This window comes from Aulonocara sp. 'chitande type north' Nkhata Bay, linkage group LG3 (assembly GCF_057382095.1).
Source record: "Aulonocara sp. 'chitande type north' Nkhata Bay isolate Kocher_YH1m ecotype deep benthic linkage group LG3, A_spYH_male_GT1.1, whole genome shotgun sequence".
NCBI classification, from domain to species: domain Eukaryota; kingdom Metazoa; phylum Chordata; class Actinopteri; order Cichliformes; family Cichlidae; genus Aulonocara; species Aulonocara sp. 'chitande type north' Nkhata Bay.
Window position 1 is genome coordinate 60,704,499 of NC_141346.1, and position 53,358 is coordinate 60,757,856.

Sequence of the window (53,358 nt, forward strand, 5' to 3'; positions counted from 1 at the left end):
AATCATATCTGAGGTCTTCCGTTTCCTCTCTCGTCATATCTCAGTGACAGATGTACATAGAGCAATGTAAATAGCAGTCAAAGTACACCAAAGTCCGCTGATTCAGCCAGTAGAAGAATTATGCTTCTAGTCCACCTAGTTTTTGAGTTACACAACGTTTTGTAACTCCAAAAAACGGCATTTTTCGCCTCTCACCGCGATCTAATTCTGACTCCTTATGAGCCTGTTTTTCAAATCGGCTCCTCCCTTTCCCAGTGGCGCAGTTGGTAATGACACGGGTCTGCAAGTCAAAGATCGTGGGTTCGATTCCACCTTGGTCAACATGTTTTTTTTCCCTACAAATTAATACACTGTCACAGACCAGTAATTCATATTCACCATTTATTACAATTCTGCAAACTTTTATGATTTTACCAGCTTTTCAAATATGGACCTCACATTCTTGTTAACACTCCATGGCACAAATACTCTTCCATTTAAGCTCTGTGTATGTGTGTGTGTGTGTGTGTGTGTGTGTGTATCAATATTTCTCCCATTTTAAAGTATTACTCCTCCATAATTGTATTTCTGTTAAATCAAAGTACTTTTACTACATCTTAGTAGTTCTGCTCAATCATAGTATTTGTTCTAAATCATTTTTATTATGCCATATTGTAGTATTTCTGCTAAATCATACTATTTCTACTATATTATATTTTTCTTTATAAATATAGCATTTCTGCTATAGAATTGTATTTCTGCTATGTTATAATATTTGTGCAAAACCAGAGTATTTGTGCTAAAACATAGTATTTCATCTAAATGTAGTATTTCTGGGTAATCATAGTATTTCTATATATTTGTGGCAGGTCCCCAGGGAGTCAATCCTCTGTGAGAACTGTAATATTCAAATTTACATATCAGAGACATACAAATTGCATATTGAGGCCTCCATGGCTTCCCAGCCAGCTGAGGACAAGTCAAAGCAGTTTTTGCTTCACTTCTATTCAGTTATGGTCTATTACAAGTCAAATATCTTCAATAATTCCTATTTTAATGATAAATTGTCAACACTGGAAGATTCCCCCATCTTTTCTGAACAAAACGGTGTAAGAATGACCGCTCTAGCCCTTACGGTTAGGAAACTATGGTCATTTGTTTGAGGGGAGTCCTCATTATGAGAAATAGACTGCAAAGATCCTGTGCCTCTCTGTGTCTGTGCTGCAGGCACCAGTTTTGCTGGGAAAAAGTACACAGCCTCTCTGATTGGTGGATTCAAATTCAGCAGCTCACAGGCTGCTTGACTGAAAACTTGCTTCTCTCTCCCTGTGTGTGTGTGTGTGTGTGTGTGTGTGTGTGTGTGTGTGTGTGTGTGTGTGTGTGTGTGACAGAGAGAGAGAGAAAGCCTTTTAATGGGATGATCTCATTGTAAGATTCATATTCAATATATTTAGACTGGTTGACTGAATTGGATCTTGTGTGTGTGTCTCTCTGTGCATGTGTGTTTCCTTATGTGTACATATTTGTGATTGTGTGGCTATTATATTTTTTTTTGCTGATTTTTGTCATTTAACAAGTATATTTGACGGACCCTCAGTATGTTCAGCATTTTTTAGCTGTCCATTTTGCTTTTCCATTTTGTCTGTTTAAGTTATTACTATTGTGCTAAATCATACTATTTCTGCTATTTTATAAGATTTGTGCTTAATATAGTATTTCTGCTTTTTATAGGATTTCTGCTTAATATAGTATTTCTGCTAAATGTAGTATTTATGCTTAATCATACTATTTCTATACATTTCTTCTCTTCTGAACAAAACGGTGTAAGAATTAAGAATGACTGTTCAAGCCCTTACGGTTAGGAAATTATGGTCATTTGTTTGAGGGGAATCCTTACTGGATAAGGTTTATATATATATATAAATATATTGTCTTTAAAACATCTTTGCAGACTGTCCTGGACTGGTTGTCTTTTTTGTTTGTTTTTTTTAGGTCTGGTGAACTCTATCACCAGCTATTTGGTGTTGGTGTTCAGGAGAAGAGCCTTCTAATAATATTTATTTAACTTATAGAATTAAAGTTCTGCTAGTTTTTTTCTGTAGCAAATAGATATTGTATAAAATATTTAAAATTACCTACATTTTTTATGTTTACAATGCCCATTGTGTGTAATACTGGAATTTCCTACGACCCGTGAACGCCTCATCTTTTACCTGACTGCCGGACATCCGCCTTTCTGAACACTTCGTTGAGTCCGCTCTGGGTGAGTGCTGCGCCTCTGCTTCTCCTCTCCTCTCCTAAATGTCTATACTCTGTTTGCGCGATTTAACAAGTTCTTGTTAGTGATTTATAAAGCCAGCCGAGGTATAACTCATGTTAAAGTAACACAATGGTTGCTTTTTAGTGAAAAGTTGTCATTTTTGTATGTAAAAGCAGTGTTTGATGAGCTAAAGCTAACAACCCAAATGCTAACGACTAGCCTTCTTATGAGCCCAGTGTGAAATGAAGATTTGACGGTAAACCACGGTTATTGTGTTGTTTTATTAATTACATTTGGTGTGTTCGTGTTTCTCAGTCTGTTAAATAAGGTGCAGTTAGTTCTCTTCACAAATCAGTTGGTTAAAACAGCCTCATTCTTTATGCTGTAAAGTTTTAAACAAACCGCCATCTTAGATTCAGTGTCAGCTGTCGGCAAGATCAAAGGAGCCATTTTACCGCCTCTGACCGAACACGAGAAAAAGAGTCACGTTTGTCCAGGTCTTGTGGATTAATTAAGAGAAAGGAGGGGGGGGGGGGGGAGAAACTGGGGATTAAACATAGGCTATGTCCCCACATACACGGGTATTTTTGAAAACTGGGACTTTACGTTTTCGTTTTAAAAAACAATCCCGTCCACACATAAACGCAGAAATGAAGGAAAACTCTGCTAGGAACATACCAAAGCAACAGGTGGCGATATATTCCTAACCGTGTAGAAATGTTGGCCAATCGGAAAAGTCTAGAAGCCTCGGTGGGAAATAGCAAACAAAGATGGGGCATAAAAGCAGAACCGAGTCATATGTGTCGGGGGACAGTAACTGTGTGTGTATATGTAAGCATTTAAACACTGCAGAGAGAACAATTAACAGTAACCGTATTGTAGAAATGCATTTCATTGAAACAATAACGTGGCGCACAGTGTGATGTCAAAAAAGGCGCTGCGTTTTCTCCGTGTCCCTGTCCACACATAAATGCAAAAACGGAGTTTTCAAAAATATCCTGGCAAGCGTTTTTAGTTTTTCAGTGACCGAAAACGCCGTTTAAGTGTGGACGAAAGGTGCAAAAGGATAGAAAAATCTCCATTTTCAAAAGTACCTGTGTACATGTGGACATAGCCCAAGAATATTAAGAACTCCTAATTTGTAGACTTTAATTTTTAAGAACTGTTTAACAAGGCTTGTTTGTGCCAACCTAAATCTGCAGCACAGTTTAAATTCTCACTTTGTGGAAAATTAATGAAATAAACAACAGCCCACCTTCACATAAATAAAATATGGCAGTATATTATTAGTAGTATGGTACATAGATATTTATTTTAAAACTACAGCATATTTAATGATACTATGTGCAGTTGGTAATATTTTAGGAAGTAGAATTTGAATGCAGACCACCTCAAATATTAAAGCCTTAAAAATATACACCGTGCAGTTTTTCATGTATGAGTGTTTTGCAATCTTAAATGAGATGTAGACCAAAGAAAACAGAGGAGAGTTGTTGTTTGTATTCCAGCTGTAGTAAACAAAGAAGTTTAGTGAATCTTTTTGACAACAGAGAGTGATGCAGTATTGATGCTGATTTGAGTTTTCTGATCCTGTACTTTTGTTCTTTGTCTTTTGTTACACAGAGTGAACTAGAAGCTTGGTTTTGCCTTTGCTGGCAAGTAAACAGTGATTGTAACTGAAGCAATATGAAATTGGGATTGTGTAACATGTTTAGCAATTTATATACAATAGTTTGGCTTTCTGTGATATCTTGCCATTTGCTCATGGGCAAAAACACATTTAGGATTTATAAGCAGTAAAGCCCCCCCCCCCCCCCCCCCGACTAGATCTCTGAGTGTCCCTAAAAATGTCCCTGAAGTTTAATAGGCCATTTATGTCTAATTTTAATTTTAAAGGCTTATCAAAGCATTTCTCTAGTAATTATTGTTTTTATTACACATGTTAAGGCCATTTGAGGCTCTGCAATTAAATTTTGCCCTCTTTAGACTAAAGTGAGTTCATTTTGTCTGAGGTAAAGTGCTGGGAAAATTCTTTTTTTTCCTTGCAGATTTATTTTGTTCATGCTTTTTTGTCACATGTTTCAAATCATCTAACAGGGATGATATGAATAAATACAAAAAAGCATTTTAAAGTGATGATTTCACGTATGAAGCAGAGAAAACCAAACCAGAGCTATCTGTTCTAATGTGAGAACATGCTGGTCTCTAATACCCAGCTGTGGAAGCCCTGATACGAAGAACTACCATCAAGCATTTATAGTATCAAGTATTATTTGTGATTGTTGCATGCTTTGAAACTGTGATGTTATCATTTGATCAAGTGTGCAGTGCGAGCAAATCATTGCTTGTGGTATCTGCTGTGTTATGTAAAGTATTAGAGCTTTACGTTAATGAGGAATTTCTGTGGCTTATTGCAGATTGATAAAACGACACATCACCTTAATAAAGACAGAAATCTTTAATAAGGTGCAGAAAGAGAAGATGGGGTGTTTATAGTAAAGCTGTTGTAAACAAAGAATTTAACTGATTTTTTTTTCACTACAGATTGTGATGCAGTATTGACTCTGATGCTGATTTCAGTTGTCTGATTCTGTATTTTTGTTCTTTTGTTACACAGAGTGAAACAGAACTTTGGTTTTGCCTTTGCTGGTAAGTAAGCAGCAATTGTAACTGCAGTAATATGACATTGTCACTGTGTAACATGTTTAGCAACTTACCTAACGTAGTTTGGTTTTTGTGACATTACCATTTATTGATGAGCAAAAACAAATGGTCAGAATTTATACCTTGTAGCAGCAAAGGCCCCACACATGACCTCTGACTGTCCCTGAAGTTTAACAGGCCATTTGTGTCTGATTTTTATGTTTGAACACAAACAACTGTTTTTATACAGTTGTTTGTGTTCTCCGTTTGTTTGTGGATTTACATAGCAGACACGACTATGAACGCATTTTAGGTGAGTTAGTGTAAGTGGTAGCTTAAACACTTAAGAGCACCACAGTTGTTGCTTTATATCTTCATTCATATTCTGCTTATGTATTACATTAAAGTCAGACCACTATAGAAGTATTTTTGCCTGAGTGAACAGAAGTGGTAGGTTAAACATTTAAGCAATAATAAAAAACTCAGAGAACCAGAGTTGTGAGTAGGCAATGTTGTGTATGTTAAAGCCTGTGTGTAATTTATATACACCAAGTTCAAATCAGTTTCTTAATAATTTGCTTGATACAATGTGTTTAAAATTTTATATAAAAGGGAAATATTGCAAAATACAAAAAGATTCCTGCCAACAGGTACAATGGAAGGACTTTTTATTATATTTTTTGTAATTGCAAAATGGTGTGCCACTGTTGTTACTATAACATGTCAGAATTTACATGTATTTTAGGATTTACATATTCAGATCAGAACTAAAACCTGGTGAGGTTTTCTGTTGATTGTAACAGTTGTGGTTTTTCCACACTTTATTAAACACTGACTTGTGATAGAAAATGATGGAGCTAAAAAGCCATAATCTGTACCAACAAATATTGGTGCCTCTTCTTTGCACTTCTGTAGTATGCATGCCTTTATTACACATGTTATCGCCATGTGAGACTCTGTAACTAAAGTTTGTCCTCTTCAGACTACAGTGAGTTCATAAAGGCTTGAAGAAATTGAGGATTTTACTAGTTATTTCATGTCACAGTAAATTGGATTGTGTGCGAAGAGGTTCAACAGTCTAAGTCATTAAACAGTGATCTGATGTGTTGTTTCCTTTCTCTAGGATACTGATCTGATCGTCTCAAGTCTGGTAAGTAAAGGTTTTGTCTGCGGTACAGTGCTGAGAAAGGTCTTTCTTCCTTGCAGATTTATTTTGTTTATGCTTTTTTCACATGTTTCAAATCATCTAACAAGGATGACCTGGATAAATACAAAAAGCAGTTTTAAAGTGCCGATTTCATTTTTGAACCAGAACAACCTGGTCTAATGTAAAAACATGTTGGTCTCTAATACCCAGCTGTGGATGCCCTGATAGCAACAATTACCATCAAGCATTTACAGTAACTGGTAATGATTGGTTTACATCACTGGTTGATTTTGGTCCACTATAATTTCAGAATTGTCTTACTTAGATCCAAACAGGACAGGCAAAAAAAGAAAAGAAAAAAGTCTTAATTAAGGCCCAATATAGGGTTTTCAAGTCATACCAAGAATCTTAATTTCATTAAAGTCCAGACTGATTTGTTTACACCATGTGTTTTGTTTCATTCATTCAATTGGACTTGCTTGTGTGCTTCAGATCCTAAGTGTGATTAAACTTAAGCCCAGGACCTGATGAGTTGATGTAGGTCCTGAAGTAGTAAGTAAAGGAACTCTGGGACATCACAGTAACAGCACCATGTTTGACTTTAATTCTGGTGTTTTTCTCTCACTATAGATGATTCAGTTTAGTGCAGTTAGTCAGCACAGCTGTTGGTTATCATTGAGATATTATTAGGCAACTTGTTTTTGCCTGTTCAGCTACAACATCTGGGAGGGTTTCTGTTTTCTGGGGTCTCCAGATCCTTAGAAATCTCTTTGTAAACCTTTACAGAACTATATGTGTTTGTTTCACATTAGAGCAGCTCACGACTAGCAGTTTAGGGACAATTAAATATTCACATAGGACAGGGGTCTCAAACTCCACTCTTCAAGGGCCGGTGTCCTGAAGCTTTTCCATGCGTCCCTGTTACAAAACACCTGAATAACATTTGTAGGTCATTAGTGAGAGGATAGAATTTGACTGTGTGCTGAAGTGACATCCCCTAAGACTACTCAAATTTAAGTAATTTAAGTGTTTGGAAAAATGTACTTCTAAAAGTACTTTCATTGCATCATGTTCATTCACTCATGAGCTGCTATAACATGAATCAAATGGCTGAATTACCACCTCAGCATGCAGTCACGTTCTGTCGAGTTTTGCTAATGACCTACTAATGTTATTCAGGTGTGTTGCAACAGGGACACATAGAAAAGTTTCTGGACACCAGGCCTTAAGGAGCAGAGTTTGAGACCACTGGTGGTAGGGCATTGTGGATTTCAAAAGCTTCTTCCCTTAAATCACTGCCTAAAAACTGCTTTTTGTAATTTGTCATAATGACTTGCAAAATATAGGTGGGATGAAAACATAAACATAAGACATTTTATAGTGGCTTGATATTTTTATCAAGGCTGTTTTTTGAAAATAATCCTGCCCTAATTTACAAAAGATGAACTGTCTGAAAGTCATGTTTGTTTGTTTAAGAAATGTGGGAATCTCCAGCAAAGATCTTACATGCAACAGCTCAGATACAGCACTCACTTCTGTTCTTTTTTATCATGAAATGATCTACAAAGAAATTATCATCATACTAAATTTTGCTAATTAGGCCTTAATATCAGCTATGATAAGTTTATTATAGATTTAGTGTAGTGCTTATTGCTGTGTATCAAACATGCCCCAAATGTGACTGAAATATGTAGAAACTGCTGTGTAGAAACTAGCTGTCTCCAAATTTCTCATTTTGCCAAAATTCATACAGAGTGACCTGAAACTGTCTGCTGTAACCTCAGTGTGTTGGTTTTGTTGGACCATATAATATTTACAGTAAGTTACTGTAGCAGCACGTCTTGGTTTGAGTTTAGACTTAGTTTATTGTTTTAATAGAACGTAAAAATGTCCTTATAACAGTTCCACCATCATTTGTTAAACATTGTCATTCTGTTCACTCCAATAATTTACTGTAGAAGTCTTTAGTATTTAAAGCCCTACATGTACTGTATTTTTGAGATTATAAGGCATAATGTCAATAAACAAGCCTGTTTTTAAGGCAGATTAAGCCAAACAAAACAGTCAGATAAGTCAAACTTTATTCAAGTCATTCACAAACAACTCTCAACACTGTTCAGTTGTAACACATAAAATACAGAACAATACACTCACTTTTTCAGTTCATTCCTCATCCACAAATCCATCAAACTCTTCATCGGTTGATCAGTTTGAAATCTGCTTCATAAGCATGTCTCTTAGCACGTGCCAGGTCCTTGTACACACACCATAATGTTATGTTGAAGCACCGTACGAATTACTCTACGAGGGTCCTGACTATGGTAGCCATAATGCTCCGACAATACATCAAGCAGCGCAGCTTTGTAGCTTACCAAAGTAATACTAAAATATTTGACAGAATTTTGAGCGCTGTGTACCACAGAAATCCCGTTTGAGGTCAGTAAGCATAACCAGAATCGATACACTAGGCACATTGTATGTTTTTGAGATAATGACAGGATTTTAGGTGTGCCATATAGTCTGAAGAATATGGTAAATCCAAGCATGTTGGAAATATGACTAATTCCAGGCCTTTTGTGTCTTACAGGTGACCTGCTGCAGAAGATCCTCTCTCTCTCTCTATCATTATAAGCAATTCTGTCTATCCTATCACTCTCCCAACTCTATCTAATTTGAAAGCCATTCTATCTTGTATCCCTCTCTCTACCGCTCTATCTAATTTGAAAGCCATTCTGTCTTGTATCCCTCTATCTCTACCGCTCTATCTAATTTGAAAGCCATTCCATCTTGTATCCCTCTCTCTACTGCTCTATCTAATTTGAAAGCCATTCTATCTTGTATCCCTCTCTCTACCGCTCTATCTAATTTGAAAGCCATTCTGTCTTGTATCCCTCTATCTCTACCGCTCTATCTAATTTGAAAGCCATTCCATCTTGTATCCCTCTATCTCTACTGCTCTATCTAATTTGAGAATCCAAGTTTTCAGAAATCCTTTTCAGAATCCAATCTATCTGTTACAGAATTCTGAGAGATCTCTGCTCTCACTGCTCTTTCTTTCCTGTCTTTAAACTCTCTCACATTCAGTAATTTTGCTGGAAATTACAAGTTGAATATACAGTAGTAGAATTACAGTACAGTAGAACTTATAGTAGAAACTACTTACACAGCCCTACATTTGTCATTTTAATTTTGCATTAGACTTTAGTTTGGACTGCTAGTTTGGCTTACTTTGATCAATTGTATAAAATATCACCTTTTTATAAGTTTATTTGTAATAAGATAATCTGGTTATTTTGTAATACATACATTCAGATAAATAATAAATTAGATCCAGTCTGTTAGTCTGTTTCATTGGCTATAACATTTGACTGCAAGTTTATAGTATTATTATTTAAGGACAAACCCATTTTGTCACTCAGTGTAAGTATTCAGTTAGTATTGTCATCGAGAAGCGCCTGAGGACTTCCTGTTTCCTGACTGCTGCAGAAAATCCAGCTGAAGAATCCTCATCACCAGTCATCTTATCACCACACCACCAAAGCTCCATATATTTGATTTCAATTTTAGATATCTGAAAGATTTACATAAACTCTCCTAAGAGCTAAGACTTTTATTATAGCCTGTTGATTGTTGAGATTTATTCTGTATATCATTTTACAGAAGTTGTAATTATTTACCAGTCTGGTTAAAAATATATAAGTAAAATTATACAGTTTCAAAAAGAGCTACAATAAAACGGATCAAATTGTTTCCAGAGAACTTGGAATTTCCTTTATTTTGAGTTTGGAGTAGAAAATCAGCTTTTTATATATAATAGTGCATTTCTCAGATTTAACAGTAATTTGAGGAGTTATACGTTTTTCTGTGTTTCAAGGTTCAGTTTTGTTTACATTTGTGTATAACCACATAAGCTCCAGGTTGTACTTCAGCAAAATGCCAAGAAAAGGTCAAAGGTCTCAGTCTCAGAAGCTTAGACGTCAGAAGGAGAAAGAACAGCTGAATGTTTCTCAGAGCAGTGAGCAGGTAAAGGTGTGTGTTTCAACTTTTCCCAGCACAGAAGTGCAGAGCAGTGTTCAGACAGCCACAGTGTCTTATGCAGATGTGGTAAAGAGAAGTGTTCCCTCAGTGTCTGTCCCAGAGCCTGAAGTTATGCAGGTAATCCAGACTAAACCCCAGCTAACTGTACAAACACAGCATGATGGACAAGCTCCAGGACAGTCTCATGTACAGGTTACAAACAGTGAAAGTCCACGAGTGAGTAGCGTCTGTGCTTCCCGAAGCCAGGCCGCTCCTAGGTATGGAAAGTACCGGAATCAGCAATGCATGGCTAACAGTTTGGTTTTCCTGTCATTCTTACACGAGGATGAATTTATTACCAGAGCAGATCTAAACCGTGTGTTGGACAAAGGCCATGCCGTCTATTCAGATGCCAGACTGAGGTTTGTGAACAGTGTGTTTCTAGCCTGCGATGAGCTTCCCTCAGTTGTTACCAGCCGCAGACACGAGTATCAAGTCGACATGTCTCAGTTTGCTCATTACGGCACATTTGATGGTACAGATCACTTTCCGAGCCTTGAACAGGGACTACAGTGTTTGGCTTCAGACGTTCGCTATGCTTTGCTAGTCATGGGAGGAACAGTCATCGCTGTTAGCAGGCTGACTTCAGGTGAATATGCATATTTTGACCCTCACCCACGTAAGTCTACTGGTATGCCATTTTCGCTAAGTGTAAGTGGTGGAACTGCAGTTATGTTGAAGTTCACACGTCTTAATGACATGATTGACAGGATCAAACGTTTGTACAGAATGTTCAGCATCGCACCAAGCTGCACTTATGAGCTACAGCCCATCGAGTTTCACAGTGAAAACGCTGCTGACCAAAGAGATGCTGATGAAAACAGACAAACAGCTACAACTGTTCCAGCACCAGCTTTAAATGAACCTGAATTTGAAACTCCAAAGTCCACTGAGCAGACACAGAAAACTGTGGCCGACACTTTAGCTACTGAAGTGATGTCATCCAGAGTGGATTATTCAAATGAGCCAGCTGCTGAGCTGAACAATCGTCCTTCTGATTATTTAGAAATAGAAACCTCTGCATCTTCTGTAAGAGACACTCAGGTAACATCAGATTCTGTTCCTCAGAATGATTCAAACAGTGCCTCCAGTTCAACTAAGATAACAGAGGAACTCTCAGATAAACTGCTGAAATATAGTAAACATGAAAGGCAAAAAATGAGGAGAAGATTATTGACCCAACAAAAGCTACCACAGAGAAAGGAAAATCAGAAGACGAAAGAAAGGCAGATGTACAGGTTTGATGAAAGCTTCAAGACAAAGAAAAAAAACTCAACTAAGAAGTGTAATGATCCTGATCACAGACAGAAAAAGAGTCTGTACAAAAATGAGCTGTATAAATTAAATGCTACCTATAAGGAGAAACACAGAACATTTGAGAAAGATGTATAGAGAAAGTGCTAAAATTAGAGAGAGAAAAAGAGAACGTGTCATAAGGACATATAGAGACAATCCCCTATTCAGAGAAAAGCAGAAGGAACATATAAGAAGAATATACAGAACTTGTGCTGGATTCAGAGAGAAACATAAAGCTTACATGAGGTCATATGTATATAACCTATATAAAAAAAGCAAAGATTTTAAACAGAAAAAACGATCTTATATGACAAAGCGGTATGGAGAAGAAAAACAATTTCAGCAACAACACAAGGGCAATATGAGAGAACGAATGAGAGTAAAATATTGGAACAGTTTTTCTTTCAGACAGATGCATAATATCAGATGTGCAATGAATATAAAACGGAAATATCGCCAGATGCATCGACCAGCTGAGAGTTTACAGTGTCATCCAGAGAACACTTTAATGAATGAGGCCATATCTCGTTTCAGATCTAACATTAAGTCAGCACCATCTTATGTTTGTACTGTTTGTCTAAAAGCTTCTTTTCCTAATCAGGTGAAAATCTGCAAAAGAGAAAATTACTCAAAACACCAGACTGTAGCTCATCAGTGCCTAACTGGTAAATTTGTTCATGTGTGTGATGAAGCATGTCATGATCACTGCAGCTTTCCTGTTGAGAGAAAAAAAGAGTATATCTGTCACACGTGTCACAGTTCCCTCAAAAGTGGATGCATGCCCAGGCTTGCTGCTGTTAATGGTTTAGAACTGCAGGATATTCCAGCTGAACTTTGTGATCTCAACATTCTGGAGAGACATCTGATTGCCAAATGCATACCATTTGCTAAGATTATTCCTCTTCCAAAGGGGAGACAGAGACTCATACGTGGTAATGTGGTGTGTGTACCATCTGAGGTCCAACAAACAGTTGACAGTTTACCGAGGATCAGAAGCCAATCACAGATCATGAGGATAAAGCTGAAAAGACGACTGTGCTACAAAGGCCATCAGCTGTTCCAGACTGTCACCTGGTCTAAACTCATTCAAGCTCTGCGTAAACTGAAACAAATTCATCCACAGTACACAGATATTATTATCAGAGATGATGCATTGCTTTGTGATCCAACGTTACCTGATGATGACAGCAGTGATGAAGCCAGCATGGCAAGTGATGATTATAATGAAGCAGATTTAATGGAAATTGACAACTATGAAAAAGATGCCCTTTTGTGTGAAAGTGAGTCTCAAAGTGACCAAGATATTAATATGCAATCCTGCGATGAACAACCAGAGGAACAAAATCCAGATGAACCAGAAAGTGATTTGAACAATGGAGGTTTTGCTCTAGAAAGTTGTCTGCAGCCTGTAGACATTTCAGAAGAGATTCTCTGTTTCACTGATAACACATATTGTGTGGCTCCTGCAGAAAGAAACAATCCTGTTAGCTTCTTCAGAACTCCTCATTTGGAAGCCATGGCATTTCCTGTGCAGTTTCCTACTGGTCAGAATACACTTGATGAAAAGAGACGTCTCAAGCTCACACCGAGTGCATACTTCAAGTCAAGGCTTTTCAACATTGATGCAAGATTTGCTAAAGACACAAATTACCTGTTTTTCTCACAGTTTGTCACTGAAATACACTTGGCTAATTCCAGCATGACAATACAGCTAAGGAAAGGTAAAACTATGACGAAAGATGGACGCAAAATCACATCAGGAATGTTACAAAGTAAGACAGAAGTAGAGAAGCTGGTAAGAAATAAAGATGCAATCAGATTTATGCAGCCACTCAGAGGAACTCCAGCTTACTGGCAGAAAACTACCAGAGATCTATTCAGCATGGTTCGCCAAATAGGAACACCTCAGTTCTTTGTCACTTTCTCTGCTGCTGAGATGAGATGGCCTGAAGTGATTCAAGCAATAAAGAGACAGCAAGGTGAAGAGGTTGATTTTGAAGCCCTGGACTGGTCAGAAAAGTGTGAAATTCTAAGATCAAATCCAGTAACCACCATGCGGATGTTTGATAAGCGTGTTGAGGCTTTGTTCAGAGATTTGCTTTTTTCTCCTGCACAGCCCCTTGGTGAGATCATTGATTACTTTTACAGAGTTGAGTTCCAGCACAGAGGTAGTCCACATATACATATGTTGCTGTGGATTCGAGAAAAGGTAGAAGTAGATGTGGATGATGACCAAACTGTCTGTGACTTTGTGGACAGATACATCTCAGCTCAACTCCCTGATCCAGAAAAACAACCTGAACTGCACAAAAAAGTCACTGAGCTACAAAAGCACAGCAAAAACCACACAAAGACATGCTTTAAGAGTGTGAACTCTGGTTGTAGATTTGGGTTTCCCAAACCACCAGCCACAAGAACAATGATTGTGAGACAGGATGAGGATTCAGACACTGAAGCTGCAAAAGCCAAACTCAGACCTTTGTTGAACCTGCTGAAGGAACCTGAAGCTGCTTCCCTCACCATAGAGCAGATTCTGTCACGATGCAACTTGACAATGAATGAGTATGAACAATGCCTCCAAGACATAAACAAGAAAACAGCTCTGATTCTGAAACGTGACCCAAATGAGTGTTGGATCAACAATTACAACCCAGACCTGCTTGAAGCCTGGAACTCTAATTTAGATGTCTCATTAATTTTGAATGCCTATTCATGTATAGAATACCTCTGTAAATATATAACAAAGAAAGAATCTGGCCTCTCTGAATACCTGAAGACAGTTATTGACAACTCTGATAAGAACACCGTCAATGAATGTGATGAAATGAGAGCTGTGATGCAGGCTTACTCAAAAAAGAGAGAAATCAGCGCACAGGAGTGTGTGACTCGAGTCTGTGGCCTAAAAATGAAAAAATGTTCCCGCAGTGTTGTATTTGTACCAACAGATGATAACCCAGTAAAAATGAGTCGCCCCATGAGCTTCCTGGAAAGCACAACACATGACAGTTGTAATATTTGGATGACAAGTTTGAGTGATAAATACAAATGCAGACCTGAGACCCCAGAATATGAGGAAATGTCACTGGCTGATTTTGCTGCCTTGTGCAGGTTGGTGAGTGGTCCAAATGAAGGAAAAGATGTGCTTCCTCTTCTAAACCAGCTTGGATTTGTACAAAGGCGAAAGAATGATAAACCAGCTATAATCAGATATTACCACTGTTCACAGGAAAAAGATCCTGAGCAATATTATGGTCGACTGTTGAGACTTTACCTTCCACACAGATCAGAGCAGGAACTGAAACCACAAGGGTTCCAAACCTATCAGTCCTTCTACAACTCAGGTTTTGTGCGACTTCCATGTTCAGACCACAGTGAGTCTGTGAAACGGATTGTGAAAAGAAATAAAGACAAGTATGAGAAGAACTCTGAGGATATCGAGAGTGCACTGGAAGAGTTTGAACAAAATAGGGATGTTGTGATTGATGAATGGTGTAATCTTGCTCCTGAATCTGAAGTTGTGAGGCTGCAATGTGATGAGAATCTTCCTGAGAGACATTCTGATGATGAGAACGAACAGGAGAATGTTCCCGACTACAGTCGTCAGTCTGATGCTGTAACAAAGATCAGAGCCGTCAGAGAACAACCTGCAGTAGATCCAGCCGTGGTACGTGTAATGTATCAGAATCTGAACCAGAAGCAGGCCTGCGTGTTCTATGCCATAAGAGACTGGTGTATTCAGCGAGTTTGTGGTTTGAACCCAGATCCATTTTTCTTCTATATCAACGGTGGTGCAGGAACTGGAAAGTCACATCTGATTAAGTGTATTCATTCTGAAGCATCAAAGATCCTGAGCAGACTGCCTGCTAATGCAGAAGAAGCTGACATATCAAATCCAACTGTTTTACTGACTTCATTTACCGGTACAGCAGCTTTTTCTATCAGTGGCTCTACGTTACATTCTCTACTGAAACTACCCAGGAGTCTGAAACCACCCATTCAAGGACTTGGTAACCAACTGGATGAAGTCAGATCTGAGCTGATGAATGCTGAAATTATTGTTATTGATGAGATTTCAATGGTTTCAAAACCCCTTTTTGCTTATGTGGATGCAAGACTGAAACAAATCAAAGGCACTCAGAGACCTTTTGGTGGAATGTCAGTTTTAGCTGTTGGAGATTTTTACCAGCTGCCACCAGTGCGACAGTCTAAACCTCTCTGTGTTTACGATCCAGAACAGATTGACCTATGGCAGGAGCATTTTCAGATGATCACTCTAACCGAGATCATGCGTCAGAAAGATGATGTGGCCTTTGCAGAGATGCTGAACAGGATTAGAGTCAAAGAAAAGACAGATGAGCTTTCTCAGTGCGACAGAGATTTGTTGTCACAGGCTGTGACTGCACCAGAAGAATGTCCAACTGAGGTCTTACACATTTATGCCACCAACAAGAATGTGGAATCCCACAACACAGATACCCTGAAGAAGCTTCATTCAAACATTATAATCATCAATGCAGACGATTTCCAGAAGGACAAATGTACAGGCAGAATGGAACGAAGAGACAAACCATTTACAGGTGGGAGAAATGATTTACCTGACACTCTGAATGTTGCTGAAGGAGCTCGAGTTATGCTGACCAGAAACTTGGACACACTAAACGGTTTAGTCAACGGTGCTTTTGGTATACTGGTAAAGGTGGTGAGATCTGAAAATGATGGACACATAATTAAACTGGGGCTCAGGATGGACAACCGGCAGCCTATGAGACACAACCGCAGTGCTAATGCAGCATCTGATGATCTGGTTTACATTGAGAGAGCAGAGGAGAGTCTGAAGTTTAAAGGAGCAGTACGCAGACAGTTTCCTGTAAAGCTAGCATTCGCCTGCACAATTCACAAAACTCAGGGTCTTACAACACAGACAGCTGTAGTTTCAATGAAGAACATTTTTGAACCAGGTATGGCTTACGTTGCTCTCAGCAGGGTGACGTCTCTCAGTGGACTCTATTTACAGGACTTGGATGAGAAAAAGATTTACGCCAATCCCGAGGTAACTGCAGCGCTCCAAACCATGAGACAAGCCAGTGTTGAGGAAATGATGCCTCTTCTTCAGGTCAGAGAAACAGCCAGCAGACTTGACACTCTTACACTGATCCATCACAATACGGAGGGTTTGCCATCTCACATCAGTGACATCAAGAGTCATCATGAAATGTGTTTAGCAGATGTTTTGTGTCTCACTGAGTCTCACCTTCAAGGCTCCTTTGTTGCAGACAGTCTTCATTTGGATGGCTACACCATGTTCAAACGCAACAGACATGTGTCCTACACAAACTTTCCTCACATGGCCAGCAGAAGTGGTGGTGGAGTTGTTGTGTATTTGAGGAATCATTTTCAGGTTCAGGTAAAACAGTATCTGCATAATGTCACTGATCTTGAGTTTTTAGTGTTGAAGGTTCAGGCTCCATTCCCTGCACTCATTGCTGTTGTGTACAGACCCCCTGACTACAGTTTGACACCGTTTATGCAAAACCTGGTAAGTCTTTTAGATTCACTTGAAATAATGGACTGTCACCCAATAATTGTGTGTGGAGATTTTAATGAGAACCAGTTGCAGAGTGGAAGAAAACAGATTCTGGAGCAGTTTCAGTCGAGAGGGTATTCACAGCTGATCACTTCTGCCACTACAGACAAGAACACCCTGCTTGACCTCATTTTTATTTCTCAACCACAGAAATGTCTTCATTCAGGTGTTCTGAGATCATATTACAGTTACCACAACCCTGTCTTTTGTGTCCTGTCCTTGAGCCAATCATGAAGTCGTCTGGTGAGTTTTGAAACAATTACAGATCATGTTTGTTACAGAGTTTACTGATTGTAGAGCATGAAAAAGATTTTTCATTGAAAAAAGGGTCTTCCCTACTCTGTCTGTCAGAAGACCCTTTCTTATTGCAATGTTATTAATCATTTCACCAAATCATTGCTGAAATTCATGCAGAGCAGAGAACATCTGCTATCATGCACCTCTGATCTGAAATGTGCTGCAACATTTGATAAACCAACATCATGTTTTAAATGACTAAATCGTTTTACTATGACGTATGTAGCTCAACAAACGAGATCTTCCCCTCCAAGGGCTTTAAAATATGAAATAGTAAATAAATAAATCCCAGATAAATGCAGGTATTTATTATGATGACATACATGAACAAATACAGACAATTATATTTTCTTGATTATAGTAGATTTTGTAGAATCAAAAGTTTTTGTGATGAATGAGTTTTTGCTTATCATGTTTTACAGGTAAAAAATGTCAAAAGTTTTAAACTATCTTTAGGCTACCAGAGATGTCTATAATGATACATTATGTAGAGAAAAACATTAGTACAGCTTACAGAATATGTATAAAAACTGATTTAGAAGTAAATGGATAGTTTTCTGAAAGTTCCCGACTACAGTTTAACACCACCCACCCAGCTCAGCCCCCAAGTGTGTATGTAATGCTGGTATGGTGTGTGAGTTTGACTTGGCCTTTATCCGGGTGGGTTTGGGTTTGGGTGGATAAAGGCCAAGTCAGAATTCTCTGAGCAGCTGGAAAAAGCTGCTAATAAACAAAGACATCAGAAAGTGTGGGCTTTAGGTGTAGCTCCCGCTTTCTGATGCACTAATTAAACTTAGTAACCGACACCCCATACCAGCATTACATAGACACTTGGGGGCTGAGCTGGGTGGGTGGTGTTATAAGCACGTGTTTTGTTAGATATATTTTTTCAGATAGGGCACAGTCTCCTTTGTGGGAAAACCTTCAAACTTCACCATCCTCAGCTGAAACAACAACATCTTAACACCATCTTCATGAACTGCTGAGCCAAACCTGATCCATCAGTGCTGGACTGCACAGATAACTACATGCCACAAGGAGACTGCTGTGTTATGAACTGCCATACCAGTGTGTCTTCAATGGAGAAGATGACACACCCATCACCTGACCTCCTGCCTGATCTGGAGACCATCATCATGCTGCCACACTACAACCTCTGAGACCATCAATGATGACTCATACTGAGGAAACTGTATTTCCTGTCAGAGATGCTCAGTGATCCTCAGAGCAGAGAGAGGTATGATTCTTTATCTTTGATAAAAAATGTCAGTGTTTTTAATTCAATTAATTAATTAAAATCCTGTTTATTGCATAAATAATTCCACACTCAAATGATTATACTTGTTGACACTTTTTGAGTTTTAATTGACATTATGGATTACAAATCTATGCTTTTTCTACTCTGTCTCTCTGTGCAGGTATTGTTGTCTTCTGAGTTCTTCAGTGTCCTAACTGAGACATTCAAACCTCCCTGCAGAGCTCATGTCTTTCCTCACCATCATGCGAGTGTGAGATTGCTCTGGATTCTGGTTATGTGGCCCACAGCACCTATAAGGTATTTCAACATTGTTCATTGTATAACTTATTTGTAGTTTTTAGGCCTTAACACAAATAAAATGTTCCTTTTTCTGTATTTTTTAGAACAAGCTCGTCCAGTGTGCCTGCATTCCAGCTTCACAGAAAAGAACATCAGACACCAGCGAGGGAGGATAAGAAAGACAGACACAACAACATTGTCATCCCCTATGTAGCCGGTGTATCAGAAAAACTCAGGAGAGTTTTCTCCAAATACGACATCCCGGTGTACTTCAGACCCAGCAACACACTCAGACAGAAACTGGTTCACCCGAAAGACAAAACTCCTAAACACAAACTTAACAATGTGGTGTGCGCTGTACAGTGCAGCGAGGAATGCCCAGACTTCTACATTGGAGAGACCAAACAGCCACTTCACAAGCGCATGGCACAACACAGAAGAGCCACCTCCACGGGACAAGACTCAGCAGTTCATCTACATCTAAAGGACAAAGGTCACTCTTTGAGGATGCGAATGTTCACATTTTGGACAGATGGAGGAGTGAAAGAAGCCATTTACGTCCACTGTGAGCGACCATCTTTGAACAGAGGCGGTGGTTTACGACACCAACTGTCTGCCATCTATAATCCAGTTTTGAGTTCCCTCCCCAGACACCGTAATGTCCACTCACATCCTGGGAGTGGGCGTGGGTGATTTCCTGACCTCAGGAAATCACATGATAGGGTGGGGCCAGGTTTCACAATGAGCTCACCCGAAACCCTGGCTGATTGGGACCCACACCCACTTTCACACCTTGGCTCATGTGATTAGGTAGAGGATCATCAGGGGGTTCTTTGTCCCTCTTTGGGGAGAAACTCCCACTGGGTTTAAATCTGGGACTCTCCACCATTGACCCTTAGAACTGAAGAAGCTTCTCGGATGAGAGGTGAAATGTCTTCAAGGAACTCAAAGAAGTCCAGACGCTTTTCTTTCCAAGCTCCTTAGACTTCACTTGTGTTAATTACAATTTATTTGTTGTTGTTTTCTTTTAGATTTATATGCAGTGATTGGATGTAGTGGAGCTTTGTTAACCGTGTGGAAAACATCTGTTTGTGATGATATTTACAATGAGGCTTTAAGGTGACAGTTTCCATGTAATTTCAATCCTTTTACTAAGCAAAAACATGTTTGCAATTAACATATTTTTTCAGTTTTGTCTTTTGGATTTATGGTTAACATTCCTCTGTGACAGCAAATACTAAACTGGTCCAAGTAACCAGCATATCATTGGTCAAAGGCAAAAAGGACCACATGTCACACTAGCAATGAATTTGTGACTGTGTTTGTGTTAGTATAGAGTAGGTCTAACAGTGGTTTTCCACATCTGCTCTAATATATATAGATAATGGGTCAGACATATAAAGTCATTTTGAAAAGTTCATAAAGGTCATTTATATGTGTTCCTCTTTATCATTTTATATCAGGTCACACAGCTGACTTGAGTTTTGATCAGAGTAGAACCATAACATTCATGCTAATGGTTCTACTGTTTACAGTTACTTTATGATGGATTTCACCCTGGTCACAGCACTATGTGAAAAGCTGTTAGAGGTAAAGTTAAGCCAATTAATACCTCATCATAAGTCACTCTCTAACGCAGGGCAGTGATTATTATTCACTGTAATTTATTCCACAACAATGTTCTTTATTTGATTCTTTAAATATGCACATCGATTGTTTAGCTGTGTGACTCTCCACACCTGAAATATATCACAATGTGGACTTCATTTCGACAGTATTTTGTAGATTGGTACCATATTTATCATCAAATCATCTTGTGCATTTATTAACTAAATGTTGTTTGTTTTTGTTTTTTTGTTTGTTTGTTTGTTTGTGGTTTTTTGTTGCCATTTTTACATTTCACCAACTGTGTAAATTCTGCAATTTTACCTTGGTTTTGTTTCACATCAGTTTATCTGCTGGCTGGTATTCCTGTCTTCCTTCTCTCACCCCAACCGGTCGCAGCAGATGGCCGCCCCTCCCTGAGCCTGGTTCTGCTGGAGGTTTCTTCCTGTTAAAAGGGAGTTTTTCCTTCCCACTGTCGCCAAAGTGCTTGCTCATAGGGGGTCATATGATTGTTGGGTTTTTCTCTGTATCTATGAAGCGCCTTAAGGCGACTTTTGTTGTGATTTGGCGCTATATAAATTGAATTGAATTGGTTTTCTTTCTTTTCTAATGTTTCTGGTCATTTTTCACAGTTAAACAAGTAACTTAGTGAAACTTAAAAGAGTGTGTTTAATATATAAAGTCTTACACTCCCTTGCTCCACCACCACTAAAGCAGTTCATTAGGCATAAAGAAAGCTCAGACAGGACCACTCGAGCTACAATCCGAGGAGACTTGTTTATACCCCACAGACGGACAGCATTTGGGCAGAACGTCCTTTCTGTCCAGGGTGGCCATCTGTGGAACAGTCTTCCTCAACCCATTAGAGAATGCTCGACATTCAATTTGTTTAAGGCAAAGGTTAAAAACTGGTTATGGACAAATCAAGTGTGTGATCATGTATGAGTTGTATAGTTTTAATGTTTTATTTGGGAACAGAGTGGTGTGTATGTGTAAGTTTGGTGATGGAGTTTTTATTATGAATGAATGATGAATTTTTATGAATTATTATGTCTATTTTTATGCTTAAGGACAACAGATGGAAATTAGCCCTTGGCTATAATCTGGTATGTTTACATTCATGTAATTTTTTTTTTTACATTTATGTTCATTAACATGCACTGTCCTAAATAAATAAAAAAAAATAACTTTGAGGTTACTTCATCGTTTTCAGCTGTTATCTGTATACATTTTTTTTCTAATAATTACATTTCTGCAAAATTATAGCAGTTCTGGTAAGTTGTAATATTTCTGCCAAGTTATTAATTTTCGACTAAATTATTACATTTCTGCTAAGTTGTAGCTTCTGGTAAACTACAACATTTCTGCTGAATTGTTATGTTTTTTCTAAGTTATTGCATTTCTGATAAGTTATTACATTTTTGCTAACTTGATGTTGTTCTGCAAAGTTATTAAAATTTCAACAACTTTTTAAACACTGACTTTGATTTCTTCAGCTTCTTCAGCTACTTTCAACTATTTTCAGCAGACAGCTTCAGCTTTACAGCATCCACACTGCATTTTCGCAGGAAATGCAGTGTGTATCAATATTTCTCCCATTTTAAAGTATTACTCCTCCATAATTGTATTTCTGTTAAATCAAAGTACTTTTACTACATCTTAGTACTTCTGCTCAATCATAGTATTTCTGCTAAATCATAGTATTTTTGACAAATCATGATTTTTGTGCCAAATCATAACATTTGTGTTATGTTAAAGTATTACTACTAATTGGAGGAATTTCTGTCATGTTACAGTATATGTGCTAAATAAAGTATTTCAGCCAAATCATACTATTTCTACTATATTATATTTTTCTTTCTAAATACAGCATTTCTGCTATGTTGTACTATTTTTCTAAATCATAGTGTTTCTGTAATGTTTAAGTATTTTTGGCTAAATATATTCTTTCTGCTATCTTATACTATTTCTCCTAAATTCTTGTATTTTTGAGAAGTTATCATGTTTCTGGTAAGTTACAATATTTCTGCTAAGTTCTGCTATGCTATTGTATTTCTGCCAAGTATTATGTTTCCTCTAAGATGTTGCAGTTCTGCTAAATTATTACATTTTAGCAATGTTCCTTTGCTTCTGCAAAGTTTTTACAATTTCTGCAACTTTTCAGCTTTTTCAGCTACTTTTTGCATGCAGCTTCAGCTTTAAGCATCCACACTGCATTTTCGCAGGAAATGCAAATTTTTCTAGTTATTTTTATTATTGTGTGGATGCTTTAAGCATCCACACTATTGAGTTCCTGTTTCTCTTTATTCTTTATTATTCTAGTTGCTTCCGTACACTTTTTGGCACTTAACTACTTCCACAATTTTCAGCCGATTTTCACCGTTCAAATTTTAAACTATTCTGCTATTTCTGCTAATGTGCGCTATGACTTTTGGTATTTTTTGCTATTATACTTTTTAAAATATTAAGCTTTTTTCCTTTAATTTGTCCCATTGAAATGAATGGGAAACTTCTGCAATTCTGCTAAAATTTGCTTGTTTTTGAAACTTAACTACTTCCTCATATTTTCACCTAGAACAACCATTCAAATTTTAAAATGTTCACAAATTATTGGGCTATTCAGGTATGATTCAGCTTTTTCAAATCTTCTACTGTTTTACTTTTATGCCTCTTAAAGTTTTGAGTTGCAAAATTGTGATTTTTCACAAAATACATGCGTTGTTATGGTTGCTATGCTCTTGGCTTCCAGTGTGTCACTGAAGGTTTTGCAATTTTCACTTCATGTCCGAACAACTTCTTGCTACTTGCTCAATTTTCACTCAACTTCCACAAATTATACATCAAAACGTAGGTATTTTTGCTGGTTTTCAGGAAATGTCACTATCATTGTTGTGGGATTTATAGAATTTTCGCAAATCTCCTCAGACCAACACAATGTCAGAAAACTCTCCATATAAAGTGAATGGAGAGCTTGTTCAAAATCACCGCTGGATTTCTGTAATGAGAGGCATATTCGAATCGTCATATCTCCTTAACGAAGCAAAGTTAAGACATGAGGCTTGTCCCCGAATATCTTCAGACACCCCTGACGCTCACAATTCAAGAATTTCTTTCTCACCTATTACCGTTCTGAAATGAGTTGGACTTGTTTGAGGGTAGGAAATTCGTCCTTCGCTCAGATTTCTTCAGATTTCAAACTGTGGAAATGAACCACTTTTTTCTCTCGTCATAACTTTTTGTTGGATTTCCACAGAGACCTGAAAATTTCCATGATTGTTCACCAAAGCCTGCTGTCTCTTACGGTGAAAGAATGATATCGATACTCCAAATAGATTTCAAGTCACAAAGCGTTGTTTGAGGGCAAGTCAAGGCAGTTTTTGCTTCGCTCTACTCAGTTATGGTGCATTAGAAGTCAAATATCTTTAATAATTCATATTTTAATGATAAATTGTAAACACTGGAAGATTCCCCCATCTCTTCTGAACAAAACGGTGTAAGAATGACCGCTCTAGCCCCTACGGTTTGGAAATTATGGTCATTTGTTTGAGGGGAGTCCTCACTATGAGAAATAGGCTGCAATAATCCTGTGCCTCTCTGTGCTGCGTGTGTAAAAAGAGGCACATGTTTTGGCGGGAAAAAGTACACAGGCTCTCTGATTGGTGGATTCAAATTCAGCAGCTCCCAGGCTGACCTAGAAACTTACTTCTCTCTCCCTGTGCATTTTTTTGCTGATTTTTTCATTTAACAAGTATATTTGAGGGACCCTCAGCATGTTCAGCATTTTTTCAGCTGTCCATTTTGCTTTTCCAATTTTTCTGTTTAACTTATTACTATTGTGCTAAATCATACTATTTCTGCTATTTTATAAGATTTGTGCCTAATATAGTATTTCTGCTAAATTACAGTATTTCTGCTTTTTATACTATTTGTGCTAAAACATAGTATTTCTACTAAATGTAGTATTTATGCTTAATCATACTATTTCTGCTTTTTATGGGATTTGTGCCTAATATAGTATTTCTGCTTTTTATAGGATTTGTGCTTAATATAGTATTTCTGCTAAATTATAGTATTTCTGCTTTTTATAGTATTTGTGCTAAAACATAGTATTTCTACTAAATGTAGTATTTATGCTTAATCATAGTATTTCTATATATTTCTATATATTTCTGCCAGGTCCCCAGGCAGCCAATCCTCTGTGAGGACTTAGACATTCAAATTTTCAAATCAGGGCCTGCACGGTTTCCCAGCCAATCATATATGTGTCCTGAGGCATTCAAATTTGCATATTGGGGCCTTCATGGCTTCTAAGCCAGCCAATCATATCTGAGGGCTGAGGAATTCAAATCCACAAATCAGGGCCTGCACAGCTTCCCAGCCAGCCAATCATGTATGTGGGCTCCAGGTATTCAAATTTGCATATTGGGGAATTCGTGGCTTCTAAGTCAACAAGTCATCCATGTCATATATCTCTAAAAATTCATATTTTAATGATAAATTGTCAACACTTGAAGATTCCCCCATCTCTTCTGAACAAAACGGTGTAAGAATGACCGCTCTAGCCCCTATGGTTAGGAAATTATGGTCATTTGTTTGAGGGGAATCCTCACTATGTGAAATAAACTGAAAGAAGCAGGTCTATGTCTCTGTGCTGCGTGTGTAAAAAGATGCACCTGTTTTGGCGGGAAAACGTAAACAGCCTCTCTGATTGGTGGATTCAAATTCAGCAGCTCCCAGGCTGACCTAGAAACTTAGTCCTCTCTCCCTGTGTGTGTGTGTGTGTGTGTGTGTGTGTGTTTAGTGGGAGAGAGAGGACCCTGCCCTTATTTGGCAGCATGTCATTGTAGGATTTAAATTGAACATAGTTAGACTGGTTGACTGGATTAGAGCCTGTGTTTGTGTGTCCCTCTGTGCATTTGTGTTTCAATAAGTTATTACTATTCTGCTAAATCATAGTATTTCTGGTACTTTTCGGTACTTGTGCTAAATACAGTATTTCTGCTAAATCATACTATTTCTGCTTTTCAAAGGATTTATGCCTAATATAGTATTTCTGCTAAATTATAGTATTTCTGCTTTTTATAGGATTTGTGCTTAATATAGTATTTCTGCTAAATTATAGTTTTTCTTCTTTTTATAGTATTTGTGCTAAAACATAGTATTTCTACTAAATGTAGTATTTATGCTTAATAATAGTATTTCTATATATTTCTGCCAGGTCCCCAGGCAGCCAATCCTCTGTGAGGACTGAGACATTCAAATTTTCAAATCAGGGCCTGCACAGTTTCCCAGCCAATCAAATAAGTGTCCTGAGGCATTCAAATTTGCATATTGGGGCCTTCGTGGCTTCTAAGCCAGCCAATCATATCTGAGGGCTGAGGAATTCAAATCCACAAATCAGGGCCTGCACGGCTTCCCAGCCAGCCAATCACATATGTGGTCTCAGGCATTCAAATTTGCATATTGGGGAATTCGTGGCTTCTAAGTCAACAAGTCATCCATGTCATATATCTCTAAAAATTCATATTTTAATATTAAATTGTCAACACTTGAAGATTCCCCCATCTCTTCTGAACAAAACGGTGTAAGAATGACCGTTCTAGCCCCTACGGTTAGGAAATTACGGTCATTTGTTTGAGGGGAGTCGTCACTATGAGAAATAGACTGCAAAAATCCTGTGTCTCTCTGTGCTGCTGCGTGTGTAAACAGATGCACCTGTTTTGGTGGGGAAAAGTGCACAGCCTCTCTGATTGGTGGATTCAAATTCAGCAGCTCCCAGGCTGACCTAGAAACTTACTTCTCTCTCCCTGTGTGTGCATGTGTGTGTGTGTGTGACAGAGAGAGAGAGAGAGAGAAAGCCTTTTAATGGGATGATCCCATTGTAAGATTCAAATTCAATATATTTAGACTGGTTGACTGAATTGGATCTTGTGTGTGTGTCTCTCTGTGCATGTGTGTTTCCTCATGTGTACATATTTGTAATTGTGTGGCAGTCATAAATTTTTTTGCTGATTTTTGTCATTTAACAAGTGTATTTGAGGGAACCTCAGCATGTTCAGCATTTTTTCAGCTGTCCATTTTGCTTTTCCAATTTTTCTGTTTAACTTATTACTATTGTGCTAAATCACACAATTTCTGCTATTTTATAAGATTTGTGCTTAATATACTATTTCTGCTTTTATAGGATTTGTGCTTAATATAGTATTTCTGCTTTTTATAAGATTTGTGCTTAATATAGTATTTCTGCTAAATGTAGTATTTATGCTTAATCATACTATTTCTGCTTTTCATAGTATTTGTGCTTAATATAGTATTTCTGCTAAATTTAGTATTTCTGATTAATTATAGTTTTTCTACTAAATCATAGTACAGTATTTCTGCTTTTTATGGGATTTGTGCTAAAACAAAGTATTTCTACTAAATGTAGTATTTGTGCTTAATCATACCATTTCTGCTTTTTATAGGATTTGTGCTTAATATAGTATTTCTGCTAAATTATAGTATTTCTGCCAAATTATAATATTTGTGCTAAAACATAGTCTCAATTTAAAATTACAATATTCATAGTTCATCACAGTGTCTCTGGTAAATCACAATATTTCTGCTCTGTTGTACTATTTTTCTAAATCATAGTGTTTCTGTAATGTTTAAGTATTTTTGGCTAAATATATTCTTTCTGTTATCTTATACTATTTCTCCTAAATTCTTGTATTTTTGAGAAGTTATCATGTTTCTGGTAAGTTACAATATTTCTGCTAAATTCTGCTATGCTATTGTATCTCTGCCAAGTATTATGTTTCCTCTAAGATATTGCAGTTCTGCTAAGTTATTCCATTTTAGCAAACTTCTTTTGCTTCTGCAAAGTTTTTACAATTTCTGCAACTTTTCAGCTTTTTCAGCTACTTTTTGCATACAGCTTCAGCTTTAAGCATCCACACTGCATTTTCGCAGGAAATGCAAATTTTTCTAGTTCCAGTTGCTTCCGTACACTTTTTGGCACTTAACTACTTCCACAATTTTCAGCCGATTTTCACCGTTCAAATTTTAAACTATTCTGCTATTTCTGCTAATTTACGCTATATCTTTTGGTATTTTTCACTATTATACTTTTTAAAATATTCCACTTTTTTCCTTTAATTTGTCCCATTGAAATGAATGGGAAACTTCTGCAATTCTGCTAAAATTTGCTTGTTTTTGAAACTTAACTACTTCCTCATATTTTCACCTAGAACAACCATTCAAACTTTAAAATGTTCATAAATTATTGGGCTATTCAGGTATGATTCAGCTTTTTGAAATCTTTTACTGTTTTACTTTTATGCCTCTTAAAGTTTTGAGTTGCAAAATTGTGATTTTTCACAAAATACATGTGTTGTTATGGTTGCTATGCTCTTGGCTTCCAGTGTGCCACTGAAGGTTTTGCAATTTTCACTTCATGTCCGAACAACTTCTTGCTACTTGCTCAATTTTCACTCAACTTCCACAAATTATACATCAAAACGTAGGTATTTTTGTTGGCTTTCCGAAAATGTCACTATCATTGTTGTGGGATTTATAGAATTTTGGCAAATCTCCTCAGACCAACACAAAGTCGCAAAACTCTCCATAGAAAGTCAATGGAGAGCTTGTTCAAAATCACCGCTTGATTTCTGTAATGAGAGGCATATTCGAATCGTCATATCTCCTTAACGAAGCAAAGTTAAGACATAAGGCTTGTCCCAGTATATCTTCAGACACTCCTGACGCTCACAATTCAAGAATTATTTTCTCACCTATTACTGTTCTGAAATGAGTTGGACTTGTTTGAGGGTAGAAAATTCGTCCTTCGCTCAGATTTCTTCAGATTTCAAACTCTGGAAATGAACCACTTTTTTCTCTCGTCATATCTTTTTAATGGATTTCCACAGAGACCTGAAAATTTCCATGATTGTTCACCAAAGCCTGCTGTCTCTTACGGTGAAAGAATGATATTGATACTCCAAATAGATTTAGAGTTAGAAAGCGTTGTTTGAGGGCAAGTCAAGGCAGTTTTTGCTTTGCTCTACTCAGTTATGGTGCATTAGAAGTCAATTATCTTTAATAATTCATATTTTAATGATAAATTGTCAACACTTTAAGATTCCCCCATCTCTTCTGAACAAAACGGTGTAAGAATGACCGTTCTAGCCCCTACGGTTAGGAAATTATGGTCATTTGTTTGAGGGGAGTTGTCATTATGAGAAATAGACTGCAAAAATCCTGTGTCTCTCTGTGCTGCGTGCACCTGTTTTGGCGGGAAAAAGTGCACAGGCTCTCTGATTGGTGGATTCAAATTCAGCAGCGCCAAGGCTGCTTGACTGAGCTAGAAACTTACTTCTCTCTCCGTGTGTGTGTGTGTGTGTGTGACAGAGAGAGAGAGAGAGAGAGAGTGAGAGAGAGAGAAAGCCTTTTAATGGGATGATCTCATTATAAAATTCAAATTCAATATATTTAGACTGGTTGACTGAATTGGATCTTGTGTGTGTGTCTCTCTGTGCATGTGTGTTTCCTTATGTGTACATATTTGTGATTGTGTGGCTGTTATATATTTTTTTGCTGATTTTTTTTTCATTTAACAAGTATATTTGAGGGACCCTCAGCATGTTCAGCATTTTTTCAGCTGTCCATTTTGCTTTTCCAATTTTTCTGTTTAACTTATTACTATTGTGCTAAGTCATACTATTTCTGCTATTTTATAAGATTTGTGCTTAATATAGTATTTCTGCTTTTTATAGGATTTGTGCTTAATATAGTATTTCTGCTTTTTATAGGATTTGTGCTTAATATAGTATTTCTGCTAAATGTAGTATTTATGCTTAATCATAGTATTTCTATATATTTCTGCCAGGTCCCCAGGCAGCCAATCCTCTGTGAGGACTGAGACATTCAAATTTTCAAATGAGGGCCTGCACGGTTTCCCAGCCAATCATATATGTGGGCTGAGGAATACAAATTTGCATATTGGGGCCTTCATGGCTTCTAAGCCAGTCAATCATATCTGAGGGCTGAGGAATTCAAATCCACAAATCAGGGCCTGCACAGCTTCCCAGGCAGCCAATCATATATGTGGGCTCATGCGTTCAAATTTGCATATTGGGGAATTCGTGGCTTCTAAGTCAACAAGTCATCCATGTCATATATCTCTAAAAATTCATATTTTAATGATAAATTGTCAACACTTGAAGATTCCCAATCACTTCTGAACAAAACGGTGTAAGAATGACCGTTCTAGCCTCTACGGTTAGGAAATTATGGTCATTGGTTTGAGGGGAGTCGTCACTATGAGAAATAGACTGCAATAATCCTGTGTCTCTCTGTGTGCTGCAGGCACCAGTTTTGGCGGGAAAAAGTACACAGCCTCTCTGATTGGTGGATTAAAATTCAGCAGCTCCCAGGCTGACCTAGAAACTTACTTCTCTCTCCCTGTGTGTGTGTGTGTGTGTGTGTGTGTGTGTGTGTGTGTGTGTGTGTGTGTAACAGAGAGAGAGAGAGAGAGAGAGAGAGAGAGACCCACTTTAGGGCAGCATCTCATTGTTGGAAAAACATATAATATATTCAGATTGGTTGACTGGCATAGACCCTCTGTGTGTGTCCCTCTCTGTGCATTTGTGTATACATATTTGATTTTATGTGTAATTGTTGGCTGTTCCTTCTTGTTTTTTAATTTATTTTTATTTCTTTTTTTTTTCACTTGAACAACAATTAGTTTTGAGGGAACTTAACCATGTTCTGTTTTTTTTTTCCATCTTGTCATTTTACTTTTCCAATATTTCTACTTCAGTTATTGCTATTCTGCTCAATCATAGTATTTGTTCTAAATCATTGTTATTATGCTATATTGTAGTATTTCTGCTAAATCATTTTATTTCTACTATATTATATTTTTCTTTCTAAATATAGCATTTCTGCTATATAATTGTATTTCTGCCAAATTATAATATTTGTGCTAAAACATAGTCTTAATTTAAAATTACAATATTCATAGTTCATCACAGTGTCTCTGGTAAATCACAATATTTCTGCTATGTTGTACTATTTTTCTAAATCATAGTGTTTCTGTAATGTTTAAGTATTTTTGGCTAAATATATTCTTTCTGTTATCTTATACTATTTCTCCTAAATTCTTGTATTTTTGAGAAGTTATGTTTCTGGTAAGTTACAATATTTCTGCTAAGTTCTGCTATGCTATTGTATTTCTGCCAAGTATTATGTTTACTCTAAGATATTGCAGTTCTGCTAAATTATTACATTCTAGCAAAGTTCCTTTGCTTCTGCAAAGTTTTTACAATTTCTGCAACTTTTCAGCTTTTTCAGCTACTTTTTGCATGCAGCTTCAGCTTTAAGCATCCACACTGCATTTTCGCAGGAAATGCAAATTTTTCTAGTTAAATTGGAAGTACGCACTAACGTGATAAGGACTTTACTGGACTTACCTCGATTTTCAAGTAGGGTGCAAGCTATCTGCATTCGCTCCAGCACAAGAGAGTTATTCCCATACAGCTTATGACAAAATTTGATCCGAAGTGATTGATGGCCCTAATCACGACCTTTTGACCTCCCGCCCCTCCCCCCCGGAAGCGTGTAATGAGCGTGACGAATCGTATCCGGAGAAGGGGGGTGGGAAACCCCCCGCGTGACGAATTATATCCTGAGAAAGGGGGGCGAACCCCGGAAGCGCGCCATCTGTTGCTAACCGTGTCGAATTGCACCCTGAGAAGGGGGGTGAACCCCGGAAGTGCGCCATCTGTTGCTAACCGTGTCGAATTGCAGCCTGAGAAGGGAGGGGTGAACCCCCGGAAGCGCGTCATCTGTTGTAGGGAAAAAAAGTTTTTAGAGGGAGGGGGAAACCTCCGGAAGCGCGCCATCTGTTGGAGGGGAATAAAAAAGCAGAGAGGTGGAGCCCGTCACAATTTCTAAGGCACAGACACAAGTTGGATTTCCTTCTGCAGCGTTCCTGTGTCCGATGAGATCTGCTCTCCCAAAGAAGAAGGCTTTGAATATGACATATTCAATCTCGATCCGGACCTTATAACCCTACCGGAAATACTCCGGAAGTGTCTAGTCATTTTCAGACCTGTTGCGTCATGTTCCCTAAGCACAGCGGTGATGCAGCAGCTGATTCTGTGATGTATAGAGAGACAGAGCGGATGTAATTTTACTTTCTTAAGCTGCACCGGCGTTTGTAATGGAAATAAAGAGTGACTTCCTGTAGAGATTTCAATAGCATTTTATTTTCCTATAATACAGACGCTGTTAAAAAACCTTTAAGATACACCATAGCTTGTGATGAAAAGAAGAACTTTCTATCCGCTTGTAACCTACAGGCTGCCTATGTGTAAAAAACTACTGTTCCTTTTGAGAGACTGAAAAACAAACCAGCGACAGGCGATCTTGTTCCACACACACACACACACACACACACACACACACACACACACACACACACACACACACACACACACACCCACCCACCCACCGCGGGTCAAGGAGGAGTGAGACAGCAGATATCAGTTTTTTCTCAATGCTTATATCCTATAACACGCCCCCCAAAAAATATTATTATTATTATTATTAAAACATCTATATGAGGTAGGTTTTGCGCAACCTGCTCCTTGTCAGACTAAAGTAGAGAGTTTTTTCTTCAATACTTTAACAATAAGTTTTCTCAATAGATAGAAAATGATGACGCTGAGGAGTCAACATCCGATATTATCATTGCTTGTAACCCGGTAAATAATTTCTTACATCTCCCCATAAAACAAGTCTTAGCGGGGAAAAAAGCTCATATTCGAATAAGTTTATTAAAGCACCCCCCTCTGTGGGAAAGAGTTTTTTTCTCAGAGTCAACCATGAGGCGAGTTTTGTCAACAGCAATTGTCCATTTGGTAAAACAAATATCCGTCTCAAAGTCGTATTTTACCGTTGCAGAATGCGGAAAACAGACGGCGTTCGCAAGAAGGCAATCAAAAAAAAAACAAAAACAAAAAAAAAACCCTCTCTAACTATTGGTATTGTCAAGAGAAAGATGCGAAAAACAGATGCTTCGCTAGACTAGGATAAAATGAGAGAAGAAACGGGAGGGGAGTCGATATCTGTGACAGTTCTACCAATCGCGAGGAAGAATCCGTGAATATTATGTCAGCATTCCGTTCAAACAACGCCGCCGATCACACACACACACACACACACACACACACACACACACACACACACACACACACACACACACACACACACACACACAGATATTTGTCAAGGAGGAGTGAGACGGCAGAATAGTTTTTCTTCAATACTTTAACAATAAGTTTTCTCAATAGATAGAAAATGATGACGCTGAGGAGTCAACATCCGATATTATCATTGCTTGTAACCCGGTAAATAATTTCGTACATCTCCCCATAAAACAAGTCTTAGTGGAAAAAAGCTCATATTCGAATAAGTTTATTCCCCTCTGTGGGAAAGAGTTTTTTTCTCAGAGTCAACCATGAGGCGAGTTTTGTCAACAACTGTTGCCCATAAGGTAAAACAAATATCCGCCTCTAAGTCGTATTTTACCGTTGCAGAATGTGGAAAACAGACAGCGTTCACAAGAAGGCAATCAAAAAAAAAGGAAATTGGATACCCCAACTCTCCCGACTGCACACACACACACACACACACACACACACACACACACACACACACACACACACACACACACACACACACGCTTGCATAGATAAACTCTGAATATAGTAGTGGGACTTCAGCTGTTTATGTAACTTACTATCTTAAGACTTTTGTGTCTACAATAATTAGTTTCCTTGGAACCAGATCCCTACCTGTTATTAATTCTCCACTGTACCCATGGTTCAGAAAATTACAGTCAGCCTGCCAGGGACACGTCACTCAGAGAGCTTTTAGAAACATGAGAGGCATCCATACATTTAGAGCACGGGCCTGTTATCAGAAAAAAGTACAAGCCGGAGTTGAATGGTGTTCAGTTTCACCTTCCTTCCTGTTGCTCTATGACGTAGTTTGAAACAGAAACCACAAGTGAGTCAGTCTCGGGTCGAGGTTAGGATTTCCAAAATCAGAGTTCACACACATGTAGCTCTTGATCATATATGTTCATATGTTAACAGTCTTTTTCTTCCCCTTCTTTATTTCTGCGGGAGTCAGGTGGCAGGAGCTCTGTGGAGGTATTTCATCTCCAAAGGCATTGAGTATCTGGACACTGTGTTTTTCATCCTGAGGAAAAAATTTAACCAGGTCACCTTCCTGCACGTCTACCATCATTGCTCCATGTTCACGCTCTGGTGGATTGGCATCAAGTGGGTGGCAGGAGGACAGTGTGAGTAGCTTACAACACAGCAGACATCAGCTATATGATATATATATGAATTTATCAGCATTGCTGTTGATAAAGCCTTCACCGGCTCTGTAGTTTTGTGGTTTATACTGGGTGAGGGCTGGGAAGAGACACAAATGCCTTGGTGGATGCTTCAGGAAGCTAAACCAAACATGTGGAGCTACTTGTCTATAAACCTTTTATTCACTACTGGTTAATGTATTCATTATTGTTGTTTGTTGAGCTTATTTTTTTTTTTTTTTTTTAATAATATGCATCTGCATATTAACAGCCATGCTAGCAACTCTGTAAAGGTATACCACAGGCAGAGGAGCACTTTGAGCTAAGTGCTAATGCCAACAAGGCAACATGTTGAGAGTAATAGCATTTAATCGTTGAAGTTTACTATTGGGTACAATGTTTATCATGTTCACAGTATGTATTTAGCATGATAACACGCTATCACTTGCTAATTAGTAAACACAGGTGCAGCTATATGTATATTTGCAAGTAGATGATTGTGACTGAGAGTAAACTGAGTCTGAACACTGATGAGGAAGCTAGATGACAAATTTCACTGAAACCCACAAGCATAGTATCGTCATATGTAGCTTGGATAGTTTAATCTGGATTCATGGGCCCCTGGACCTACACTTGTTTGTATCTCCCACCCCCCTCAACTATTGTCTTTTTATTGGATACAGACAGCAGGAGTTCAGAGCAACTCAGTTTAAGATTTTTTTTTAACTATAGTAAGCAGAACAAAATTAAAAACTTATTGTTTCTTCTACTGCAGCATTCTTTGGTGCACATATGAATGCGATGATCCATGTCCTGATGTACCTGTATTACAGTCTTGCCTCCTGTGGACCTAAGATCCAAAAGTACCTGTGGTGGAAGAAGTATCTGACAATTATCCAGATGGTAGGTTGATTTCCAGGGTGGCTGATTTTGAAATTAAATATACTGATTGTAGGGATCATTTGACTGAAAATCATTCTTCTTGCTATGAAAGAACGGTGAAAACACAATATGGTGCAAAAGCATAACTCTTATTCTCTCTTTGGGGCTCAGATTCAGTTCCATGTCACCATCGGTCACACGGCCTTGTCTCTCTATCTCTAAAGACAGAGCACATATCTGAACCACTGGAACACAGAGGTAAGAGAAATCTGTGGAGATACATGCGAAGGATTAAACTATAAATTAGTTAATATTAGATTATTTCTGCCAAGAAAAATGTTGCCTGAGTTGATGTAGCAGTAATCTTGTTTGCGTTGGCCATGTTTCTTTTGGTTTGTGTTACCTTACCTGCTTTTCTTTCATACTCTCTTTAGGTAATAAAGCCACATCTTTACCATGAAGCTACCTTTGGCTCTGGTGTTTGCACTGACCCTCCCCATCATCAGGGCTCAGGTTCCCCACTGGGGCCCGTGTCCAGAGCCTGCTGTTCAACCCCCCCGTCAGCCTTAAACAGGTACCAGTGACGATGCAGACTGTGCAGAATATGCTGAACACATTAGGCGTGAATGTCATGAGATACTTCTTCTCTCGCACAGTTTGAAAAGGAAAAAGCTGACACCGCAAACATTATCAGAGATTTCTGTTAAACGAGAATTTATTAATATAAATATTGTTTTCATGTGAAAAAATAATTTAATTTATTAAAAGTACTTTTTATTTATATAGTTTATAATATATTTTTTTTTTCAGCATTTCAGCATAATCTTTGTTGTAAGTCAACTCAGTACCCAAAGTATTGTGTAAGTAAAGCTTTTCAGTACCTTTAATAGCATAGAAATGTGCATACATTAGTACAATAACTGAATAAATGAAGACAGACTTTTTCCCAGAGGGGAAACTTGGCAAAACATTGTGCTTAATTACTTCCTCAGCTGGTGTAGAGTAGGTTTTTATAAAACACATACCATATATCAGAGTATGTAGATTTATTCATAGTCTGCCGACCCCCTCTTCTTCTTCTCTGTGTTGGTGTTGTTGTTCGTGTGCGTGTGTGTGCGTGTGTGTGTGCGTGCCTTAGAAGTCAATTAATACATTAGCCATACTTAAAAAACATCTGAATTTCATTTAGAACTGAGATTCTAAGTTGTAAGGAGGAATCTTATGCACAGCCAGAAACATGTTTCCCCACTTTCACAATGCTGAGGTGTCAAATCCACAACCCCCAACAAATGGTTTGTTACACGCGGGTGTGAAGGGCAAGCTTTACTTACACAGCCTCACACACAGTAGATTTTTAAAGTTTTTTGGGTACAGGGGTTTAGCCACAGATGCAACATCCACTTTTGATAAAGATCCCTCCACCTGTTTATTTCTTAAGAAATTAAGCATCTTTTATTAAGCTCTTATTTATAATTGTCTACACAATAATAGACACCGTGTGCTCTGTGACATTATAGTCTTCTACTGCTGCTTCCATCGGTTTGCATTTTAAACTCCCAGCCTTTCAGTTTGTTATGAACGACTTTATATCACAAAATGTTAGAAATATAAAGTGATCCATGCGACTTTTTTATTTTTTTTATTTTATTTATTTTTTTATTTTCTGTTTGATGGAAGGACTTAAGACACGAGTTATTTAAACAATTCTAAATGACAGTGTGATGGCCATAGCACTTTATGCGGGTCAAATGTGTTAAGGATAATGTTTATCAATGTAAAATTGCAAAGAACTTGTGGATAGATTATAACATTTTGTAAACAGTTACCTCAGAAGCTGTACTGGTAGATCTATGTATGTAAGGTAAAACTATCCACAGTACTTCCACTTAAGTAGCTAAACACATAAAGTCACCCTTACCAATAATCCGCTGCTCCTTGAAAAAGTAGCGCAAACAGACGACTGACTGAGCAATGATAAGTAGAGCTACCCGAGGCCGAGACTCAAGCAGAAGAAATTAAAAGTTGTTGTTTTTGTGGCTCGAAAAATTAAAGAAAGTATGTTTAATAATTCAACAAGACCCGCACCTTCAACACATGTACATTCAAATTTTGGAACAGGCTCAACATTGCTGCTGTTCAATAGTTTTTATCCGTTTGAAAAAGTCATTTTACGGCTTTAATGTTTCCAGCTGATAAGGAGAATGAGCGCATTTCAAATGAGCGTCCAAAGGCTTTAAACATCTGCTTTGTCTGTAACGACAGTATCAAACTACAGAGCATTGTTTTTACTAAAATTCAACATTTTCCAATGAAAATTTGGCTACTTTTTTTTTTCTTTACTGTAACACGCACCTCAATGCCATTTTTAGGATATTCTTGGTGATCACATTTTTTCATATTTATGCTTTTGGCACTGAGGGTATCTAATACGCATGTTGTCACTGTGTTTTGTACTACCAGCTGTGAGGGCTCTGCTTTTGCTTTGAGCAGTCTGTTTTTATTTTGTCTCGTGAGTGTGTGTGTTTTTCAAACGAGATCCTCGTCAGTTTGATTTTGTTACCACAAACTTTGTGTGAAGTTCACAACAGAGGTAAAGAGATTTAAACACCCCAGTTTAAGGAGGCAGGCAGGGGTTGGACCAGCTGCACAGGGCTGGTGAAGCAGAGAGTGTCGGGGGAGATGTGCAACAGAAGCAGAGGGAACATTTTACAAGATGATAAATGGCAGATTTAGGTGATTAAGGATTTGTTGACAAGATTAAAAGACACGTCCGTCAGAGTTCAACAACATTACAGTTTGATTAAATAAAAAGTTTTTAAACTACACAAGGTTCATTTTCTCCTCTGATAGTAATCATATTAAACATGTCAAGAAAGAAAGAGTATAAAGAAAAATAGTAAATGTGTGTCTAATTAAACTCTTCCTGTGAACCTTATATCATCCTTTAATATGTTCGGTGTTACAAACTTGAAGAAGCACAGAAAAGATCATCAGACATTAATCTAATCAGTTTTCAGCCTTCATTCATATTGAAAAGTTGAAATCTTCCCTGCTAGACCCAAGTGCAGCGTTTAACACCGTCGGCCATAACATTTTATTACAGCTATTATTAAATGGAGAGTCCTCTTCACACACTGAGGTTAATTATGAAGCTCCACAGGCTTCTGTGCAAAGACCAGATTTGTTTACATTATACGTGCTTTAGAAGACATAGCATACATTTTCACTGCTATGCATAAGATACCCGCTTTTATTGGTTAAACTGCCGGGATGTCTTAGACACATAATGAGCTTTAATTTTCTGCTTCTAAGTTCAGATAGAACTGAGGTTATTGTAACGGGGCGTAAAAATCTTAGAAACACTGTGGCTAACAAGATCCTTACTCTGGATGGCATCGCCTTGAGCCGCCTGTTGTAGTGATTTGGCACATTATAAGTAAAATTGAAACATACAATCCCATAGCACAACATCAACATTTATTTATATACAAAAATAAAAATGCTTTTTCAGAAAAGAATTGTAACTTCACAATTCATCACCGATTATGTGGGTACATAGGGTAAGTCCTCATCATTATCCCATAGCTGTTCCGGTAATCTCTCAGGGCCTTGGAAGGGTGGCCATGTCCAGTCTACCTCATCAATGTCGGGAGAGTCGCCGAAATACAAAAAATCTTCCTCGTTGTCAATGTCCATCGTCCACAGCTGTGGTGGTGAGGGGGGTGTGCTCCACTCTGACACTTCACTCCAATCTTCAAATGTAGGGTTCGTGGCTGGATCTTCAGAGACTAAAGATTGCTCAGTATCCCTGGTACCAAGTACCAAATATGTACCAAGTTCTGTCACTCTGATGGTTGATTGAGCAGAAGGGCTGGAAGATGCCATTTTCATGGAGAATTTCAAGCCCAACAGATGGGAATTACCGTTCTTTTCCAAAGTTACAGCTGCTAGAGACGCAGTGGCCGACTCTACGGTTTTTGAAAATAGCTGCCACACCTACCCGCACCCATTAAGATCAACCCACTTCCAGACCACGCCCTCTTCTGTTATTTAAAAAGAAGACCGCCGTCTCATTCCTTCAAACCTTTTTTTTTAGCTCAAAAACAGAGAGAAGTATGGCCTCTACAGCCCTGCGCCACCCTGCGGAGGAGGAGGAAAGTTCTGCGGACGAGGGGACAATATTACCTGACACGTCCGGTTACTATCGCCCCTTGGAAAAGCAGCAGCAAGAGGACGAGCTTGACGGTTGGGCATCTTCTTTGTTCATCGATACCGTGAAAACCGCGGTGTATCATCTTGTCAACCTCGTAATCAACAAGTACCTCACTGACACATGCAACGATTGTATGGCCGATCAACCCCTCCAGAAACAGCATGAGTGTTTGCGAGTGTTGGAGGATGACTTTTACGCTGAAAATTATTACAGCATCAGAAAAAGACTCCTCACCCCTCGTTTCATTCCATCCATTCAACGGCTGCTGATTGCTCGCCACATCAAAATGGACGACGTCAAAGTCTGCATGGTGGCGGAAACTCTCTTGCGCGAACTGAAATCGGAAAGGAAAGTCTTTGACGCCATAGCCGAGGCATACCACAATCTGGTAGGGTTGGACATGGTGAAAATCAGACAGCTACGGTTGGTCGCAGAGTTTTACAAAGGAGGCTGCTAATTTTTTCTCTGAAAGACTGATTTTTTCATTCTTAGAACGTGTAACCAGCATTTTACCAAACAATGTATTCTACATATAGTGCATTTAAAAAAAAAAAATGTACCCACATAATCGGTGATGAATTGTGAAGTTACAATTCTTTTCTGAAAAAGCATTTTTATTTTTGTATATAAATAAATGTTGATGTTGTGCTATGGGATTGTATGTTTCAATTTTACTTATAATGTGCCAAATCACTACAACAGGCGGCTCAAGGCGATGCCATCCAGAGTAAGGATCTTGTTAGCCACAGTGTTTCTAAGATTTTTACGCCCCGTTACAATAACCTCAGTTCTATCTGAACTTAGAAGCAGAAAATTAAAGCTCATTATGTGTCTAAGACATCCCGGCAGTTTAACCAATAAAAGCGGGTATCTTATGCATAGCAGTGAAAATGTATGCTATGTCTTCTAAAGCACGTATAATGTAAACAAATCTGGTCTTTGCACAGAAGCCTGTGGAGCTTCATAATTAACCTCAGTGTGTGAAGAGGACTCTCCATTTAATAATAGCTGTAATAAAATGTTATGGCCGACGGTGTTAAACGCTGCACTTGGGTCTAGCAGGGAAGATTTCAACTTTTCAATACGAATGAAGGCTGAAAACTGATTAGATTAATGTCTGATGATCTTTTCCGTGCTTCTTCAAGTTTGTAACACCGAACATATTTTAAAGGATGATATAAGGCTCACAGGAAGAGTTTAATTAGACACACATTTACTATTTTCTTTATACTCTTTCTTTCTTGACATGTTTAATATGATTACTATCAGAGGAGAAAATGAACCTTGTGTAGTTTAAAAACTTTTTTATTTAATCAAACTGTAATGTTGTTGAACTCTGACGGACGTGTCTTTTAATCTTGTCGACAAATCCTTAATCATCTAAATCAGCCATTTATCATCTTGTAAAATGTTCCCTCTGCTTCTGTTGCACATCTCCCCCCGACACTCTCTGCTTCACCAGCCCTGTGCAGCTGGTTCAACCCCTGCCTGCCTCCTTAAACTGGGGTGTTTAAATCTCTTTACCTCTGTTGTGAACTTCACACAAAGTTTGTGGTAACAAAATCAAACTGACGAGGATCTCGTTTGAAAAACACACACACTCACGAGACAAAATAAAAACAGACTGCTCAAAGCAAAAGCAGAGCCCTCACAGCTGGTAGTACAAAACACAGCGACAACATGCGTATTAGATACCCTCAGTGCCAAAAGCATGAATATGAAAAAATGTGATCACCAAGAATATCCTAAAAATGGCATTGAGGTGCGTGTTACAGTAAAGAAAAAAAAAAAAAAAAAAAAAAGTAGCCAAATTTTCATTGGAAAATGTTGCATTTTAGTAAAAACAATGCTCTGTAGTTTGATACTGTCGTTACAGACAAAGCAGATGTTTAAAGCCTTTGGACGCTCATTTGAAATGCGCTCATTCTCCTTATCAGCTGGAAACATTAAAGCCGTAAAATGACTTTTTCAAACGGATAAAAACTATTGAACAGCAGCAATGTTGAGCCTGTTCCAAAATTTGAATGTACATGTGTTGAAGGTGCGGGTCTTGTTGAATTATTAAACATACTTTCTTTAATTTTTCGAGCCACAAAAACAACAACTTTTAATTTCTTCTGCTTGAGTCTCGGCCTCGGGTAGCTCTACTTATCATTGCTCAGTCAGTCGTCTGTTTGCGCTACTTTTTCAAGGAGCAGCGGATTATTGGTAAGGGTGACTTTATGTGTTTAGCTACTTAAGTGGAAGTACTGTGGATAGTTTTACCTTACATACATAGATCTACCAGTACAGCTTCTGAGGTAACTGTTTACAAAATGTTATAATCTATCCACAAGTTCTTTGCAATTTTACATTGATAAACATTATCCTTAACACATTTGACCCGCATAAAGTGCTATGGCCATCACACTGTCATTTAGAATTGTTTAAATAACTCGTGTCTTAAGTCCTTCCATCAAACAGAAAATAAAAAAATAAATAAAATAAAAAAAATAAAAAAGTCGCATGGATCACTTTATATTTCTAACATTTTGTGATATAAAGTCGTTCATAACAAACTGAAAGGCTGGGAGTTTAAAATGCAAACCGATGGAAGCAGCAGTAGAAGACTATAATGTCACAGAGCACACGGTGTCTATTATTGTGTAGACAATTATAAATAAGAGCTTAATAAAAGATGCTTAATTTCTTAAGAAATAAACAGGTGGAGGGATCTTTATCAAAAGTGGATGTTGCATCTGTGGCTAAACCCCTGTACCCAAAAAACTTTAAAAATCTACTGCGTGTGAGGCTGTGTAAGTAAAGCTTGCCCTTCACACCCGCGTGTAACAAACCATTTGTTGGGGGTTGTGGATTTGACACCTCAGCATTGTGAAAGTGGGGAAACATGTTTCTGGCTGTGCATAAGATTCCTCCTTACAACTTAGAATCTCAGTTCTAAATGAAATTCAGATGTTTTTTAAGTATGGCTAATGTATTAATTGACTTCTAAGGCACGCACACACACACGCACACACACGCACACGAACAACAACACCAACACAGAGAAGAAGAAGAGGGGGTCGGCAGACTATGAATAAATCTACATACTCTGATATATGGTATGTGTTTTATAAAAACCTACTCTACACCAGCTGAGGAAGTAATTAAGCACAATGTTTTGCCAAGTTTCCCCTCTGGGAAAAAGTCTGTCTTCATTTATTCAGTTATTGTACTAATGTATGCACATTTCTATGCTATTAAAGGTACTGAAAAGCTTTACTTACACAATACTTTGGGTACTGAGTTGACTTACAACAAAGATTATGCTGAAATGCTGAAAAAAAAAAAATATTATAAACTATATAAATAAAAAGTACTTTTAATAAATTAAATTATTTTTTCACATGAAAACAATATTTATATTAATAAATTCTCGTTTAACAGAAATCTCTGATAATGTTTGCGGTGTCAGCTTTTTCCTTTTCAAACTGTGCGAGAGAAGAAGTATCTCATGACATTCACGCCTAATGTGTTCAGCATATTCTGCACAGTCTGCATCGTCACTGGTACCTGTTTAAGGCTGACGGGGGGGGGGGGGGGGGGGGGGGGTTGAACAGCAGGCTCTGGACACGGGCCCCAGTGGGGAACCTGAGCCCTGATGATGGGGAGGGTCAGTGCAAACACCAGAGCCAAAGGTAGCTTCATGGTAAAGATGTGGCTTTATTACCTAAAGAGAGTATGAAAGAAAAGCAGGTAAGGTAACACAAACCAAAAGAAACATGGCCAACGCAAACAAGATTACTGCTACATCAACTCAGGCAACATTTTTCTTGGCAGAAATAATCTAATATTAACTAATTTATAGTTTAATCCTTCGCATGTATCTCCACAGATTTCTCTTACCTCTGTGTTCCAGTGGTTCAGATATGTGCTCTGTCTTTAGAGATAGAGAGACAAGGCCGTGTGACCGATGGTGACATGGAACTGAATCTGAGCCCCAAAGAGAGAATAAGAGTTATGCTTTTGCACCATATTGTGTTTTCACCGTTCTTTCATAGCAAGAAGAATGATTTTCAGTCAAATGATCCCTACAATCAGTATATTTAATTTCAAAATCAGCCACCCTGGAAATCAACCTACCATCTGGATAATTGTCAGATACTTCTTCCACCACAGGTACTTTTGGATCTTAGGTCCACAGGAGGCAAGACTGTAATACAGGTACATCAGGACATGGATCATCGCATTCATATGTGCACCAAAGAATGCTGCAGTAGAAGAAACAATAAGTTTTTAATTTTGTTCTGCTTACTATAGTTAAAAAAAAATCTTAAACTGAGTTGCTCTGAACTCCTGCTGTCTGTATCCAATAAAAAGACAATAGTTGAGGGGGGTGGGAGATACAAACAAGTGTAGGTCCAGGGGCCCATGAATCCAGATTAAACTATCCAAGCTACATATGACGATACTATGCTTGTGGGTTTCAGTGAAATTTGTCATCTAGCTTCCTCATCAGTGTTCAGACTCAGTTTACTCTCAGTCACAATCATCTACTTGCAAATATACATATAGCTGCACCTGTGTTTACTAATTAGCAAGTGATAGCGTGTTATCATGCTAAATACATACTGTGAACATGATAAACATTGTACCCAATAGTAAACTTCAACGATTAAATGCTATTACTCTCAACATGTTGCCTTGTTGGCATTAGCACTTAGCTCAAAGTGCTCCTCTGCCTGTGGTATACCTTTACAGAGTTGCTAGCATGGCTGTTAATATGCAGATGCATATTATTTAAAAAAAAAAAAAAAAAAAAAAAAAAATAAGCTCAACAAACAACAATAATGAATACATTAACCAGTAGTGAATAAAAGGTTTATAGACAAGTAGCTCCACATGTTTGGTTTAGCTTCCTGAAGCATCCATCAAGGCATTTGTGTCTCTTCCCAGCCCTCACCCAGTATAAACCACAAAACTACAGAGCCGGTGAAGGCTTTATCAACAGCAATGCTGATAAATTCATATATATATCATATAGCTGATGTCTGCTGTGTTGTAAGCTACTCACACTGTCCTCCTGCCACCCACTTGATGCCAATCCACCAGAGCGTGAACATGGAGCAATGATGGTAGACGTGCAGGAAGGTGACCTGGTTAAATTTTTTCCTCAGGATGAAAAACACAGTGTCCAGATACTCAATGCCTTTGGAGATGAAATACCTCCACAGAGCTCCTGCCACCTGACTCCCGCAGAAATAAAGAAGGGGAAGAAAAAGACTGTTAACATATGAACATATATGATCAAGAGCTACATGTGTGTGAACTCTGATTTTGGAAATCCTAACCTCGACCCGAGACTGACTCACTTGTGGTTTCTGTTTCAAACTACGTCATAGAGCAACAGGAAGGAAGGTGAAACTGAACACCATTCAACTCCGGCTTGTACTTTTTTCTGATAACAGGCCCGTGCTCTAAATGTATGGATGCCTCTCATGTTTCTAAAAGCTCTCTGAGTGACGTGTCCCTGGCAGGCTGACTGTAATTTTCTGAACCATGGGTACAGTGGAGAATTAATAACAGGTAGGGATCTGGTTCCAAGGAAACTAATTATTGTAGACACAAAAGTCTTAAGATAGTAAGTTACATAAACAGCTGAAGTCCCACTACTATATTCAGAGTTTATCTATGCAAGCGTGTGTGTGTGTGTGTGTGTGTGTGTGTGTGTGTGTGTGTGTGTGTGTGTGTGTGCAGTCGGGAGAGTTGGGGTATCCAATTTCCTTTTTTTTGAACGCCTTCTTGTGAACGCTGTCTGTTTTCCACATTCTGCAACGGTAAAATACGACTTAGAGGCGGATATTTGTTTTACCTTATGGGCAACAGTTGTTGACAAAACTCGCCTCATGGTTGACTCTGAGAAAAAAACTCTTTCCCACAGAGGGGAATAAACTTATTCGAATATGAGCTTTTTTCCACTAAGACTTGTTTTATGGGGAGATGTACGAAATTATTTACCGGGTTACAAGCAATGATAATATCGGATGTTGACTCCTCAGCGTCATCATTTTCTATCTATTGAGAAAACTTATTGTAAAAAGTAATGAAGAAAAAAACTCCTCCTTGCCCCGCGGGGTGTGTGTGTGTGTGTGTGTGTGTGTGTGTGTGTGTGTGTGTGTGTGTGTGTGTGTGTGTGATCGGCGGCGTTGTTTGAACGGAATGCTGACATAATATTCACGGATTCTTCCTCGCGATTGGTAGAACTGTCACAGTAGGGGGCTGAGCAGATATCGACTCCCCTCCCGTTTCTTCTCTCATTTTATCCTAGTCTAGCGAAGCATCTGTTTTTCGCATCTTTCTCTTGACAATACCAATAGTTAGAGAGGGTTGTTGTTTTTTTTTTTGATTGCCTTCTTGCGAACGCCGTCTGTTTTCCACATTCTGCAACGGTAAAATATGACTTTGAGACGGGTATTTGTTTCACCAAACGGACAATTGCTGTTGACAAAACTCGCCTCATGGTTGACTCTTTCCCACAGAGGGGGGTGCTTTAATAAACTTATTCGAATATGAGCTTTTTTCCCCGCTAAGACTTGTTTTATGGGGAGATGTACGAAACCGGGTTACAAGCAATGATAATATCGGATGTTGACTCCTCAGCGGATTAACATTTTCTATCTATTGAGAAAACTTATTGTTAAAGTATTGAAGAAAAAACTCTCTACTTTGGTCTGACAAGGAGCAGGTTGCGCAAAACCTACCTCATATAGATGTTTTAATAATAATAATATTTTTTTGAGGGCGTGTTATAGGATATAAGCATTGAGAAAAAACTGATATCTGCTGTCTCACTCCTCCTTGGCCCGCGGGGTGGGGGGTGGGTGTGTGTGCGTGTGTGTGTGTGTGTGTGTGTGTGTGTGTGTGTGTGTGTGGGCCTTCTTGCGAACGCCGTCTGTTTTCTGCAACGGTAAAATACGACTTTGAGACGGATATTTGTTTTACCAAATGGACAATTGCTGTTGACAAAACTCTCATGGTTGACTCTTTCCCACAGAGGTGTGTGTGTGTGTGTGTGTGTGTGTGTGTGTGTGTGAAACAAGATCGCCTGTCGCTGGTTTGTTTTTTCAGTCTCTTGTAAAAAAGGACTCTCAAAAGGAAAAGTAGTATTCACTAAGCGATATTTATTCAATTTTTTACACATAGGCAGCCTGTAGGTTACAAGCGGATAGAAAGTTCTTCTTTTCATCACAAGCTATGGTGTATCTTAAAGGTTTTTTTTTTTACAGCGTCTGTATTATAGGAAAATAAAATACTATTGAAATCTCTACAGGAAGTCACTCTTTATTTCCATTACAAACGCCGGTGCAGCTTAAGAAAGTAAAATTACATCCGCTCTGTCTCTCTATACATCACAGAATCATCTGCTGCATCACCGCTGTGCTTAGGGAACATGATGCAACAGGTCTGAAAATGACTAGACACTTCCGGAGTATTTCCGGTAGGGTCATAAGGTCTGGATCGATGCCTTCCATAGTAAATATGCTGTATTTGAATATGTCATATTCAAAACCTTCTTCTTTGGGAGAGCAGATCTCATCGGACACAGGACCGCTGCGGGGCTGCAGAAGGAAAGAATCCATCTTGTGTCTGTGCCTTAGAAATTGTGACGGACTCCTCTCTCTGCTTTTTTATTCCCCTCCAACAGATGGCGCTCTTCCGGAGGTTTCCCCCTCCCTCTAAAAACTTTTTTCCCCCAACAACAGATGACGCGCTTCCGGGTTCACCCCTCCTTTCTCAGGGTGCAATTCGACACGGTTAGCAACAGATGGCGCGCTTCCGGGGTTCGCCCCCCTTTCTCAGGATATAATTCGTCACGCGGGGGGTTTCCCACCCCCCCCCCCCTTCTCCGGATACGATTCGTCACGCTCATTACACGCTTCCGGGGGGGAGGGGCGGGAGGTCAAAAGGTCGTGATTAGGGCCATCAATCACTTCGGATCAAATTTTGTCATAAGCTGTATGGGAATAACTCTCTGTTGCATGTATTCATTATCATAATTTAACCTTTAATATTGATGTTTTAAATAGATTTTGAGTAAATTAGCAATTTTATGGTATTTTATGGTTGTATTAAATTAATACATCACTAATGAATTAATTATTTCAGTAATTAATTTAAAAATGTACATAATCAATTAAATAAATATATTAATAATAGATTATCCATTAATTTCATTTAAAATGTTTCATTATTTGTTTATATACAATTCTAATTAGTTAATTACATATTTAATCAATTATTGGTTTGTTTTCTATTTTGATTATTTTACTGACACATTTAATGAATTATTTAATGATGTATTTATTTAATTCACGTTGCTACTCCTGGCCCTGCATCGCTGTTCATAAATACATTTTATTTGTCAGCTTCACCCATCAAAGTCAGGGGGCGGGGTTAATGCTGATCAAGTCAAAACCATTGCTTTGGTCTGGTGGGCGTTCTTTTAGTGGGCTTTTCTGTCACGGCCTGCGTGGCAGACTATGATGAGGGGAAGGAGGACCCAAATGCTGGACTCTTTGATGAGGTCAGTGCGTTTATTTACAGTGATGCAAAATAATCCAAACAACAATAAATCCCCAGTGCGTTCCCGACTCTGACATGTCCTCTTGCCAGTGTTGGTGTTCTTTGTCTCCGCTCCTCAGTGTCTGAGCACCCCGTGCTCGCTGCCCTCTCGTCTCCACACTCCTCCTGGGGAATAACAAAGAGGCAGCCGTCAGCAACGCCACAATGCAGCAGACTAACCTTAACTAACTCGCCAAGAGACTAACGTGAAGTTACGCAATGATCCAGCATCGGAGACAGCTCCACCACACTCCTAAGTAGCTCCTCTGACGAGGCTTGATCAGCTGCAGGTGTGAGTAATTCTCCTCCGCAGGTGTGGCCAGGCTCCTGGCTGACACACACCTAGATACACAAACATGGAAACAGGAGACAGCAGCACCAAAAACACACATGTCCATAACTTCTTACAGGCCCTGGGTCACCCAGACCCCGGTCCCATGACAATTCCTCAAAACTAAGTAGGCCTACACACCAGGGTTTGGACATGTGTGGACCCAAACTATACTTTAACTTTACCCTTTTTTGTGTGTCACCAAATACACTTTAATATCTTCTAGACAAGAATGTAGTGGCACAATCTTTAACCTCCTAAGACCCAAACTCCTCCGTGGCATTCATTTTTAGTTTCTCTTTGATATTTGGGCTGATTGGGACCTGATGAATGTAAAAACAAAGAATTACCACATTTTTTGTTTCTGAGAAAAATGAGAGCCACATATGAGGATATTTGTCTAAAATTTCGATAGCACAGTGGCAGTATAACGTCCTTGTGAGTGGATATCAGGCCCTTGTAGAGCAAAATGTAGTATTTTGGTCTAAACAACCCAAAATGTGATGTCCACATATGTGGACGCCAGGTCCTAGGAGGTTAAATATCTGCTCACTTTGTCAAAATGAACCTAATCATCTCTGATGAGTTCAGTGATGTCTGCCAGCTCACCTTGCAAGTGGTCGAGCTCATACCGCCGACAACGCGGCCACAACTTGTAAACCCCCTGCTGACTATCATCTCTTGAGTTATTTGTTTATGTTAGTTTCAACTGTTCCTGCAGAAAGTAAGAACGTGTTACTGATAAAAAGTCCAATAGAAGCAAAGTCTAAACTTTGAAAACAAAAAACAAAAACCTGTCTGATTAAGATCTGATCTTTGGGGGGTTTCAATAAGCAGTGTGACCCATGTATATGCATCAGGGGTGGTTTTGATTATCGATTTATCGATTAAAATCGATTCTCGCTTGGATAACGTGATATCGATTCATTAAAACCCTGAATCGATTTTTTAATATAAATTTATTTTGGCCAAAACGCCAGAATCTCAGGTTAAACCTCCCAAAATTTCAACAACCACCAAACAGCTAAAACAGTAAATGAGAGCAGGAACACGGATTCTGCACAAAGACGTAAACACAAAGCGCGGAGCCGCCGACGCATCAGAATCAGTGAGATGTGACTTTCTCACCTGACTGCACGGACACGAGATGAAAGCCGACAGCTCGCTGATTCTGATGTTTCGGCGGCTCCGCGCTTTGTGTTTACGCCCTTTTTGAGCTGATTCTGAAGCTGCAGGTTTGATCTCTCCAAACAATATTGAGTAAACCAGCAGCAAAAGAAGCTCCAAACTACGCTTCACATAAACATCGTCATGAATTCCCTCTGATTGTTTTGCTGCCACCAGGATAAAATCACACTTCATGCACAGCTCTCTCTCTCTCTCTCTCTCTCTCTGTACTTCTAGAACAGTTTCCTGTTTTCTGCATTATTCGCTTGCTTGTTATGCACAAGTCTACCGTTCTTACAGCCTGTCGGCCGCTGTTTTTTTTTCTTTTACTTACTTCTGAAAACAAAGCCTCGTTTCTGCCGTTCAACACTGAACAAATTTAAACTTTTTAAAATGATGCAAAATTGTAAAATGCTCAGCTGTGTCTGTAATCAAACCTCTGTAACTTTGCTCTGCTTCACGTCAGCAGCATCAGGTAATGTTCATATGTTCATTAATGGTTTTCTTTTGTTTTTGATGTACTGCAGAATATTTGTATAAAATCCCAGGCCAGGAAAACCTTCATGTTTTTCTGTTTGATCCTCAGCTACTTTGACACAAAGGCACCTGCTGTGATGCTCACACCTTTGATAAAGTCTGGCAAGTGTCAGATTTCTTTTTATAGATATAAAAATATAGAAATGTACTGATGCATGACCTGAATTATAATATTTCTGACTGTCTGAGGCAAAATTTCCCCGATTCAAATTGAATCAAATTGAATCGAATTGATTCTAGACATGAGTGACGATGCCAGCCCTAATATGCATGTTTTAATAAAAGAGATAATGTTGGTGTTTCAGTCATGTAGTAACTGTTAGCTTTAACTGTACAAGGCTTGTTAGACATAATGAAACACATCGTGCAGATTTCTGGATGTTAGACTATAATTTTTATAATGATTATTAATCTTGAGTCTAAAAAGTCAGTCGAGTATATCCAGGATATCTTTCTGTTAACTGGATTCACTGACACTAACACTGGGACCAGGATAAGCGGTCGCATGAAGCTGGTTATCAGCTGACAATCTTATTATTTAATTAATTTCATTAAGTTGTTTAATTTTTCTAATTTTTCCTCTGCATTTCCCCTGAAATGAAGGGATTGTGTTGAACATGCTTTAGTTCCTCACATTTTTCTGCATCTCTTTGTTCAACCCCCTGAATTAAAGCTGAAAGTCTGCACTTCAAACACATCTGAGTTGTTTCATTTAAAATAGATTTTAGTGTATGTACAGAACCAAAATCAGAAATTAAGTTCTCTCTGTCCAGATATTTATGGACCTAACTGTATAATCTATACAGCACGTAAAAAATGCTGTAAATAAAGAAGTCTGTGAAAATGTGGCACTTAAGGTCAATTTAAACTGAAGTGATATAATCTTCTCCCCACAGTTTGAGTTTGTATTGTCTCAGCTGCAGACAGACTATGATATTAATATTATTAGTTATTAATATTATTAGTTATAAAGGACACCTTCCTGCCTTTAGTCTTATTCATGATGATTATTAGTCGTCTTCTAATGTCCACAAGTCTGTATGATGTGTTTCATAGTTTCTAACAAGCCTTTTAAACTTAAGTTACTGCATTGCTGAAACACCAACATCTGCTTATTGAACAAAACAAAAACAACCAAAAGACCACACATCTGATTTTATTTTTATTTTAATAGACTTCCAAAGATTATACCAGATAACTGGCCTCAGAATATAATTGAATAAACATGTTTAAAAACGATAACCTAATCCTGTCTTGACAGGCTGAGCTCTTCAGTATCCACCAACAGCATCGTCATGCTGAGTCAGACGTTTCTGCTCCTGGTGGAAATACTCTTCCTCTTTCCACATTGTACCAAATGTTTTTAAATGTTAGTTTCAATTTAAAATGAAAGATTAAAAAAGTGTAACACATGATGCAAATGTAAACAAAAGCCCCTCTGCAGTATCAAGTCTGCATGGCACAGTGACACACTTTAGGTGATCTCCATCCTTGGGAAAAGTGCTGTCAGCTGTTTCCCAGTCCCCTGGCGTCTGTGCTGTTCACAGAATCACAATTCCATCGCTGAACTTCCTCTCTGCACCGTCGATTAGAGCTTGGCACGCTCCCTTCATCCTTCTGCTTCTGTTCCAACGCCGCTGAAGAATTAGGGCAGAGCACATCGTACACCCTAGTTGTCTTCCTCGACGTCAACGTTGAATCTCTTTCACTCCTTCTGGTTGTTTGCTGTTCAAAGTCTCCTCTCGACGATCTTCTGGAAGCTCAGTAGCTCACTGTGGGATGTCTGCTGTGCTGAAGGTGATCTCTACTCCTCTATGATCCTCCTGAAGCCTCTCTCCAGGCCTCAGCTTCCATCTTGTGGATGATCTCCTTCAGTCACTCCTTCTCAGGGCACGTCACAACATCTGCAAGTTAAAATATTGACACTCCTCTTTTGCCACACGGCTCTCGCCATGTGTCAACTCCACACAATGAGACATGCACAAGAATGTTGCACATTCTCTCTGAAAAATTCTCCAGGGTTTCTCTTGGAGCAGCTCCACTCCAAACCTGTAACCCTGTGTCAAAGAAACATTAGTCAGTGGTTAAATGTTAAGATTGTTCAACTCCCAGCTCCACCCGGAGCCTGTATCCTTGCCTGTAGACAAAACCCTGTAAGTTAAAACAAACTTCACATTTGCAAACAACTGTAGCTCATAAGAGTAATAAAGTATTCAGCATCACAGAGACAAGTATCATTGCAGGTTTATTCTAAATCATTAAACTCCTGCTTTTTGCCATAATTTGCTCCAAATCATCGATCATCTCAACTTCATCCCACATTGTAATCAGTGACTTTCCTTAAGTTCGTCACTCACTTATTTCATCACTATGAGCTCAATAGTGGTCAGATAATGAGCCCCATTTTAACTATTCTATAACCCTGCACATCTGCTCAGTTGTCACTTGTCTGTCTGTGCTGAATCCTTTACAAGCACATTAGAGAAACATTAGCAGTAGCATCCTAGGTCAGGCCTGGGTCACCAGACTCCAGAGGTGCTGTAAAAGGTCATAAAGTTAACACTCTGCTGTAAAAGAAGTAACACTGGCTTCAACACAGTATGTCTCTCACACTGTATTCACATCTCCACTGTAATATTCACATTCCTCAACAACACAGTGTAATTTCATCCCCAACATACAGCCTGTCAACACAGTTTCCTTCACACAAAAACTCAGTAATCCTGTGGTAGAAAAACATTATTAAGTTGTGTCCTGCTGTAAATCACATGATCAAATCACATGATTAACCCTCTGCTGTAGAAAAGTAATGTAAATGTTAGCGCTGCGCAGGTGTGTACACACTTTCTCACAGTGACGTCTGCATTGTGAGTAATACAGGATCATGAATAACACACTGCTGGTAAATTCACAGACACACAGAAAAATTACAGCTAAAAGCTTAAATTTGCAGAGTTCACACAGTCATGTGACCCAAAGTTTCCTCCTCTGGTCTCCTCCTGCTCCTGCAACAAAAGACACACACAGAGATACATCTGCCCTTTGTCACATCTGGGTGGGGGTTAACCTTTGCATAGTGGTGTTAAGTCAGTCAACTCTTGTCAGCTTTCAGCAGTCCAGTCAGTTCCCCATTTTTACTCATTTTTTATTCATTTATTCATTCAGTGCTGATAGTGGAATCTATCGTCGCATTTCGTTTCCACCCTCAGCAATATGACGCCATTTCAAAAAAAGAAAAAGAATTTAGACTGGATCACCGCTGAATCCTTTCAGACAGGGACTCGCTTCCTAATTGCCCCAATAAGTGGCTTTCTCCTGAGCCCATTTTAATTTTGGAGAAACTCACTTTGCAACTGTTCCCAACAACATGTGTAGTTCTTCCTGTTCAAATGTTCAGATGTGCTTTAAATGACAGAGATTTAGCAACAAACTTTCAGTGCACTGTGAAAGTAACAGAATAAAAAGGAAAAAAGAAAGAAAGGCCTTGTTAAGTCATGACACGTGTTCTTCATCCCAGGAGGGGAAATCATACCAAACCTAACTGGCAGGTTCAACTTTGCAACAAAAGACAAATCATCAGCCAGATTAATCTCAAACATTCATCCACTCAGCCACACACCTCACACCACACAACATAACCCTGTTGTCTCATCACATAACGACTTTCTTCTCATGTAACCAAATGTGTGCCATGTTAAAACTTCTTCACACATCAGAAACTCAACAATCAGCTCACTCATTCAAGACCCCTCATCAGCATCCTGTTTTCTCCTCTATGATGCAACCATCTGTCCTCCAAAATAATGTTCGTCCACTAGTCTATGTATCACTTT

The 53,358-nt window shown here is 38.5% G+C and overlaps 1 long non-coding RNA gene and 1 pseudogene across 1 annotated transcript; both read left to right on the plus strand.

Moving 5' to 3' along the window:
- The first annotated feature begins 3,376 nt into the window (after window positions 1-3,376).
- Window positions 3,377-9,766, plus strand: LOC147336418 (uncharacterized). The gene is made up of 4 exons (XR_015128531.1): window positions 3,377-3,894; window positions 4,857-4,888; window positions 6,006-6,032; window positions 8,617-9,766. It is a non-coding gene; the product is annotated as an uncharacterized LOC147336418 (long non-coding RNA).
- Window positions 9,767-38,335: 28,569 nt separating this feature from the next.
- Window positions 38,336-39,346, plus strand: LOC147336419 (uncharacterized; annotated as a pseudogene).
- The last annotated feature ends 14,012 nt before the right edge of the window (window positions 39,347-53,358 follow it).